We start from the raw sequence: 72089 nt of genomic DNA, 5'->3' as shown, positions 1-72089 counted from the left end.
TGCCTTGTTTGGTGAGGGTTTCATAAAAAGCACATATAGAGATTTTTTGGGTTAAATCCAATTGAATAATCCTTAGTTTAGGATCATATTAAAATACTTTAGCAAGTTATATGGTTAGGGGATGAGTATTCCATATAGTTCCTTTGTAAATGGAGAGGTTTTTATGTCTAAAAAGTGGCCCATAGCGTAACAACAAAGACATGGTCCAAAAAACCATACCTAATCATTTGATATATTATAGAGAACTAAAATGGCTATCCTAATATGTAATTTATTTTCTTTATGTTATGGTAAAATTTGGAGAAAAGTCCAGGAGGACATCATTTGAGGGCTAATTAGGGCTTGTAGGCCCAGTAGGCTAGGATGTTTGGTCAGCCCTAAAATTAGGCTCTTGATATTTGGTAAAATGGTTATTTGGGGTGTGTTAGGGTATTCAAAAATTTTAGATTATTAAGAAGTCTTTGGAGAATTTATTTACTTGATTTGGGCAACTTAAGCCTTAAGGTTGTGTTGGGAAACCTTTGGGAAACATGTTGTTCGGAGTATTTTATCATACAACTTGGAATGGCCCATCTTACTCTACATCAAGTGGTATCAAATGTAGTAGAATCCTTTGGAAAATAAGTAGAGGGTACATGTCAAAAGGGGAAGTGTTTGGAGAGGCTCATAACATGTCTCCTAGAATGACAAATTGAACTTGCCAAACTAATGACACAATAGGCTGAAGAAATTAGAAAGATCAAGGCGGATATGGATAAGACAAGAAGAGAGATGAAAAGGGCACCAAGAGAAGAGATGGACCCACATGATGTAAGTCTGATATCTCAATGTATGATGGTAAAATGAATGAGGTGGAGTTCATTGACTTGTTTGGAGCAGTGGATAACTTTTTTTATTGTGAGGATGTGGTAGGAGAACACAAGGTCAAGATTGCTAAATTAAGGCTAAAGGGGCATGAATTGTTATGGTGGGATTGTTTGTAGGCAAAGAGATGGAAGAAGAGGAAGCCTAAGATGATTTCATGGAAAAACATGATGGAGAAGATGAGGGAAAAGCTTCTCCCTAAATACTATAAGTTATAGTTATACAAAATAATGTAAAGCCTAAGACAAAAGGACATGGATGTCCAAGCATACACAAAGGGTTTTTACAAGTTAGATATCTGAGTTGTTCATGATGAGAAAGAAGAGGAGAAGGTTTCAAGGTATATGGGGGGATTGAGGTTCAACATCCAAGATTAAATCAATCTTACATCACTAGACACTATTCACGAATGTTATAAACTTGCAATAAGCAATGAGGAAAAGATTAAAAGGAGAAAAGAGAGGAAAAATAATGATAGCAACAGAGGTAGAGGGAGAGGTACCTGGCCTCCAAATGACAATCAAGTTTCACATGGACAAGAAAAAAGAAAGGAACCTATAGCAGATCAAAATAAGAGCACAAGAGGTGGAAGATATGGTGGAGGAAGAGGAGTGTTTACAAGAAGGTTCACATCTGATGAAGTGGGGCACACTTCATACAAATGCTCATTGAATGAACTAAAAAAGATAGGTGGAAGAGTCCATTTGGTTCAAGAGGAAAAGAAAGAAGAAACTATTTCAAATAATGTTGATCTTGAGTAAGGAGAGTTCCTAATCATGAGAAGGGGACAACCAATAAGAAGACCAACCATATTTAGAACTAGATGTAAGAGCAAAGGAAAATTTTGTCAAATGATGATTGATTTAGGTTCACATGACAACCTAGTATCTTGTGAAATGGTTGAGAAGTTGGGATTGCAAAAACAACCACACAAAAGTCCTTATCAAGCCACATGGGTGAGTAAGGAGCAAGGAATCATGGTGAGGGAGCAATCCTATGCTAAGTTTTCCATAAGGGACTACTATGACAATGTCCTTTATGGTGTAATTCCAATGACTTGTTGTCACATCGTCTTGGGGAGACCATGACAAGCTTTGAGGTGGAATTTACATGATGGATTGGAAAACACTTATTTGGTGCACAAGGGAAATGATAAAAAAAAAAATTGAGACCTCTTGGAGATGACAAAGAGTAGGAGCACATGACAATTTTCTTTGAAAGTAAAGAGCCTTTGAAGTTCTAGGTTAATAAGAGGGCACAAGAACCTAATGAAGGAAAGGTTTTGAATGACAAGGAAAAGGAGAACACACATTCCTATGACAAGGCTAAAAGTGGAGTGATAGTGGGGAGCATAGAATATCTTTTGGTTATAAAAGTTGGTAAAGGTAAAGCCATTATCATTGGAGGGATGGTGAAGCAGTAAGAAGATCAAATAAAGATAAGAGAAAATTTACAACAACATACTAATGCTTACTATCATGGAGGGCAGAAAGAAATAAAAAATTTATTTCTAACACTTCGTATAAGTTTGATGCAGGTGAAATAATTACTCCTAAGGAGATGTTGCAGTAGGTGCCTAGTCAAAGAGGCAAAGTTCCATCAAGGGGGATGGGAGGAAGAAGAACAATACCACTTGTCTCTTTGGACAAGAACACTTTCAAAGGGGGGAGTATGGTACAGAGGCACCCAAGAAAGGAAATAATCAAGTGAAGACATCAAGAATACATGAATGTTCAAAGACATCATTAAGGGTTAATTAAAATGTTTTAAGGCCAATCATGGCCATATGTAATGATTAAATTAATAGCATATGTATAAATCCTATAGGTCTTGATAAGAACCTTAGGATAAAAATGATGTAAGGGGGGCCAATAGTTCCTTAATAAGAATAGAATAAATAAAAGGGTCTTAGATAGGCTATATTTACCTTTAAAAACCTTGAGAAAAAATTAGAATAATGTTTGAATATAATAAGGCATTAAAATGTAAGTTATAAATTTAAATATTTGAATTCTAATAATTAGGATCATTTAGGAGGGAAAATTAGTCTAGCGACTTAAAACACTTTGTAACCACTTGGTTTTGGTTGTGTAAGTTTCCAACCATCCTATAAACATTCTCGAATGCTTGGGATAGGGGAAAGTATGAATTGAGGAAGCATTTGTACAGAGTTCATTCTAAAAATGCAATAAAATTCATAGTTTCTTGCATATTTGGACTTGTTCATTGTATTTTTTGCATGCTTTGATAATTAAAATGTATTATAGGATGTATTGGAAATTTTTTTTGATCCATTTTGTCATGGTTACATTTTAAAAAATTTATTTATTTATACAAAGTATTATAGATAATCATTTTCACATTGTTTCCTTTAAGAAAAATTATGTAACCATCCCCTTTCTATTCTAACTGTGACTTGGAGATGGATTATTAACATGTATCATATTTAATTATGCATATTAATATAGGGAAAATTCAAATAATGTAGATGATCATCCAACTGGACAAGTTTGGAGTGCTTGGGTACATGAAAATGCATTGCATTTGATGCCATAGGTATAGCAGCGGGAGATCAGCCCAAAGGAGGCCATGCTTTTATATAAAAAAGTAAAATTAATCATCATATACATGGTGTAGGATCAATGAACAGGTCCTAGAAGTTATTTCTTGGTCAGATTTGAAGAGGCCCTAGTTTTTTACCTTATTTGATGAGGGTTTCGTAAAAAGCACATAGAGAGAGTTGTTGGGTTCAATCCAATTGAAGAATCCTTAGTTTAGTACCATATTAATATACTTTAACAAGTTGTATAGCTGGGGACTAAGCATTCCATAGATCTCCTTTGAAAATGGAGGAATTTTTATGCCTAAAAAGTGGCTCATAGTGTAACAACAGAGACTTGATCCAAAACAACCATACCTCATATTTTCATATGTTATAGAGAAGCCAAATGGGTATCCTAATATGAAATTTATTTTCTTTATTTTATTGGAAAATTTGGAGAAAAATGCAAGAGGACAATATTTGATGGTTAATTGGGGCTTGTAGGCCTAGTAGGCTGGGATGTTTGGTTTGTCTTAGACATAGGCTCTTGATATTTGGTAAACTAGTTATTTGGGGTGTATTAGGGTATTTAAAAATATTAGATTACTTCGAAGTCTTTGGAGAATTTTTTGGATACAATTGATTAATTGTGTATTGTCTTTAATGTTACACAAATGTCATATCATTATCAGTTAGTATATGCCAAGCTCACTCAAGCAATGAAGACAATTTTTTGTGTCTACTAAGCATTCATGTGGTTTCCTAGTTCAAAAGGTAGTGTCTAGCAAATTCACTTGAGCAACAAAGGAAAATCTGCAAAAGATGAGTGTTAACCAAGCTTACTTAGTTAATGAAAGAAAGTTGGATGGAACTAGTGTTAACCAAGCTCACTCAGTTACCAAAGGATCTTTGAAAGTTTGTAGTGTTAACACAAGAAATCATTTTTGAGTTAATTTCTATTGAGTTGGGTTAGCTAATGAAGGATTTTCTTATTTTGGCATATTAAGCTTAATTGATTTATCTATTGGTTCTAGCCGACTAAGGTGATGAATATTAATTATTCTAAGTTGTATATGAGCCAACTTGACAATATGAAAGATATAACTGTAAGGTCAAGTTGATAATTTGAAAGTGATAGAAAAAGAAAGCAAGAAGATGTGATGAATATATTTGAATATGTAATAATGAATAAAGGAAGTGAATTTGAAGGATAAGAAGAATATCCTTGTGGAGTAGAAAAGTTATATTCAGTCAAGAAGGATCAAGCACAAGCTAGAACAAAGATCTATAATTAGCAATTTAGGTGCATTCAAATTAGTTCATCTCATTGTTACTCTCTATTCATCATGTTAGTAAACAATTTTCCTCATAAATGGTCATATGTAAAAATAGAGAAAAGAATGTAAACTAACAAATGAATTCCTATAGAAGAGACTCAGGAATTCTCTACTTAATGTTTCTTCACTAAAAATAGGCACAGCTACCTTTATTATAATGAGATTTTTTTGATCTAATAAACTCAATAGAATGACCTTTTCAAGAAAACAATCTGCTGAAAGTGTTGAATCAACTTATTTTATCTCATCAATACAAAACAAACTTTAATGAAAAAGAACCACTCAATTTTAATTATCAAGATGATCCACATAGTTGAATATTAAACCATCGAGTAGGCAAATTCGATAAAACTAACTTCTCATAGCATCCCAAGTTCTGAATTGACAATTTAAAAATAAATAACAAACATAGCTAAAAGCTTAAATAGTATCTTTAGAAATACTAATTTAAATAGGTAGACAACAGTATCCACTTACAAAGCTTTTAACCATAAATCAAACTGTAGAGTTTCATTGTATCTGCAAAAATTTTGAAATGCTACTTCTAACTTGGAATAAAATAAAAAACAAAAATAGTTTTGTCTATTGATCTGATGGAGAATTCTAACCCCTCTACCATACTAATTATTACATATATATAGGCATGGGGCTAGACTACTGCCAAAATTACCCCGCTAGGAGTTAATTGTCTTTGGGTAAAGTAACTGCCAACTGAAAATGCAAGAAAAACAAATAGCAAAGTAAAATATAACTAAGCAATTAAGTGTAACCACTTGTCTTGATTAGGTAGCACTATCTCCACTAGCCATGCCTTTTGCCATTTTCCACGTTTCATAGGTAGTCGAAAAGGCTGAGATAACAGATTGATGTGGAAAACCAATATAGGAAAACCTTTGCTTCCAGATTTCTTTCATCTTCTTCAATTCAACATTCTTTTCTTCATGCATTTCCAAGTGCTTTAGATTGGTGATTAACATAGCCTCAATATGCGCCACATTAGAAAAGTCTTGCTTAGCTGGTGCCTTCTTGTCTTGCCATTCCTAAAATTTCTTTTGAACTCCTTTGATTATCTCATCCAATTGGGCAATGGAGTTGTCTTCTTTTCCCATGAACTATTTGGAAAACCATTTAAGGTCATTTTGAATAATCTGATGTATAACCTTAAGCTCTTGCTATGCTTCTTTAATTTTAGTTCCTCCTTGTGACAGTGCTTCATTCCACCATTCAATGCAATCTTTGATGACATATAAGGCCTTTTCATCTAGACCAGCTATGGGGCATTCAACCTGGAATTTTTGTAGGCCAAGTTCGGGCACATCTTCCAACCACATCACCACCTTTGCCTAGTTATTCTTCTCTTTTTCATATACTTCATTTCTTAACTCCACCTTTTTAGTAATGTTCAATATTTCCTTTGAGGCATGATCCAAGTGACCTATGTGTTTTATGGTATCCTGTACAACATCCTGAACCCATTCAGTGGCTACTTTTTCTACAGCTTTGCACTTATGTAGATTCTCCAATGATTGTTGATTGGTCGCAGAGGACACATCAATATTGGTTGACATCTCACAGATTGGCTTTGCTTCAGGGTGAAGGATAGCATTGATATATTGCACCATGTTTTTAATTGTTTCCTTCATTTCTTTCTTATCGTGTCCATTTTTCCATACTTTGTGCATGATCTTTTATTAGATACTTCAAAGAATTCCATGTCTACTTCACGATTCCCTTTTCCCAAGTCAACCTTTGTTATCTGGCAGTCTTGAGGAGCCACAGAATCACATGAGCTTCCATCTAGTGGTGTAGCTATCTCTGCTGCCCATCATCCTAAATTCTTATCAAAATTGATCCTTGCCTCGATTCTTGCTTTCTTTACTTTAGGTGTCTTACCAAGACACTTACTAACCAAATCATCAATAGGCATGGATATTGGGACTATGCTCCTTTTCTTCTCCATTGATGTTTCTAGCTATTTAGGCATAGCTTGATCTTTTGTAGTAGCAGGGGAGCATTTGACCAAGGAGAGATTACTCTCCTGGCCTTCGTTAGTCACTGACAAATTCTAGGATTCAGGTACATTATCTTCCATAGGTGGGTCTTCTGCTACCTCCAAGTCCATGGTTATGGTGTTCTTACTTCTGACGATTGATTTCTTCTTTATACTTTAACGGGTTATCCTCTTGCCCTTTGGAGTTGCCTCTTGAACTTGAAGTTGAAGTGATTTAGGAATTGCTTCAACTTCAACTTCAACTGGACCTGCAATAGAATTAGGAACACCTTGATTAGTTTTCTTTTTGGCAGTCTTTTTATCTTTGCTTTTTGGAAACCTCCTAGAAAGGTCTAGGGTAGCCACTACCTTTAATTTTATCCACTTGGAAATTCTAGCTATTACATCTTTAGTACGGGCATAGACATCATTTTCTTCCCTCTTTTCCTAGTCAATTTCAAAAATGTGCATGCCTTCAATCTGGTCAATATAAAACTGATCAAGCACTTCTTTAGAATCATCTTCTTTTGATCCATAAGTATCCAACTCCACATTAAACATAGTGATTTGTTTAATGGTTAAGCGTGACCACAATCTTTTTCTTACCTCAAATTCATTAAGGCAGTTTTTCCAAAAATCTTCTAATTGTGGGGAGTGGACCAGGGATACTACATTCTTAACATTATTTCTGATAAAGCTACCATAGTCAAAATCTAACCGAGAAATGAAAGGCTTAAAGCATAAGTGGGTTAATGATTTTTCTGACAATATGGCTTCTTTCAGACTGGGGCATCTATAGTGTCCAATCTCAATTGGGAAGAATACTGAAGAAGATCTTTTTGAAATCTAAAAAGATTCAACCACAGAAACAAATTACCTACACATCTCAGATAACACTACGAAATCTGAACAATAATGTGGTAGCTTTAAAGGTTCATCAGAAAAACCACCCACTCTGATATATTTAAATCTGGGGAATTGAATGTAATAGCAACCATAGATTTGTACAACCTACATAGCTTCTTTTGACATCCTATCATTCTCCTGACCTTGGAGTTCAAATACCAATTTCCCTAGAAAGACATAATTTACCCTTTTAAACTCCTTGCATTATATAGTTTCTTGAAGATCACCATAATATTGGTAAATGGGCATGTCATCAACCCAAGGGGAAGATAGTCCCATTCTTTAGATGCTGCTAGGATGTAAATTAGATAAGAAGACAAGAAAAATGGACCTCAATTGTTAATAGCTATTAAACCCCTATGCAAGTTTTCTGCTATCAGGTCAAACCAATCAATGAATTTAACCCCTTCAACAATCTTCTGTATGAAAAAGTGCATCCATGACTCCTAGTGGAATGCATGCTCATTTCCCTTGATCCTATTCAGTAGAAGAATAATGTCTGCAATTTATTTTATCAAATGCTCAATAGTCAATGGCTTAGGAAATCTAGAACCTCCCTTTTTTGGTTTCAAAAGCTAGGACTGAGCTATCTTGTTATCATAGTTGTTTTTTTTTTTTGACGTATAGGCACTCAGCTTCTTTGAATGTCCATGGCTCGTAGGGTTCCTTGTGAGGAATCCTAAAGGCTGAATGGACACTGGTTCTATTGATTCTAACAATCACTTCCCCTAAGGCTTTCTTAATACACCCAAAAATAGGGTCATAATGGCTTGCACATTCAAGGGCAAGTTCTGGGTATGTGATAGCAGCAGGAAAAGCAGTGGCTTCTAGTAATCCACTATCAACTAGCCTCTAGTAAATAGGGCTTGATTGGGTGTTCTTGGCTAATTCAATTAACTTAGATAAATTTTTATTTACCAGAATGTGTCACGAATTTCAGGCAATGAACTGAGCAAAGAAGGTTTCTTTGGCCTGGGCAATTTTGGTCGAAAAAGCATCATGATTTCTAATAAAGACAGGTTTACAAGATATGGCTTAAAATATCTCAAAACAAAGCAAACACAATTTGAAATGCAAAGGATTATGCTTATAGTTTGACAGAAACAAAGCCTGCAACTCGCCTTTCTTACCCAATAATGTTGGAATTTCTTCAAAGAAAATAGAATGAGTGGGAAAGGGCTAAAATGAATGCATTTAAGGAATGATTTGTGTAGGAGATTGCAGGATAGATTTGGCAAGTAAGTGCAATAATTACTCATTCATGTGGCATGTATTGGAAAAGATGTCACGTGTGCTTTGTTTTAAATACTCCATCAAATCTGCACGTATGTTGTTATGCTAAGTGATCATGACATGACAATTTTAAACCTCAATAAAATCTTGCCATAGCCAAACATGTACTACCTTAAATCCTTCCATTCATGACTTTGCATGTCTTGGGAAATGCTATACTTGGACCCACCTTGATTTGGTTCGAAGATTTGAAAATTGCATACAACTTTCGTTAGTGTGCAACATCAACACCAAAGTTGAAGTTGAAGGTTTGGGTGAGCGGGTTGCAACTTCAACTTTGACTTTAACAAGGCTAACTCGAGGAAAAAGATCAGACTTGACACATGAAGACTGATGCAGACCTAAACTTGAAGTTGAAGTAAACTAAAACTTCAAGTTCAACTTTAGGAAAATAAAACTTGGGACTGAAACAAACTAGGGTGCGAAAAAAATATAAGCACTAACAATCAGTAATCTAAATCTCCTAACAGAGTTGGCTTAACAACTATTTGTAAATCCTCTAACAAGGTGGTATTTCTATTGAATTGTCTAAAGACCTCTAACAAGGCTGCTCCTAACAAGGTGGTTAAATCCTTTAATAGGGTCACACCTAATAGTGTGTTTTGTAGCCTTTAATAGGGTTGGCTCCCAACAAGGCTCACTTCAGAAGAGTAAAAACAGTAACTAGTTGCAATTGGTGGTTTTTCCCAAATTGAGTATCCATGTTAAATCCTAGTGTCAAATGTGTTCATGTTATTTTCTTTATGTTTTTTTTAAACTAATTTAAAGTAATGATAATCAAAGATAATATCTAAACCTTGCATGTTTATGAATTTACTAAGTACAATCAATACTTACCAAGTTACAACATTTTATGTGTGTTTACAAAGCATTAACAATATTCAATTTTTAGATTGTATTTTTGTATAGAAATCTAAGGGATCTAGGATTTATTTTAATGGTAACTGATTCACCCCTCCCCTCTCAGTTACTCCTCTTATATTCTCAACAAAAGTCATTTACCTAATTTGGGCAACTTAAAGCCTTAAGATTGCATTGGGAAACCTTTGGAAAATACATTGTTCAAAGTATTTTCTCATAGAACTTGGAAGGACCCATATTCCTCTACATCATGATCCTTCTTCACTATCTTGTAGCCTAAATCAATAGCCATACAAGTGTTGGATATAATTGTTCAATTGTGTGTTGTCTTTGATGTTACACAAATGGCATATCAGTTATCAAACAGAGTCGACCAAGCTTAGTTGGTTAGCAAGGAAATTCTTAGAGTCTACCGCGCTCAGTTGGTCAGCAAAGAAAATTACAAATTATACTGAGTGTTCCTAAAATTTACTCTGTGGAAACAATTTCTATCAAGCTCACTTGAGCATCAAAGGTTTCTATGGTAGAAGTTAGCTTCTACCAAGCTCACAAGGTCAACGAAGGAAAGTTAGTATTTATTGAGTTCACTTGGTCTCCAAAGGATTTTGTAGAATTCACAATGTTTACTGAGCTTCAATTGGTTAACACTAGAAATCATTTCTGGGAGAGTGTCTATCAAGCAGGGTCAACCAATGAAGGATTTCATTGTTTTGGGGAATAAAGTTTAATTTTTTCATCTAATGAATGTAGCCGACTAATGTAATGATTATTGGTAATTGTAATTTTTAAATGAGCTGACTGAATAATTTGTAAGGTATAAATGAAAGGTTGAGTTGTGAATTCTAAAGTATGAATGAATGAATGGATGAATGAGCAAGCATGCAAGTGTGAAAAGGAAAGTGTGAGCAAAGTTTGAAGTAAGGATCAGATATCCTTAAGGAGCAACAAAGTTTTATTCAATTAGTGAGGATCTAGTAAAGTAGAACAGAGATTTGTATCAACAAATTTTAGTTACATCTCATTCAGGTCACTCATTGTTACTTTCTCACAATTGTAGCAGTGATTTCCTAAATCTCTTAATAGAGTTGGTTTAACAGCCATTTTGTAAATCCTCTAACAAGGTGGACAGTTCTATTGAATTTTTCTAAAGTCCTCTACCAATGCCACTCCTAGCAGGGTGATTAAATCCTTTAACAAGATCACACCTAATAGTGTGTTTTGTAACCTTTAACAGGGTTGCCTCCTATAGGGCTCATTTCAGAAGAGTGAAAATTGGTAGCTAGTTACTTGGTGGTTTTTCTCATATTGGGTTTCCATGTTAAATCTAGTGTCTCTTGTGTTCATGTTATTTCTTTTATGCATGCATGTTAATCGCTGTGAATATTTGAGATCTGTTAAAGATAACATACACTTCATCTACCGAGTTATGACATTTTTTTGTGTGGCTACCGAGTGACGGCAGTAACTAGTTTTTAAGACATCTAAGGGATCTATGGATTTTGTTTTTGTGGTAACTGATTCACCCACCCCCCCCCCCCCCTCCCCCCCCCCCCCCCTAGTTAGTCCATCTATATTTCCAAAAACAAGACACACTATTCAATCTTCTAATTTGAAAGAACTTGTGAGCAATTATTCTCATTGAAAATAAAATTAGGGTATTTGAAATTGTGTCAATTGTCATCCCTCTTTTGTTCCATACAACCTTTGTATTCTTTTGAATTACTTCCTTCTCACCACTTTGCATGGTCTTGGGTCTATCAAGGGTAGGATACCATGTTACTCATTAAATGATCATTTTGGTGATCTTGGTAGGGCCATTTTTCAACCATGTAGAGTGATCATGTATTCAGCTCAACATTATCTTGATCTATTCTATTTTGAATACATTTGGAAATCTAACGCATAGGTTAACTCTTTTCTCTCAACAATTTTATTTCCCTCTTTCAACACTCCATTAGCACATAGTTTTTTATAAAAATATCTGATTTCTATGTCTCCAATACTTCCAACCTTACAAGTTCAACAACATCTTACATCTTGTATCATCAAAACTTGTGGTAGTATCATCGATAATGCGCCAGATGGATCTTTGTTGTATGAAATCTTGGGAATAGCTCAAAAGGATGGTTGTTTAACCTCATTATTTATTAATTGAGCATTTAAAACCTCTTTTCCTTCCTTTCTAATAGTAGTAGAAGAACTACACACCATATCAAATAACTAGGGTTTGTGATAATTCAAATAGTGTAACTCAACACATGATAAATACCTTATGAATCCTATAATTGGTGACAAGTAGCAACTAAATCTAGTTTGCAAACTCTTAAATCCTTTTCCTCAATTTTCCTTGTGATCTTCATGCTCTCTTTGATATCAAATGAATGCAAATGAGTCAAAAATTGACCATATAACCCTTGAAACTTGACAATAAATGATTAGTTCTTACATAGTTGTAAGCTCAATTATCATAGAAATTTCAACTCACTCGAATTACACATGATTTATTCTACACTTGAAAACCACAATGAGCTTGACCAATACTATTATTACCTCTAATAGCTCAATAACAATAAATTTTTTTCATGCTCGATAGCAACATGAGAACTAAGAAAACTCTTAGATTTCTTCCAAGTTCTAACCAATACATTACATCTTAATACATGCATGTATAATCTTTTTAGAACTTAGATTCTTAAAACTGATGTAAATTATAACATTGAAATATTAGTCCCACATACCTTTTGATTGCCTAGTTGAGGGTGATGTGATCACCTGATCCATTGGATGAAGTGACCTCATTTGAACTTGATGTGTTGTAATATTCCTTTTTCTTCCATGACTTGTTCATGTGCACTTTAACTTTATCAACATTAATTTTCTCTTTTTCTTTGTTGAATTTACTGCAAGGTACTCTTGACCTTGTTGGATAGTTCTTACTTATGTGACCAATCTTCAAATAGCTAAAACATGTGGTTTGACTCAACCATCTACTATAGTCACTTCTAAAATGTGTTCTAATTCAATTCTCAACAACATGTCCATGCTCTTGACAATAGTGACAACTATACCTTGTATTTTAATCCCAATTGTAGGGTTTTCTATTGTGTTGTCCCTTTGTCTACTTGTTAGATGTGCACTTGGCATTAGATCTACACTCATATGCTTTATGTCCATAATTAGTATAATTGTACAAATTATATAGAAATAAATGTCATGTTATTATGTTATTTTTTTAATGACTCTGGAGTTAATTTAATATAATTTTAATGATATTGATGTCACAACTTGATACCTATTGATAGGGAAAAGCAAAAAATGATAGTAGATCAAATGCAATCTAAAACATAGGCATCATTTGTAGATGACATCACAGGTAGTGCTAACCCCATATTCATAGCTCATAAACTCATAAAAAAATATAGTGATGAAATTTGTAACCTTGTCCTTAAGAGAAACATAACTAAGGAGGCAAAGGCACTGAAAGAAGAATTGATATTTAGAGTTAATTATTTTAAGGAAAAAAATAATTAATTTTAAGCAATAATAAAAGTTCAATAGATGTTTATATTTTATAGTATCTTATGGATCATGATGGTTGGGGGATAAGTATTCCATATATCTCCTTTGTAAATGGAGGGGTTTTTATGCCTAAAAAGTGGCCCATAGTGTAACAATAGAGACTTGGTCCAAAACAACCATACCTCATATTTTGATATGTTATAAAGAAGCCAAATGAGTATCCTAATCCAAAATTTATTTTCTTTATGTTATGGTAAAATTTGGAGAAAAATGCAAGAGGACAGCATTTGACAGTTAATTGAGGCTTGTAGGCCTAGTAGGCTGGGATGTTTGGTTTTCCTTAGAGATAGGCTCTTGATATTTGGTAAACTAGTTATTTTGGGTGTATTAGGGTATTGAAAACTATTACATTACTAAGAAGTCTTTGGAGAATCTATTTACTTGATTTGGGCAACTTAAGCCTTATTGTTGCATTGGGAAAACACATTGTTCGGAGTATTTTCTCATAGAACTTGGAAGGGCCCATGTTCCTCTGCATCATGATCCTTCTTCACTATCTTTTAGCCTAAATCTACAACCATACAAGACACACTATTCAATCTTCTAGATTGAAAGAACTTGTGAGCAATTATTCTCACTGCAAATGAAATTAAGGTATTTGAAATTGTGTCTATTGTCATCCCTCTTTTGTTTCATACACCCTTTTTATTCTTCTCAATTACTTCCTCTGCATCACTTTGCATGGTCTTTCTTTTGTCAAGGGTAGGATACCCTATTACTTATTGATCCTTTTGATGATCTTTGTAGGGCCATTTTCCAACCATATAGAGTGATCATGTATTCTACTCATCACTATCTTGATCTATTGTATTTTGAATACATGTGGAAAATATAGGGCATGGGTTAACCCTTCTCTCTCAAAAATTTTATTTTCCTCTTCCAATGCTCCGTAAACACACATTTTTATACAAATATATGATGTCCATATCTCCAATAATTCCAACCTTACAAGTGTAACAATATCTTACATCTTGTATCATCAAAACCTATGGTGGTATCATTGATAATGCACTAGTTGGATCTCCCTTGTATGAAATCTTGGGAATAGCTCAAAAGGATGGTTGTTTAACCTCATTACCTATTAGTTGAACATTTAAAATATCTTTTTATTCCTTTCTAATAGCAGTAGAGGAACTGCATGCCATATCCAATAACTAGGGCTTGCAATAATTCAGACAGCATAACTCGGCACATGATAAATACCTTATGAATCTGATGATTGGTGATGAGTAGTAGTTGAATCTAGTTTAAAAACTCTTGAATCCTTTTCCTCTATTTTCATTATTATCTTCATGCTCTCTTCAATCTTGAATGAATGCAAATGAGTTGAGAATTGACCATATAACCCTTAAAACTTAGCAATAAATGCTTAGTGCTTATATAACTGTAAGCTTGACTATCATATAGAAATTTCAACTTACTCATATTATGCATGATTTATTCTATGCTTGATGACCACCATGAGCTTGACCAATACTATTACCTTTAAGTGCTCAACACCAACTGATTTTGGTTTTCATGCTCGCTAACAACATGAGAACTAACAAAACTCTTAGATTTCTTCCAAGTTCTAACCAATATATTTTATCTTAATACATGCATATATAATCCTTCCAAAATCTAGATTCTTGGAACTAATGTAAAATATATCATTGAAATATTAGTCCTACATACCTTTTTATTGCCTAGTTGGGGATGATGTGATCACCTGATCCATTGGATAAAGTGACCTCATCTAAACTTGATATGCTACAATATTCCTTTTACTTCCATGTCTTGTTCATGTGTGTAATACCCAAAATTGGCACATTGCCACGTTAACCTATTCTGGTCTATTTAATTATTCTTAAGTCCTATTTTACTAGGCAATTCTAATTTTGATTATCACTACTTGAGCTAAGTTTCAAATGTAGAAAACCTTAATATTCATTAATGAACTCTTTAGTTAATTCCTAAGTATCGACTCCAATTAGCTAAATTAAACCTATTGACCAAATTTAATTTAATTGTAAGTGTTCATAATTTAATTTAATTTAATTAGTTCCTTAGGTAATGTGTAAATGAATTGAATGTATTTAATTTAATGAGATAATGTCCTTATTTTGATTATTGAATTTAATTATTCAATTAATTAAATTTTATACATTTATGAGGTCATTTCTTATTTTATTAAATTAAATAATCTCTTCAAATATTATTTTCATTTTAGGAAAGGGTATTCTAAGTGATCTATCTCTTGAATTAGAATTGACCTAATCAACTTGTTCTCACACTCAGGTGAAACTTAGTTAACTCTCCATCACACTTAGGATCTGAGTTAGTTAACCTCACCTGCATAGGGAATCTTCCATTCTAACTAAATCTGATCTTCAATCTCAACCATTCATTCCAATTGATCTCAATCATTGATTGATTTTGGGAATACTATTTAAGAGGCCTTCAATTCCTCATTAAGGAGGGTTGAATTGAATTGCATCGAATTAATGTCGGAACAGTTACTTGCTTAAGATTTGCATAGCCTTCATAATTGCCTAGTATTAATATCATTTAGATTAAATGTATACATATAGTGTAGCTTTTTTTATTTGTTCTTAGATTAATTACACTTCATGTAGATTAATCACATGCTCATATAGTTTATAAAATCCTTCGTACTACAGGTCTAGTTGCCCACTTCTCATTCTAAGAGAAAAGGAAAATGTGAAGAACCTCCTTATAGCAATATCGTGAGAATGCTTGAAATAACAGAATACAAAGTGATAGCAGAACTCAGAATGAATCTACTGATCGCAGGCCACTTCGAGGGGGTAACCTCCTTTGAGCAAGCTCAATACAATAAATTTGTCCGTGCCCATCAAGGGCCTCAACCTATTCTTATATACTGGGTACGATCTAGAAAAGTAATACTACCTATGCATGTGGGATAATAAAATATACTCACGGGACGACTTACAAAGCATATGCGTCCAACAACACTACTCTAATAAATAGAAGGAACACACAGGTTCCTAACATCCCCTCTCCCTTAGAAAAAAGCTTTGTCCTCAAAGCTTAAGGTGTGGAAATTGTTGTTGAATCTGAAGAAGGGGTTCCCAGGTAGCATCCTCTGGTTGCATGCCATGCCACTGAATCAAGACCTCAGAGATGGAGCGAGAGCGAAGCTGGCGAGTGCACTGGTCAATGATTGCCACCGGCTCCAGGATAATGGATCCTTTTGTATCCATTTTAGGGAGAGTAGTTTGTGCTCTGACAGTGGTACCCAGAACTTTCTTTAGACAAGAAACATGAAAGACTGGATGAATGCGAGAAGAAGGAGGAAGTTCCAGTTTATAAGCAACTGAACCAATCTTCTGCAAAACCTTATAAGGCCCATAAAATTTTGGGGCCAGCTTATGATGCCCTTTCAGCTTTAGGGAGGATTGTTTGTATGGCTGTAGACGAAGAAAAACCATATCCCCAACTTGAAATGAGCGCTCAGAACGGTGTTGATCTGTTTGCTGTTTCATCCGATTACGGGCCATGTGAAGATTATCCTGTAAGGTACGAAGAATCTGATCCCTGCTGCGGAGAACTATGTCAACTGCCTGGACTGGTGAGCTGTTGGGAGTGTAGGGAAGGAGCACTGGAGGTGCCTGACCATAGACTGCTTCATATGGAGTCATTTTAGAGGCAGTGTGGTAAGAGGTATTGTACCACCATTCAGCTAAAGGGAGCCACTTGGCCCACTGATGTTGCTGTTCGGAAGTGAAGCAACGAAGATAAGTTTCCAAGCATTTATTGACAATTTCAGTTTGACCATCAGTTTGTGGGTGATAGCCCGAACTCATCTTCAGTTTGGTGCCACTTTTCTGAAACAGTTCAGTCCAAAAATGACTGGTAAAAGTTGCATCACGATCAGAGACAATGGAAGAAGGGAGTCCATCAAGACGAAATATCTGGTCCATGAAGATTTGTGCAACAGAGGAGGCAGTATAGGGGTGGCTGAGGGCACAAAAATGACTATATTTCGAGAGACGATCAACCACAACCAAGATCACTGTCTTGCCACCGGATTTAGGAAGCCCTTCAATGAAATCCATAGAAATATCAGTCCAAATCCGTGTAGGGATGGGCAATGGTTCGAGCAAGCCAGGAAGGAGGGTCATTTCACCCTTGTGGTGTTGGCAAGTATCACATTCAGCCACCATCTGTTGAATCGTCTATTTCATCCCTTTCCAAAAGAAGTTTCTCCTTGCTCGCTCATAAGTTTTGAGGAAGCCTGAGTGCCTTGCTGAAGGAGAAGCATGGAGTTCATAAAAAATAGCCTGATGTAGAGTTGGGTTCTGAGGAAGCACTAGCCGACCCTTGTATCGAAGAGAAGCACCATCCCAAGAGTAATGTGGTATAGCAGAAGGATTATTGGCTAGCTGGTGAATGATTTGAGATAAACAAGAGTCACTGTCATAGCCCTGCTGAACAGACGCTAACCAATTGGGAATGGGCATAGAAATAGCAGAAAGGGAAGCTTGATTATCAAATGTGCGAGAAAGAGCATCTGCCACAATATTCTCCTTACCCTTCTTGTAGGTGATCTCATAATCATACCCCATGAGTTTGCTGACCCATTTCTGTTGTGTAGGAGAGGATACCCGTTGTTCCAGGAAGTATTTTAGACTTTGGTGATCGTTTCTGATGCAAAAATGACTCCCTAAGAGGTATGGCCGCCACTTCTGTACAGCATGCAAAATAGCCATCATTTCTTTTTCATAAGTCGAGAGGGCTAGATTCTTACCAGAGAGGGCTTTGCTAGTGAACGCAATAAGATGGTCATCTTGCAGGAGAACAGCACCCAATCCATTGCCGCAAGCATCACTCTCAATAGTGAAGGGTTTGGAAAAATCTGGCATCGCGAGAACAGGTGTACTACACATAGCCTGTTTCAGTTGTTCAAATGCAGTCTCAGCAACAGGGGTCTAGGAGAAGGCATCCTTTTTTAACAGAGCTGTCGATGGTGCTGCAATTTTCCCGTAATCTTTGACAAACTTGCGGTAGTAGCCAGTCAACCCCAAAAAACCCCGAAGGCTCTTGAGAGTTTTAGGATGCGGCCAAGTTTTCATGGCATCTATTTTTGTAGGATCCACCCGCACTCCATGGTGTGCAACAATATGCCCGAGATACTCCACTTCCTCCTGGCCAAACACACATTTAGATAGTTTTGCACAGAGTTGATGATCAGAGAGAAGTTGCAAGACAAGCTCCAGATGATGGAGATGCTCAGCCCAAGTTTTGCTATATATGAGGATATCATCAAAGAAGACCAGAATGAATTTCTGGAGGTATGGTCGAAATATGTTATTCATCACTGCCTGAAATGTTGAAGGAGCATTCGTAAGGCCAAAGGGCATGACTAAAAATTCATAGTGACCATCATGTGTGCGGAAGGCAGTTTTAGGTATATCCTCCTCATTAACCCGAATTTGATGATACCCAGAACGAAGATCTAACTTGGAGAAAAAATGAGCCCCATGAAGTTCATCAAGAAGTTCATCAACAACTGGAATGGGAAACTTGTCCTTTATAGTGAGATGATTAAGTGCTCGGAAATCAATGCAGAGTCGCCATGACCCATCTTTTTTGCGAACAAGCAGAACTGGAGAAGAAAAGGAACTGGTACTAGGGCGAATAATACCTTGCTTCAGTAAGTCACGGACAAGTATCTCGATTTTGGACTTCTGATGAAATGGGTAGCGGTAGGGCCTGATGTTGGGCGGAACACTGCCAGGAAGGAGCTGAATACGGTGGTCCTCTGGACGAGAAGGAGGTAATCCCACAGGTTCAGCAAATACACCAGAATACTTGTCCAAAATGTGTTGGAGATCGGCAGGAGTGCTAGAGACTGCTGATGGCTGCATCTGAATGGAATGGAGCTAAGCGATGACACCATGTGAATTCTTCTTAAGAAGTTTTTCCATACGGTGTGAACTGATGATGCTGAGAGACCCTGGTTGTAAGCCTTTCAAAGTGTGTTGGTGCCCCTCGGCTGAAAACTGCATCCAAAGTTCAGCAAAATCCCAGAGAATGGGGCCAAGAGTGCGTAACCATTGGGCACCCAAAACCACATCACAGCCACCTAAGGGTAAGGCAAACATGTCAGAGCACATGTTATAATCTCCAATAGAGAGACGCACATTGCGACATTTCCCTTTACAAGGTAAAGTGCCCCCATTGGCAATCATGACTTCAAAGCTAGAGCAGGGATGGATAAAGCAATCAGCCTGTTTGGCTATTCGTGGATCAATGAAGTTATGAGTGCTACCAGAATCAATGAGTATAGTAAGAGGGATCTTCTTGAAGAAACCCTGGACCCGCATGGTTTGTGGAGTAGTGACTCCTACCAAAGCATGGACAGATATCTCTGGTGGAGCTTCTGGTGAAGGAGGTTCAGGCTGGTGAGGCTCAACCTCATCATCCACTGTTTCCTGAGCATCTACATATTCTTCCAGTTCCGGTGGAGAATCCACATCCAAGAGATAGAGCTTTTGCTGAACACATCTATGGCCCTGAGACCATTTCTCATCACAATTATAACAAAGCCCTTTGTCTCGCCTGACTCGCATCTCTGTTTCAGACAAGTGCTTGATCGGAGTAGTTCTGGGAGCTGGTATGACTGGAGGGTTGTGAGAACCTGTATTTCTGAATGGAACAAAATTAGATCTGGAGCGTTGTAGAGCACTAATCTTGTCTTCCGCTAACTTAGCCAACCCAAGGGCTTCCATCATTGTAGTAGGTCGAAACATTTTGACTTCTGAGCGAAGTGCATCCTTCAGACCACTGACAAAACAACTACGGAAGAATTCATCAGACAAGCCCTCTGTGTGATTAGCTAATTTTTCAAACTCTGTCTGGTATTCTCTTACAGTGCCTGTTTGACGTAGTTTAGTGAGTGCTCCTGTGAAATCATCAAAGGAACTAGGGCCAAAGCGCTCCAAAATGAGGGTGCACAATTCTCTCCACGTTGGGCCTACATTAGCCTTGATGTACCAACGGAACCATTGAAGAGCTTCATGTTCCAAATGAAAAGATGCAAGGGGGACTTTGTGGTTATCCAAAGTATTATGCAAGCTGAAATACTGCTCTGCCCTATAGATCCATCCAGTCGGATCAGAACCATCGAAGCGTGGAAAATCAAGCTTTGGTCCACGGAAATTGCCAGAAGAGGACCCAGTATCTCCTGAATGGTTTCGGCTCATGGCTGACTGCTGAAAGTTAAGACCCAAAATTTTGTCATCCAGATCTTGAAGTTTGGTTTTGAGGGATGCAAGTTCCTCTTCCATGATTTTTGCTCCTGTACGCGTAACAACCATAAAACAAGGTTTTTTTTTTTTTTTTTTTTTTTTTTTTTTTTGGAATGGGTAGAAGATGAGAAACAAAAACTTTTTTAGTTACGGCAAACTTGGATTTGGGTAAAACTCATATAGGAAATGGGTGTTCGACAGGTGGTGGGAGACTATCTGGAGACAAGGGAAAAAGAAAAATGAGGGTTTCAAGGGTAGGGAGGCGAAATGAGGCGAACAGTCCAAGAGGGATAAGGGAGCAAAATGAGGAATTGAATCTTGTGGCTCAGTTTGGTGGCGATTGGATGAGAGGTGAAAAAGATAGGGCAAACCCTAAAATTAGATAAGTGAGGGATTTAGGGCTTTGATATGTAAAATTTGGGGTTGGGTCGCCAAGGAAGGAAGTATGCGAAATGATATTGCAGACGTTCTGCGGAAGTATGAGCAGAAACAAAAAGCAAACAAGGAAGCTACGACTAAAAAACAGAAAAATTTTTACTCTTTTTTTTTTGAACAGTCGACTTAGAAAAATTCACTCACAGACAGAACAACTGAAAAGAGTTATTGCAATAACAAGAGATATTAGAAGTGAGAGGAACCTGAAGGCCACGACAGAAAAAAAAATTTGATGTAATTTCCACCCAGCGAGCCCAAGAGAGTGCTCTGATACCAGATGTGAAGAACCTCCTTATAGCAATATCGTGAGAATGCTCAAAATAACAGAATACAAAGTGATAGCAGAACTCAGAATGAATCTACTGATCGCAGGCCACTTCGAGGGGGTAACCTCCTTTGAGCAAGCTCAATACAATAAATTCGTCCGTGCCCATCAAGGGCCTCAACCTATTCTTATATACTGGGTATGATCTAGAAAAGTAATACTACCTATGCATGTGGGATAATAAAATATACTCACGGGACGACTTACAAAGCATATGCGTCCAACAACACTACTCTAATAAACAGAAGGAACACACAGGTTCCTAACAGAAAAATACATCTAGTTAGAAGACAACAAGTCAATTTGCCAAGCTATTTTATATGACAACTCAATGTTCATTTTGGGATGAATTTTCATACAATGACCATGTTGAAGTATGTGTGAGGATCTGAGGCCCACAATTCACACATACATTTCTAGTGCCCACTATAGGGCCAAGAAATCAACTATTTTGGCCTCATTTATTCTATTTTTTTGCAATTTTTAATTACTTTGTCACTGTCATCCATACAATTTTCCAAATTTTTGTTTGAGAAATCTCATTTTAGCACAAATAACACAAGAGTTTGGCCCTTTCATTGCACTTCCTCATGCAAAAAAGTCCATAAACATGTGGTTTCTTGCATGGTGTACATCAATTTCTTGTGTGTGCATGTGTATGATTTCACACAAAATTTTGCATTAGCACATGCAAAAGGAAGTGTTTAGAATTTAATTTTTATCATTATGCTTTGGACTATTAGTGTTCTCTAAAGCACTTTCATTCTAATTTCTAGTTTTCTAAAAGCTTAACAGTAGTTTACAGGATGCTCATCATAGACACCTTTATCAAAATACATGAAACACGTACTAATTATGTAATTTTAGGATGCTTGTCAAAGATACCCATGTTGAAGACTCATTTCAAATCCACTCAAATGTCATGTATTCTTTTATTTTCTTTCCACATAGTATAATTAGGGCTTGTGAACTTTTTAGGGTGCAAGATAGGGGAATAGGAGAGTATGCTCTTTACTACTTGGAAGTGATGCCCAAGAGTAAATCAAAAACCTAGAACCCTCTAAAATATGGCACTCGAGGGAGACAAGAAAGTTAGTGGTTCTCTAGTATGCATCTTTTCTATGAAGGGATGATGATTTCCTTTTAGGTAATCAAAATCTTGAGAAATGACAAGTTCAAATCGATTAAGCTAACTCAGTGATTAACATGTCTTGTGTGTTTGGGCAAGGTGGTGAGGTAGAGGAGTATGCTCTTTACCCGTAAGGGAAATAAAAAACTTGGACCCTTAGATCTGAACCACTAGTCTGAGTCAACCCTTAGAGGGTGTGCTGGAGAGATCCAAACTCTAGGAACAACCCAAGTGAGCACACTCCTTTTTCCAAAGATTCCAACTCACTATAATAAAGAATCTTTGTAGAGTGAAAGACTCCAAAGCCATATAAATTTCCTCTTCTTCATTCTGATATTGCATATCAAGAAGAGGCTTTTTATCCTACACTAGCCAGTGCTAGCCCCAGTCTTGCTAGCCAAGTATGTGTACTTATAGATGCTAGTGTGGGTTTCTGCCCTCAACTTCACTTGCAAAACCACTGGGGGTTAATGTGAATGGAAGCCAAGTAAAAACCTTTTATTTAGTTACTACCTAGTTCACCTTCAAAAGAGGGCATAATCTTTGTGTAAGGAGGGGGAAGAATCTCTCCTATAGATAATCACCATAGCTAGATGTTGGAAGGTGGTATACATGCTTGACCCCTACCACAAAGGTTTTCATTCAGCATATATGTTATTGATCCCTTGGAATACACCAAAAACATAGGCGCCTTCTAGTGGGGTGACACAATTTTCTGAGGTGAGTACATGCACATTAGTTGTGAGACAATTGTTTTGCCTTCTTTACCATTTTTGGTTTTAGGGATAGAGCATGTCTTTTTCGAGTCCTAAAGTTGTCTAAACCTATCTAACAAAACTTAAGGTCAAGACTCCCTCATCCCTTTATGTTGCTTTGTCCTTGGTTGGATTATTTATGACTACTACTTGCTTCCCGTGTCTATCTGAAAATAAACTATCTTTTTAAAAAACACATTGTTATCAAAAACTTGAAAACCATCTTGTTACCTATCTGAAGTCTATAAAAACAACCAACCATCTATCCAAAACTATTTGAAACTTGCAAATTTTCTTCAAAATCTAGTCAAAGTTATTGGTTTGGTTCCCTTTCTTGATCCTAGTTTTGCAAAATTTTACACAAGAACCTTTTTTGTTAGCACTTCCTCGCACAACTTTGTCCAAGTCCTTGAATGGTCCTCTATGAATCTTTGCATGAGATTGTGCAAATATTACCTTTTTATGCCAATTTTTTTTTACTCTTTCTAATTTTTCAACTTCTCCCATGGCTCGATGCAAGTCCTCATGTGAGAACACTATCCTAAAATTGCTATTTTGAATCTCCATGCCCTTCTTTTTGTTCCCTTGCACAGTTTCCTAAGAATCTTCGCAAGGGATCTTGTCCTAAAAATTATCAAACTATTCTGTTAGAGATATCTGCACTCTAAGTTTGATCTATATTTGCAACATTTTACCACTTTTTTGTCTATAAATAGTATCAAACAATGGCTTCTTACTGAGCTGACAACTTGTGACCTATACACAAACTAGTCTCACTACTTGTCTATCTTGTCTTTTTCCTTTAGTGTTTGTCATACTTTGTGTCATGATAGTCATATTCTTTGGTTGTCCTAGCCATTACTCAAATGACTCATACCTAAGTATACAACATGCTTAACTTTTCTTTTTGAGACTACATTCTAGTGCAGTCCTTGTCTAGGTTTTTGATTTTTTTCCTTGTCTATGATTGTGGCAACAAGAAGTAGAAATGTGTTTTATCCCCTTATACTTATATGAGGTAGAGCTAGGGATTGTAATCATGAAAGAGGTCACCTTCTAGTCTATACACAGTCTATCTCTATTTCATCTAGTGAGGAGTCTTCACGATCTCCTTCACCTATTAGATCACCTCATGTTCAAAGAACATTCTCCATAAACTTACAACAATCTAGAAACCCCTTGTACCAAGAGGATCTTGAAACTAGAAAAGGTCATACATCTCCAAACAACATAGCTAAATTCTGTTTCAGGTTACTTTTCAACCAACATAGATTGAAATTGTGTATATTTCTAAAATGGTTGATTGAGAACCCAAACATGGAGAACATAGTAGAGACCAAGATCAACATAGGAACAAGAAACATAAGGACCCCTTTACTAATGAGAATGAAGAAGAGGTAGAAATACTTCCTCAACATATCAAAAAATGTTGTAAGAACAAAAACTTCTAGAAGGTCATGGAAATCTCACTTTATGAAGAGAAAGAGAAATACTTTCTCAAACTTGCCCAAGAGGGAGCCAAGCTACCTCATCACTTTAATGTTGAAACTATGATTACACCTAAAGAAGAAACTAAAAGATCCAAATTATAAAAACAATTAAAGATCATGCAAGAACAGTTAGCCCAAATGATGTGTGATAAAGACAAACCTAAATATACCCTAGATGCTCTTTGTCTATTTCCATTTGACAAGAGCATATACATGCCTCCTTTCCCAAGTGGAGTTGAATTACATAAGTATGATATATACTTTCAAGCTTGTAATCCCCAAGATCATTTGTGGGAATTTAGTGCCTTGTTTATAGAATTTATGCATAATCAGACATATCTTATGCATATATTCCCAATAAGTCTAGGTGCTTAGGCTATGGAGTGGTTCCCACACTTGCCAACTAGAATTAAAACATTCAATGATATCAATAATCTATTTGTCCAATAGTACTCCCATGACATATGACACCTAGTTAACATATGAGACTTGTGTAACCTTAAACAAAAATTTGGGGAACCTTTCCTCACTTTCCTTTAAAGATGGAGACAACTTTACACCAAATATTCATGAAAGATTCCTGAAATGAAAAAGCTTGACATCTTTACTGATAATAGTTTACTTGACTTTGGGTATAGAGTCCAACTTCAAGGTCCATGCACCTTTTAGGACATGGTCACACAAGCTATCTAGATTGAGGAATTTGTGGTCAAAAAGGGAAAACTAACCCTTCAAAAGGACACTAAACAAAGATCCACCTTTAATAAGGACAAATCCAAGTATGTGAACAAAAAGTGATAGATTGTGCATGATGGAGTTATTGACAACTTTACTCCTAAGCCTACTAAGGTAGCCCTCAATCTTACAAACAATCTCAAAGCATCCAAGACTGTTGAGAAACCTTCTTCTAAAAATAAGACATTTGGAAATAAATCAAAGAGCTCATATTGGTTCACATACCCAAAATGAGAATATACACCTCTCAGTGAACCTTTAGATGTGGTTTACAAGACCTTGCTACAAAACAAGCCCATTTCTCCAGTGGATAGCTTTTGTCCTTATGATCCAAAACCATGACCACCATGGTGGAAGGAAACCATATTTTGTGAATATCACTAGAACAAAGGTCACAAAACTAGCAATTGCATCAACTTGCATCACAAATTCCAAGACCTAATTGATGATGGTGACATTGTTGTGGATGGACATAACAAGAACACAAATCACAAGGCTTTCAAGGAGCCATTCCCATCTTATGAAAAAGGAGAAAACTCAAAACAAAAATCTCATAACAAGACCAACTATACATACTCTAATAATGATGATGAGATAGTCCACGTGGTTAAACCCATGGATGTGGAGTGTTGTGATGTTATCACCGTCAAGGGAAAAGAAGACAAAACTAAACCTAAGACACTATTTGTCTTTGTTAGAAGTAATAGATAACCAATATAACTGGTGGGGGGGGGGGGGGGGGGAGGGGTAAATCAGTTATATATCAAAGTTAAACAATTCTTACTATATCAACCAAAGTAAATAGAAATCATAAAGAAATGCATATACACACATACACCAGATATGTTGACTGAGGAAAACCCTTGATCAGAGGGAAAACCCCAATGGGAATGATGCCCATAGAATAATGTACTAATCTGAATGTTCCTTGTTAGAGGATAGACCCTATTAGGAGTCTATTACAATGCTTAGTACAAAGAATCCCTATTAAGAGACCTTGAATCCTTGTTAGGAGATTCCAACCCTATTAGGAGTTGAAGGCAGTTGAACCCACTATCCAAACAACTTTAGGATCAAATCAATGAACCCATTGTCCAATTGATTTTTGTACTAGTCCTTTTAGAATAATAGATGTGAACAATCTCTTTTCTCTTCCTCTATCCAATACTTCAGACTCCTTCATCTTCAGACCATGCAAATAGATCTAGAACTCATTAATAACCCTTAAGGTTATTTGAACATATTGGCATATTACTCTACTTTTCTACTTCACAATTCACAAGTCTTCTCTGCTTCTTAATCCAGTCCCTAATGTCTAGAACTTGGAAAACATTTTTCCTTTATACATACTCAATTATTAACCCTTTGAGTCAAATCCACACACTTATCATTAATTTGAGTCAACTCCATGAATAAAATACATATTTAATTAAAGCTATCAGCTTCAATTATACATAAACTTTCACACATGTGACTTCTATATATGTGCACTTGCCGATATCATCAATTGTCAGTGTACTCCCTCTAGTTAACTGTGTAACCCTTTATTTCAAACACAATGTGTTGTATTGATCATACAACAAAAACTATTTTCTCAATGCTCTGTTTCCCTATGGATCATAGTAAATCATTAATATCTTATGTAGACTATCGATTTAGGTTCTACACACTTGACCACATGTCAAATACATGTTGTAATATATGTTCTTAACTGTGCATGGGCAAATATGTAATGCGGTGTCCTCAATACATAGATCTCAATCTATTGATCTATTAGTCTTACTATGTTTTCATCAATGACAAACATAGACATAACATTATTCTACACTGCTCCCCCGTAGCATCAGCATTCATGCTAATAATCTCCCCTTTTGGCATTGATGGAAACATAGATGAAAAAATCTAGTTCCAAGAATACTAGTCAATCAAATCAAATCAATCAAGTCCTTCAACACTATTCCCCCATAGTGCAAGTTCTCTTTCCCTTTCTAATATAATGTTTTCTCATATCACTCTCTCATTCATTCTAATGTTTTTCATATCACTCTCTCTCCCCCATTGACATCAATGCCAAAGGTAGCACAAAAATTGAATATATAATAGCCTATTAGCATGAGTGCAATCTGGTATGTTGCTTTATAATATTTTCATATAATTTTATAAACAATACAAGTATCTAAAGATATTTTTGTGTACCAATTACCTATGACCAAGAGTCCTTAACTAACTCTGCTTATCACAAATACTCCCCCATTGAGGAAGCATCAGCATTCAGTCCAGTCTAACAATGGTGTTGTGTCCCTTGGACTGGTACACTTTTGTATCTTCTATTCTAAGCTAGGTAGGGGTAGAACCCCAAGCATATCTCTCAGGTACTCAAATGTATCATTTGGTTAAGCCTTTGTGAAAATGTCTACAATCTATTCCCTAGTGCTGATGTATTCCAATTTGATTTCTTTCTCTATAACTTTTTCTTTTAGCACATGATATTTTATAGCAATGTGCTTAGTTTTAGAATGCAAAATAGGATTCTTAGACATGTTGGTTGTACTTGTATTATCAAAGTAAATGATAATAGATTTTGTGAGTGTGATTCCAATATCCTTCATCATCTACTTCATCCATATGACTTGATTATAGTTGTTTGCTACTACAACATACTCTACCTTTGCAGTACTTTGTGAGGTACAATCTTGCTTCTTATTGAGCCAAAAAATCAATCTTCTTCCAAGGAAAAATTCTTCTCCACTAGTGTTTTTACTATCATCCTTGTCTCCTACCTAATCAACATCTGTATAAGTGCAAAGAGTAAAGTCACTATTTCTGTCATACCAAATACCATAATTTGATGTTCCTTTCAAATATTTGAATATTCTTTTCACTACTTCATAGTGATATTCCTTAGGATTAGATTGAAATCTTGCCACAATTCCAAATACATTGGCTATATCTAGTCTGCTATGAATTAGATATTGCAATCCTCCAATCATAGATCTGTACCTCTTTTGTTCAATAGTAGGTTTCTCATCTTTTTTTGATAACTTATGACCAGTTACAATAGGAGTTCCAGTAGGTTTGCAATTTTCTAAACCAAATCTTTTTAGTAGATCCTTTAAATACTTTGTTTGAGAAATAAAGATACCTTCTCAATTCTGAACAATCTACAATCCCAAGAAAAACTTCATTTCACCTATCATGCTCATTTCAAACTCATTTTTCATATCTTCTGAGAATTTTTTACTGGATTCATCATTTCTACCAGAAATGATGTCATTAATAAATACAATAATTATCAAAAAACCATCTTCTATTTTCTTTAAGTACAAGTTACCATCTTTTGTTCCTTTAGCCAGTCCAAGCTTTGCTAAGTATTTGTCTAATCTTGCATACTAGGTTCTTGGTGCTTGTTTTAATCCATACAATGCTTTCTTTAGTCTGCAAACCATGTCCTTTTCTTTTGTTAATAAAAAATCCTCTAATTTCTCAATGTAAACTTCTTCTTCAAGTTCTCCATTCAAGAATGCTGATTTGACATCCATCTGATATACCTTAAAATTCTTGTTTGCTTCATATGCTAAAAATATTATGACTGCTTCAATTCTTGCTATAGGTGCATATGTTTCTTCATAATCAATTGCTTCTTGCTGAGAGTAGCCTTTGCATACAAGTCTTGCCTTGTTTCTTATCACTTCTCCTTGTTCATTCATTTTGTTTCTAAATACCCATTTGGTGCCAATCACACCTTTTTCCTTGGGTCTAGGAACTGTACACTTGATTGTGTCACACTCTAAACCCTTCTATCCAAATGATTTCATGAGTTGGAATGCTCAGATGTCAGCTTAGAGCTCCCTATCCATGGAGTGCAAGAGAGTGTATTTCAAGTTCAAAGGCTCTCAAATGAGCCTTAGAGATACTCTTCTTGCTAGTAAACCATGCAATGGGAGGTTCCAAAGACAAGATGCAAGAATGCAAATGTCCCAAAGAGTTCCTCAAGAATGCAATGCAACTAAAGATTAAACTAGAATGAATATGAAAAGTGTAGCTATTCTAAGCATGGATGAGAGTGTTACAATCCAAATATTAAGCTATGTGAGATAGATTATTGCAAAATAGAAGCTAAACTAACATGCAACATGAATCTAAGCTAAAATGCTATGGTATGAGAGAATGTAGACAAGAAATAGAAGTTCTCCACAAAGCTCCAAAAAAACTTGTTAGAAAACCTGCAGCATAACAATATTCAAAATGAGGATGGATCCTTTGAGGGGGAAAGCTCTCTCCCTTTTAAATTTGTACGGACGGTAGAGATCAAGATGAAGATGGTGGATGATCAACAGTGGAATTTGAAAAGAGGAGTGATCCATGTGCACACACAAGTCAACCAATAGAATATAAGTTGACTTGTCATATAAGACAAAAGTCACAAAGCCTTTTCTTTTAATTGCAAAATAGAAAAAGGACTTTATGTGTGCACTTTAAGTGGGTTAGAAGAATGGGGTCTTTTATTTAATTAAAAAGGGACATGTTCTTTTAATCAAATAATGAACTTAGGATAGCATAGTCAAACTATAGGTTATAATCAAATAAATTGATTATTACCAATTTGGTCTAGGTAAGTGATTAAATTAATTTAGCTAAAATGTTGAAAAGGGGGCTAATAGTCTAGATGACCATTTTTAGGTGATTACATTTGCCCCTCTTTGACTAATGCGTGATTGATCTGGGAACACATTATGTCAAAGAAAATAGAAAGCCAAGTAGGCAGTGATAGATATAGATATCTGATTTTGAAGAATGAAATGTAGAAAAAGATAGCAAGTCCTAAATGTACAGCCTAATAGTGGTAGTACTGAACACTAGGAAAAGATGATGTTAGAATTCAAAAAGAATTCTAACACTTAGCAAAGTAGATAGATCGAGAACAAGTGAGAAGATCAAACAAATGCTCCTAAGAAATAGATAGTTGTAGCAATCAGTGATAGAGTATTTCTGCCCCCTCGGGATCGAAATTGAAATGAGGGAAGGCGATGCAAAAACTGGCTAGACATGAGAAAATTAGAATATAGCAATGTCCAAGATGACAGATAATTGATTAGAACCCAAGAATGACTATAAGAAATTGATAAAATGCCCTAGTTTGACTAGAGTTGACCTTGAAGGATATAGCATAAAAATTAGGTCAAAATGAGTAGAAAGATGATTTTAGACATGAAAAGGTTGAATTTGAGTAGATATAAAGCATAGAAATGATGAATACATAAAGAAATGAAGATGCCCCAGTGATGATTCAGAGATTAGACCTCAAAAGATCAGCTAACTACTCAAAAGAAAGTAGAATTTTAAAAGACAATTTTGACCATCAAGATGAACCCGAATTTGGATTTTGATCCCAAAAATGAATCTATGATGTTGAAATTATTTAAGAGGTCAAAACTTTATATAATGTGATGATAAGATAGAAAAGAGATGAAGTGAAAGATTAAGAAGGTGAAAAGACATGAACAAGAAGAAAATAAAGAAATATATGAAAGGAGTTAGCTGATATGTCCACAAAAAGATGAAGAGAGAGCTCTCCCCATATGCAAGAATGCAAGACTAAGCTAGAAAATGAACCTAAAATGCAAGCTAATATGAAAAGTGGTTTACCAACAAGAAGTGTATAGCATTTAGACTCTTAATTTCATCATTGAGCATTTATTAGGGACATCATTAGATCATACAACCATCACTAGTATAACTATGAGGATATGAATATGATCGATATCAGATAGGTATGTGGAAATCCAATCTAAGCATCAGAGACATGTAAGTCAAGATAACTACATGATTAAATTCCCTAAGTTTAATTTATCAAGATTACACCTGTATCAAGGCATAAGCGCCAAGATAAACCCTGAGTGTGGTCTTGCGAAATAGTCAAGGATGATACATTTATAAGTCAAAGTGTTGAATAGGACAAGCATGAATGCTTACAACACTATAAACAAACAAAGTATACCCACAAGTAGAAATCAAGAAAACATGCCCCATGCCCCCAGTCTTCTAGTCAATGACATCCTTGAAAGACTATTAGGGATGGAACATATAGTAAATAAATCATCATAGACAGCACACAAAGTAGATAAAGATCAGCATAGCTTAGTTGTTTAAGTGTTAAAGTGTGTGTGTGTAAGTCACTTGACCATTTCTTCAAGACTTGATTCTAATAGTGAGAAATATTGTGACATCGGAGATCGTAGGTAAAATATCTAAAAAATGTTGAAAAAGACTACATGTCAAGGTGGGGGAAGTGTTGAGAAACACTATTTTGTGAGTTGTCAAAGAAACCCTAATGCACAAAAATACCTCAATAGGCTAAGTAGCTATGCCCTCAAGATGAGGACAAGAAACAATTCCAAGCTAGGAAATGTGTAACGAAGTGGATGATTGAGATTAATAGACATAGGTGCGAGGGTTTCAAGTAGCACCTGTTTCTAGGTTTTCACCACTTGACTGATTTTTTTAGGACTTTTTTCAATTTTTGGTATTTTTGTATTTTTTATTTTTTTGGTGATACATCAAAGTGCCATTTGCTAGGTTTTCACTAAGATGATCTTTTTTTCAGGGCATTTTCTAATTTTTAGGATTTTTTTAGCATCATATATGATTTTTTTTGGAATTTTTTAGAAGGTTTTAGATATCACTAGTTCTCAAGCAAGATCACATCATTTTCTCCCAATGTATAGCAAGGTATAGGATATGATGGAGCAACGAGCTAGTGGATAAGCAAAGATGCATAAGAAAGGAATGTGAAGCAAGTGAAAGTGATCCTCAAGAACTGACTCCTCAAGAATACCCAAGCTAGGGAAAGATAACCATATAAAGTAGGTTTTGGATAAGAAATGGAAGAAATGAGCGCGATAGCATGTAGGATAAGTGGTGAAGCCAACAAGTGAGATAGCATGAAGTGTGTAGTCCAAAAGAGTAACCATGTCGAGAGACCTATGAGAACAATTTTCATTTATTATGATCAAGACCAAGGGGTCAACTAGATAGGATAGTAATGGGATAGAGCAATAAAAATAAAGCTCAAGATGGAGGCTATGAGGGAATGATAAAGCACAAATAGATAATCTCATGGATAAGATAGCCAATATGTAAAGATAGCTCAACAATGTCAAGATCAAAGAGATCTAGAGGGGATAGATGGATGATGGAAGAATTACGCATGACGCCTGTTTGCCAGGCTTTCATCATGGTACTTATCCAAGGTGTCACAAGAAGTAGTTTTCACCATAGGATAGATTTATTTCTCTTTACTTTTGCTACCAAGGTGCCACAAGAAGTGGTTTTCACCAAGGCACATTTTCATTTTTTCATTTTTTCAATTTTTTCTTTTTCTTTTTTTGAATTTTTAGAAACAGCTTAAGCTTTTTGAATGTAGATAGTGCTCCTATAGAAAAGATAAGTCATGACAAGCCAAGACCATAGAAAGGTATGCTCAAAGATGTTGATAGGGTGATGAAAGAGAAATGGTAGTAGGAAAAATATATTGAGGATAAGAGTTCATCTATAGAAAGTAAGTGTAAGCTTTAGAAGATTTCATGAGGGTAGCTGAAATACTGGACAAGATCAACATTGACACACACCTTGAAGGGTATTAGAATGATGGAGGAATCATGGATGAAGTAGCTTGAGGTTTAGATTTATGAGGTGGTAGAAGAGATTTGGAAAAAAGTGGAGTGGAAGGCTTTGGAATATTTTTAGAAAGATTTTTGGAAGAAGATGGAATGGAAGCCTTTGGAATCTTCAATGTCAACTTTGAAGTATTTTCAATATTCAAGTCTTTTAAAAGAGACTTGGGAATCCATATAGCTTTAGATTTTCCTTTGGATACTTCAAAACACATTTCTTCAATAATGGGTTTAGGAACTCATATTTTCTTTGATTTAGCTTTTTTAATAGTGGACATTTGCGGTCTCTTTTGTGCATTCTCCTTCTTAGCATTCACATGTTGATTAGATGGGACATAGTGATCTTTCTTTTTCAATGGATTCTTATGTTTATTCTCACTTCCAAAGGACTTGGGATTTGTGGATGAATAAGGATGATATGACTGGTTTAGATGTATAGATGGGTGAAAAGCCATCAAGGATGAGTGTCTTTGTTGATCTTGAGGTTTTATAGGACAGCTAGGGAATGAGCTAGGAGTGAATGTAGGAGATGGAGAAACATAAGGCCCCAATATGGATGGAAGGTTTTAATGCTTTAGCTTAGATGGATATGGACCAAGGATAGATTTAGAAGATGCAGAGGGATAGTGGAAAGGGATATCAACTTCTTTAGAGTGAGCAACATGGTCAAAGCCATCAATAGACTCATGAGTACTTTTGATAGGAACAACTTTTTTAATAGTAGCACTTGAAGCTTGAGCACAATTTTGAAGTGGATATGGAGAAGTAGAACACAAGGGGATACGTTGATCTTGACAAGTAGCTTTGGATAGCATATGAAGAGAACTTTTCTCATAATTTTAAGTAAGCTCAAGGGAGATAATGGAAGTGGTATCTTCATCATACTTAGGAGGTGGAAAAGATATAGGATATGGAGGGAAAAAATCTTGAAAGAGATGAAAGGGTGCTCCATCTTGATCTTTCTTGACATTTATAGCTTTTTCTTTTTGAGAGTCCTCTTGACATTGAGCCACTTCTAAGGACAAGGGAGAATAAAGAGTGAATGGAGTAGTGCTTGGATTAGGCATAGTAGTGCATGAAGGTTCAGGATGTTTAGGATTAGTAGCATGGAAAACATTTGCAGCCAAGTGAAGGTTAGCTTGAGTTTCTTTTAGAGATAGCCCTTGAGGATAGGCATAGTGTACGTGAAAAGAATTAGGTTCTTTATTTGATAAAGGCATGTTGGAAAGCTTTGAAGTTTTGGGAGATGCATGAGTGTTGGAAGAAGTGGAGGATGTAATAGAGCCACTACTAGACATAGGTTCATTAATGTAATCTTTCTCAAGAAAAGTATCCTCATTGCATGAATCATTAGAGGTATCAATAAGATCTTGGATTTTATGTTTTAGCTCAATGCAATCTGAAGTACTATGCTCATTATATTGATGATAAGCACAATAGATATCCAAGAATGGGTTTCCATATGAGCTAGACTTTGGTAACATGATGATCTTATTGGTAAGAAGTTTTTGCAAAGTGTCATCATAAGAATCTTCCAAGGGAGAAAAAGTTCTATTAGAAGTATGTCTAGATTCCTCTTTTTTTTTCTCAAGTGAATAGAATGTATTCATGTCTTCATCATTTTCTTGTTCAAAGATAGGTTTAGCATGAAATTTCAGCATAGGCTCAAAGGAGGTATCACTTGCTTGTTCTCTAAAGAGGTCTTTAGATCTATAAAATGAAGACATTTGATGTCTTGAAGTAGAGCATGTAGACCTAGAAGAAGAGGATGACCTCAAAGAAGGTGACTCACATGCATGTAAAGACCTTAAGGAAGATTCATGTAATGATGCAATCCTCTCCTCTAACCTTTTCTCAAGTTTAGACTTCATTTCTGTCATGCGCTTAGAGAGATGAAGGTAAGAAAGATCATTTGTCTCTTTTAGTTCTTTGTATTGCACATATAGATCTTGAAACTCTTTAGTGACATGGAGGATATAATGATCATATAAATTCAATTGAATTTTGGTAGCACAAGGTTTAGATCCCATAGTTTTAGATGCAAAGCCAAGCATAAAAGAGCCTAGAAGATAACTTGATGTTGAAACTATAGGAGGTAGAGTGTTCACTTGCCAAGATAGTAGAGAGAGATTAAAGCAACTTGTCAAACAATATGTCCAAGAAACTTAAGACATGAATGACTCAAGTAAATAGCTAGGAAAGATGCCCAAATAGCCAAATAAATAGAGCAAGCAGGGTGACAAGTGAACAACTTTCCCAATCCAAGAGTGTAGTCAAGAAATCAAGGTAACCATTTTAGCAAAAGGATAACTAACAAGCATGCTTAGACCATGAAGATAGAAAGACCAAGAGCACCAAGACCAAAGAGTCACTTTAAGCATGTTCAAGAACTAGAGACATAAAAAATAAAAATCAAATGATGAGACTCTCCTTAGCAAGCAACACAAGAAAATGTTTACATTTGATATTTTGACTTGGTTGACAAAGTTTGACAATAGTTGATAGCATAGCAAGTTTGATGTTCAAAAGCAATTTCTTTCCAAGCAAGATAGTGACACATGGAGTAGTCTTCAAACAATCAAGCAAGGGACAAAGCAACCTTGCATGATACAAGCATATCTGAGGTCTCAAAATAATTCCCTAGAATTATCGTCATGTGTATGTTCAAAACATTTTCACTGGTATACCACATTTGAGAACACATCAAGCAATATCTACCTAAAGGACATGGTTCATTACTCAACAACTTGGCCCATGCTTGATGCTCCTTCACCTCACACCAAGTGGTTTCCCACAAGAGATATTGGCTTTTTCATGGAAATTCCATAAGCATAACCAAGGGAACATAGATGGTGAGTGTAAAATCTTGGGGTGATCTAGGTAGTCCACTAGGATCGATCTTTGCACCAAGAAGTTGAGCGGCTAAAAAAGGTAGTTACTAACTTAGGGTGTTTAGATAGAGCTTCCATTCATAGTGTTCCTCTTGCTCCCAATTATGGGACACCTCACCTTGCGATGAGTAACCGATCTCGTGATCACAAGAGTACCTTAAGCATTCTTGCCTAGTGATCTCCCTGTGGTCAAAATCCCATAAGCGATCACACTAGGTGAAGACAAACACTACATATACCAAGGTTTTGTGTCCTTGATAGCCTTGATTTTATAGTGTGTTGGAAGAGCTAGGTAATTTTCTCGTCCCCACTTGGTTTGTTCTTCTCAGGTTGTCCGAGAGCAGGCCCTCTAAAGGATTCTAAACTACACAAAGAGTGGATCAACTTTTGGAAGTCAAGATTTTTGATTCACCACAAGGGTGAAGAGCATACTCTCCTATTCCAATTGTTTTCTCCAAAACATGCCAAGAAGATTTAGTTGCCTCTTACTCTTGAAACCAAATGGTAAGTCAAAATTTCTGATTCACCACAAGGGTGAAAAGCATACTCTCCTATCACCAAAAGATCTCAATAGTAAGTTTTAATGTGCTTAAAAATAAATAACTAGTATATGCCGCACATGTAAAAGTAAAGAACAAGTAAAATTGGGTTTTTATGCATTGGGAAACCCTACAAACAATCATTAGTAGCCCTTGTGCATTTGAAGCTTTGACATGCATTCTTTTTATGCAATGTTTCAATTCTTTTTCACAAGGATGGCAACCTGCAATCACAACTTGTTAGCACCATAAGTTAGTATGAAATAACATAAAATACTGCAATAAAAAGTGGTTAGTTTTCTCAAATATCCAAGTTATCTTCCAATCAAGTGTATGCAAAGAAAGTGCAAACTAATCACAAATGCTCTTATTTTTACTCTTTGCTTTTGACCTAGTCAACAAGATTAGATTTTTTTGCTATTATTTCGGATCCAAAAATAGAAATGAAAAGAAGAGACCCTTTCTAAAAATTAGATAAATTTTCAAAAATGCAAGAAATTTAAAAAAATCTCTTCATTTGCCCCCTAGAGATGAATTTTGTCAAAACAGGCCAGATTTATCAAATCGGGTTTTTGATCCCTAATCTGACCTCAAAAGTCAAAACACAAACATAATACCCCTCTTATAATTCAAAAACCTTTTTGAAAATGTAATTTTTTTTGAAAAATGTGCTGATTTGTGATCAAAAATGGCTTTTTATGAAAAATTTAAAAAAAATCATAACTCTCAAAAATCATGTCAAAATTCTTTGAAAATTATACTGAGACATTTTGAATACATACCCAACCTACAAAAAAAAATTCAGAATAGAACTCTAAGCGATTTAAAAGATATGATCAAATCTTTAAACCAACTAGATTTTTGGCCTTCAAACCAATCTACTTATGGGTTGGCCTTAAAACCAAAGTGATAATTCTACAAAAGCACTTGATTAGATCCAATATGCTGCTATAAAAAAATAAAAGATAAGAAATAAAAGCAAATGGAGCTAGAAACTTGATTCATGCCCCACGGTGGGCACCAAAAATGTACACTTAATTGTGTCACACTCTAAACCCACCAAATCATCAACCACCTTAGGATTGATCTCATATCGATGTCAATGTTTATCTAACACAGAGTGAACATTTCCACATAGCTTAGCAATAACGTAATTACAAGTTCAAAAGATTGTTTTTCTTGAACCCAGCCGCATTGTACTTCCAATATGAATCTTTGAACCCTCTAGCATGAGAATGACACATGGATGTGGAGCTTATTCATTGAAACTGTCTGTGTTGTTGACATCCCCTAAGCCAAGAATAGATTGTGCAACTTCACTTACAAAAATCTACAATCCCAAGCAAATACCAAGATAGGGTATTTCATTTTCATGAGCATACTTTGCTGCCAATAATTTTTTCTTCTATATCACGGTCACCAAATCTGCCTGGAACTAGAACAACAGCTACACTCTATCAAATTACATTGCATGTAGATGTATGCATATCTGGAGTCTCTTTCATCCTTCAATGGAATTGCTTGATTCTATTTTGAATTGATAAAATGATAAACTACTTGAAAGTTATCATTCATATCCTCGGTCTAGCTTAGCAAATTGTAGTTTGAAACTCCAATACTACCAATGTCTCCATATTAATCTTTGTGTCACTTGCCATAGAAATCACAGCCATATGGCTTTCTAAAAAATAATTTAGCATGTCTTTTAGCATTAAATGACCAAGGCTTATCATTAAAATACTCTTACAGCATATAGTCTTCCATTTTACTAGTTACAGTGCTGTCATAGAAACCCCAATAACCAAAATCTACTTTTTTTGATGTTGTTCATGAGGCTATTATATAACTTGTCCTATAGTACATAGTGATTACTATATTTTATTTCTCTCCTTCTAATACTACAAATGGAACTGTGGCTTTATTGTTGCTCTGACTAAACTTGCTCAATTGCATCTAGATTAAAAATGTTGATTAAGTTGACTTATAGAGTTTGAGCACGGGCTCGTGACACCTATAAACAACTTCATCAGCAGTTGAACTTGTTATTGTTCATTTTAATGTCTTTGCTTTCTACACATGGCACAAACATATTAATAATAAAATTACTTGTATGCATTGTTTTGATTTTCAGACTCTGATATTGTTGTTCCATGATTAATTGAATTCACTATTCTTTTTCAAATCAGGATCAAGGGTAAATGGTACAAATGTATATGTATGTTTTACAGAACCAGACATTGCTTAGATCCATATGGATCTAACCTGTACCTTTCTTTGACTTTTTTGCAGGAATTGGATGCTTAGGGAACCAGGGAGAACTAAATTTCAGCAAGGAAACTTTGGGAAAGCAGGCTCAGACCAGCCATATACCCCCAGGCAATGGTTGGTTCCTTCTTTGCTACTCTTGCATGTTCATTTGTATCACTTATTTCATTTTCTACTTGTTCCTAATTTGCACAAGAACAATGAATAGGTTACTCTCACGGCCTTGTGTGAGATATTTTGATCACTTTTTCATTCAGTGCATGTTCTTTAATTCTTTAATGTATAAACTCCAAAATGAAAATTGTCATCTTTTAACACAAATAAAGAATTTTCTCATTTTATAAATGCAATGTACTTTTGTCATTTCTGAAAACATTGGCAATTGAATGCAATTGATAAATAGTAATGAATGTTAAAACAAAAAATTTGTAGGTAATGAAATTTTGATAACATTTTTGGCGACTTCCATGGGATGTATGCCTGCTATACATGAGACCAATTGTCTTACAAGTCCATTGGGTTATGGAGTCTGATAATGCAAGAATCAATGATTATTGTTTTTAGCTCAGTGTGATTTGGGTGTCTTGTAATGATGAAGACTTGTCTTCATCATTATGAGTTATGCAAATCATACTGAGTTGAAAGTAATGATGGTTGACTCTTGCATAGGTATCTTGATTGGGCAATCATGCTTGTATATATGTTGTGAAGACATTTGACCAGTTTGTTGTACTTATTAGACATAGAGTCTGAATTATGCATTCCTAGCACCTAAACCTGACACAAAGCGACTTCTAAAGTTGTTGGTTCAGTTTTGAAAGTATGCTCATGAATTTAATAAGGATGGAAAAACTTATTAAATTGACGGGTATGCAGGGTCAAAACTCAAGTATCAACTTTAGCAGTTGAACCGTCATAGTCGACCATTTGATTGACATATGTGTGGATGTATGGACTTAAGTGCATGTATGTATGCAATGTATGCATGGATATGAAGATATGTATGGCTGACAGCCAGACATATTTAGTGTTGGCAATATATATGTGTGTATGTGTGCATATATTGGATATATATATGCATTTGAGCACACACATTTATGCATGTGTGAATGAAAAGGTGGATATGACTGCAGAACAACGTAAACCAGCAACTTAACTAACCTAGACTACTAAACCAAAAATAAGATAGAAAACTAAACTAAACTAAAAGTAGATGCATTTATTGAAAATGAGGGAATCCAAACCTAATATGTACAAAGTAGGACTGAAACTCATACCTCAAAACATGGTTTGAGGTGGATCCTGTTCATAGGGATCGGTAGCCTTTCTCCATTCATCTTTGATAACTAAAAAGTATTGTGCTCCTTGCACTCCGTAATGATGAAAGGACCACTCCACATTTTGTCAAACTTAGTATGTTGTCTCGGTCTGCTCTTTAGAACATCCCACCTCAAGACAACATCACCTTATTTGAAAATTTTGACAATTGACTTCTTATCAAAACTTCTTTTCATTTGGAGTTGATGATACTCCATATCCTTCATTGCTTTGTCCCGCATTTCTTCTAACTCCATGAGCTCAGCATATCTGACTGCCATTGGGCCCTGACCCTCTAAAATTTCTAACTGATGCATAATCTCCAAAGCTGGAATCTCCACAGATAAGGGTAGTCTAGCTTCCTTCCCATAAAATAGCATAAAAGGGGAATTTCTAATTGATCTTTTTGGTGTGATACGATTTGCCCACAATGCAGATTTCAGCTTAGTATGCCAATTCCGTTGGTTATCTTCCAATGTTCTCTTAATAACCCTTATCAGATTCTTATTTTTGGATTCAGCCAAACCATTACCTTGAGGGTAATAGTTCAAGGATGTATTCAAATGAATACCATGCTTGATAGCCCAATTAGTGATTCTTAATCCTAAGAATGCTAATGCATTATCAGATATAATTGATTCTAGTATTCCAAACCTGGCTACTAAATCTTCATAAAAATTTAGAACCGACGTTTCATTAGCCTCCTTTAATTCCACTGCCTCTGTCCACCTTGTAAAATAATCAGTAGTAGTAAGGATCCATCTATATCCTGAACTGGATAGAGGGCTAATAGGTCCTATAAAATCCAACCCCCACCTGACAAAGGGCTGATCCACTTGAATTGGTTGAAGAGGTAAAGCTAGCAACTTGTCTTTCCCAAAAAAAATAGCACATTTGATACATTTTCTAACCCAAGCATGTGCATCTTTAAACAAACTTGGCCAGTAGCAGCCAGCCCTTAGGATTTTCCAAGCTGTAGTCCTAGGTGCAAAATGTCCTCCTACTACTTCGTCATGAAACTCATGCAAAATCTTCTCAACTTGATGAGAAGCTACACATCGCAGTAACACGCCACTATGGTCCTTTCTGAATAGCACACCTTCAAGTAAAACAAATAGAATTGACTGCAACCTAAAATACCTTCTTTTAGCTTTATTCATATTAGTTGGATATGTACCATGCTGCAAAAAACTTATCATTTTAGTCATCCAATCACCTTCTAAAACCTCAAATTCCTCCTGATGTCCAGCTTGCAGCATTAAAACATTGTCCATCTCAGTTAAAATAGGGCCTTTAGCTAGTTGCTCACATAAACCTTTACCTCTAACCAGCTTGGTAATCTTGATATGCACGTCATATTCCATGACTTTAGTGATCCATCCTGCCCTCTTTTCATTTAAATCCTTATTTAAGAGGAAATCCTTGATGCTAGGATGAGAAACCATAAGATGAATCCTGCTATTAGACACTAGAAGTTTAAAAAAATTTAAACTTCTGATAATAGCCAGCACATGCTTCTCCACAAAGGAATAACGTTGCTCATAGTCATGAAGCCCTTGACTAAAAAAGGCTATTGGTTGTTCAAAGCCATCTTCATTTTCTTGGACCAAAACTATAGAAATACAATCATAGCTCCCATAAGCATAAAGGATAAAATCCTTATCAAAATTTAGATTTGCTAAAGCTAGAGCTTCACTTAGAGCTTTCTTGATCTCTTCAAGACTCTGCTTTCCCTCCTTTGTCCAACTAAAAATTGCATGTTTTTTGAGCATGGTTGTCAAAGATTTGAGTAAATCTGCAATGTTATGAATGAACCTTTGAACAAAATTGATCCTTCCTAAGAAACTTTGTAGTCCCTTTTTATGATGAGGAAAAGGCAGCTCCAAAATAGCATAAACCTGCTTAGGATCAATGGTGGTTCCTTCTTTTGACACAATATAACCTAACAATTTGCCTTGGTGAACAGAAAACACAAATTTTTTTGGATTCAAGGATATTTCAAATTCTCTACAATGTTCAAAAATTTGTTTCAAATGGCCAAGATGATCCTTTTCTTCTTTTGAAAATACTGTTATATCATCAAGATATACCAGCACTATCTTGTACATTAGTTTGTCAAAAGCCATATCCATAGCTTTCTAGAATGTTGCTCTAGCATTACACAACACAAAAGGCATCTTTTTATAGGCCATAGTCCCCCACTTAGTTGTAAACATTGTTTTATATTGATCCTCATCTTTAACCAAAACTTGATTATATCCACTATAACCATCCAACAATGAAAAGTATTCAGCTCCTGAAACAAACTGCAAAATTTGTTCCATTGAGGGGAGAGGGTGGCGATCTTTCAATGAGGACCTACTAAGGTCTCTGAAATCTACACATAGCCTAACTTCAAGATTCTTTTTCCTTACTGGGACTAGATTTGATACTCGGGAAGTGTGTTTGATTGGAAAAATTATGTTGCTCTCAATCAGTTTGTTAAGCTCTTTCTACATTAAAGGCTCCAATTTGGGATTCATAGGCCTCTGTTTCTACCTAACTGGTTTAGCACTATCTTCCAATTTGATGGTATGTTGTGCTAATTTTGGATCAAAGCCTTTCAAGTCTCCATACTCCCAGGCAAAAACATCACTGAACTCATTAAAAAGCTGCATAAAAGATACTTTCTCCTCTACTGTACACACTTTTCCTAGCTTAATTTTCTTCCCTGCTGAAACCTCCACCTCTTCATAATGATCTTGTTGTACTTGAATGCTAGATTTTGGCTTTTTAGCTTCATCATCAGTATTAATTACTTATTCAAGGGTAACCAATCCCTTTGGAACTTTTCTATTTTTTAGTTGGATAATCTGATCATCAAAGAGATGTTGAAGTTATCTTGATTCATTAGAGAGAATTCTGCCTCTTCTCTGATAAAACTTACGATTTTCTGGTCACTGTCAAAAACTTGCCAATGTATGCTATTATTAGGTATAGCTAGCCTAACAACCACCTTAATATGTTTGTTCCAGCCTTTGCTGCTGACTTCCTTGGGAACGTTAAATTTTGCCCCTATGGCAGCCAACCTATCAACATGTCTGTTTTGATTTCTTGGAATTGAAATCAGATTTATGGCATCAAAATCTTCTAACAAATCACATACTCTATTTCTATAATATTTCAACAGATTTTTCTTGGTTGTATTCAAACTCCTCACTTGATTAACCACTAATTTGCTATCTCCATAGATCCTTAAACAACAGATACCCATCCTTCTAGCCCATTCTAGTCCATGTATCAATGCCTCATACTCAGCCGATTATTGGAACAGCTAAAACAAAAATGACAAGAAGAATAATACCTCTTTCCACTAGGAGATATCAGCATACAACCACCACCAGCTCTAACTTTGCTTCTAGCACCATCAAAATACATGTCCCAAACTTGCTCAACTAATTCCTTATCTTGTTGTTCAGTTTCTTTCACTAGATTTGGGATTACGGCATTTGGTTCCATCATCATGTAAACTCCAAGGTCTGACTGTTCAAAAAGGGCTGAAGTATTTTGCATTTGGTCTTGAATAGCCCATTCATTAAGAAGTATATCTGGAATACCTTCAATCAGAGTTTGACTTTCTGACCCATTATCCTCTAATTCATTTATTATCAAGTTGGCATTGACAGGGCTAGGATTATAGGGCTCAATGTGATCTTTTGCAATAGGTTTAGACTAGATAGTGACTTTGGTGCCATACCTGGTCCTAAACAACATGTGTGACCAATCTAAAGATAAATAACCTCCTATCTTAGTAGTGAAATCACATGAAAGACACAAGGCAAAATAAGGGGGTAACTCAATGATGTAGATATCTTGAGGAATAAAAAATTTTGGACAGGCATGGGGAAACAAATCCAAACCCCTCACAACACCAATCATGCCTACAGATGTTCCATCTAGCTGAACAACTCCTTTTTCTAGAGGCTCATACTTAATTCCTAGCTTGTCCACAATTTGTTTAGGCATAACAAAGTTGGTAGCTCCCGAATCGATCATACAGTTATGGACTAGGCTATTTCCAATAATTAAGGACACATAAAAAGGAGGTGGTTTAGGCTATACCAAAGTTTGAACTACTGGACTTTCTTCAGCATTAGTCAATATGACTTTAGCACTATCAAGATTAGGCTCACTAGACAAATTCAAATCATGCAAAGCTGATTGCAACAAATCCTTTTGCCTCAAAATACTTAAATAATCCCACAATGAAATGGAAACATTAACCTTCTTCATTAAATCTAAAATATTGAAGGTAGGGACACTTACTTTGACACCTTTAGAAGGAATCACCAGATTATTAGTTGCTAGAGCAGTAGGTGGCATGGTTTGTTTGGGTACATTTGCTGATTGGTTAGAAGTTGGTAAAGATTGACCCCTTGGTGAAATCTTTTGGGTGGAAGGAATCTGCTGGGCTTGATTTGTAACCATGGCTACTACTGGTTTATTTAGTACCACAGCTACTTTTTCTGGTATGTTGGCATCCAAAGCTCTTTTTTTGCTTCTCGTGTTATCTATTATTGTGGAACCGTCCTAGTTAACTCCACAAAAGTCTTCTTTTTTCTAGTTTAACAATGTTGTTTCAGGTTGTTGCTCTACTTGATTGGATGTTGAAACTTCATTGGCTACAGCTTGATCGTTGACTGGCATACTCTGAATCATCAGTGCCTGATTGATCATTCCATTCACACAAGTATTTTGATTGTGTGCTTGGTTACAAGGATAGCACCATTAGAAATCGTGTACCAGGTTATTCTGAATAGGAACAATTTCCTTTCAAGCACTGGCAGAGTTTGGATTATAGGACTGAAAAGATCTATTATTGTATGCTCTTTGACCTTGATTTTGTTGGAACACAAGCCTATTCCCTTGGTTTTGCTGAAACCCAGGTTGTATAGGCTATTGATAAGGCCTATAATTATGACTTTGTTGCTTTTTAATATTAACTATCTCATTACCAAAGTTTTGTAGCAAGCCTTTGATTTCTTGAAGTTCATTTGACTGAGTTAAAACATCTATTTGTAATGCATTCTGAGATGTTCCTAGTGCTGGTATAGTTGGAATGGCCGCTAAAGGAGCTACTTGTAATGGCTTTGCTGGTGGTAGCCTTGGTGCAACTAGAAAAATAGGCCTTGGGGCTATTTGACCAGCTTGTATCAAATTATTTTCTACTCTTATAGCTATTTGATATGCATTTGGGAGAGCATTTCCTCCTAATGATTGAATCATTACAGCAATGTTGCTGTTAAAATGCCCTTAGGAAGTATAAGAATGCATGCTCAGCAGATGGCCTTACTATTGCAGGAATTCTTTCCCAAGTCTTTTGGAATATGAAGTTGAAATTAGATACCTATTCATGAGGAGCCCGCTTGATAGTTGACAACTGCTCCATCAGAGACAAATGATCTGAGGTATCCTTTAAAAAGTCACAAGGTTGTTCCCAGCTGGTCCCAATCTGTAATGGATGCTGCAGCTAACCTTCTATATCATTCTAGAGCTTTTCTTTTAAATGAGGCTTCCAAGAGCCTAACTGCAATATTGTCTTCAGTCACATGATGTAATGCACATAAATTAGCTACATCTTGAATATGTTCTGTAGGAGTGGTTTGTTCTTCTCCTGAAAAGTATGGTAAAATTTTCAAAGTAGCCACTGGTATGGGATCATGTTGTGCTAGATTTAAAGGACTTCCCTGGTGAAACGTAGCAAAAGCTCTTGCTATTTTTTCTCTTCTTCTTCTTCTTCAAACAAACAATAATGGAAATGTCTATACTAATGTTGGACTTGTAGGAGGAGGAATAGATTTTTCTCTTCTTATCTTGACTAAGCTTTCTTGCACTCTGTCAGCTATTGTCTTGCCTCTCCTAGGTGGTGATAGCTCACTGTATTCAAGAGATGTAGCACTACTTCTTTTTTGGACTTTACTCAAAAATTACTGCACTGAAAATACTCATACTAGAGTAACGGAGTCACCAAGTGTGCTTATTTCTACCTTTTGCAGAAGAATATATTGTTGAACACACTAACAACAATATCAAAAAAACACAAAAAAAATACAAAAACTCCTTGAGTCCCACCGGGCATGCCAAAAATTGTTGTCACCTAAATTTTCACCCTATCAAATTACAATAGAAATTTGATAATTTAGGCCAACATTGGAATAGCCAAAGGCTATGGGTAACCTATCAATGGCTAAACCTTCGGATTCTAGGCTAGCTCCTTTATGGAGAATCACCTGTTTGATTCTTCTAACACTACTTTCTTGCTGAGGAAAGGGTTAAGGAAGATTGCAAAAACTAAAAAAAAGTAAACTACTTCCTAAAAGGTGATGCACCAAAAAAGTTTAAAGAAAGGTTTCAACTAATAACAACCATTTCACCATCAAAATGTAGGAAAAACACTAATAAGCACTCAAACTTTATATTGGCCACCAATAGTGTTTCACATTAAGGTTTTGATTCTCACACATTAAGAAAAATAGAAATTTTTAACTTAATAAGATGAAAATTAAACAAACACAAAAGGTGACCTGCAAACAAAATACATTTCAGTGACAAGGTATAAACTGAGACAGATTAACAAGGAACCCTTGGATTCACAGACTAACCTTATTAAATTAGAAAAAAACTACACAATACCACTGAAAAAGATTGAGTCTTGAAAATCATTTCCAAAATGAACCTGTAAAATGCTTGTTATATATTCAACTTTTCTTCAAAATAGTTACAAAAAAACACATAACGGTACTCAGGATAAAATATCACTCAATACTATTTTGCATAACTCAGAACTAGCTTCTAATGAGCTCTAGAACTCATTAAGTAAAAAACCCAACCTCTTGGGTCATATGTAGAATGATAGCCTCCAAAATAGGACCTAGAAACTTTCAAAATGAAGTCCAATAAAGTCTAAGACTTCATTAGCTCACAACTGCACCCCATGACTCATCAAAACCACCCAAAAAACACTCTAACAAGTCATAAAGAGCCATAAACCAATAGGGAAAAGTCAAATTTGACCTCCACGCCTCCTCCTAAAAAGGTTCCTCATGTTTCCAACTTTAACCTTTTTCAATCAAGACCATAAAATATGGAACTAATTCAATTCCCCTCCTTTTTGCATTTAAAATAGAAGAATATAAATTTAATGACTTATAAAATTGTCATTCAAATATATCTTCTTTACAATGTGACATATATGCAAGATAGAAAAGAAACAAATTAAATACCCATAAGGTATTGAATAAAATCTTTCTCTTCTCTTAAATCAAACACAAAGTTTTAAAAAACATAAAAACCCTATCAAAAACCTCATGGACTTCAAAAGATCCTTCAAAATGACAAAGGGTATAATATGTTAAAGAAAACATAAGTTATTGTTTTCTCATTCTGGGATTTTTGAAATGGAAGGAGTGATGGTTTCATCATCATTTTTTGATGGAAATTTGATGGTTCTTGCACTAGCGTCGTGTTTAGAGTGGCCCTCCTTCACACCATGGTCAGCATTTTTGTCTAAGCTTGATCTATTGTTGGCATTTGTTGTATCTTCCATTGCAGACGTAAATGAAGGTAAGAACTTAATTTTCAGTTTTTTGCTTTACTGTTAGTGTCTTCATGCTGTCTAGTTTGTCGGAGATTCATTTTTGTTAAAAAAAAGGACACTGCTATAGAACACCATTTTTAGAAGAAAAGACCCGAATGGAAGGTGATTATTTGCTTTGCTAAAAGCATGAGCTGAAATTGCCAAGTGAAAACCTTGCTCTTTTTTTTGGAAAGTTTGTTATCTTTTTCTTCTTAATTTGAGCATGTCTGGAGATATGGTTTTCTTTTGCTACCTCTTCAAAATCAGAAAAACATGACCCGTCCTACAGATAGTAGCTCAAATTAAGAATGCAAGCATGTGACAGAGCCCTCCATTATCTCCATCCGCTTGCTACTTTCATCCCTACCCACAAAATAAGTCCAGCTTTCTCCAAATCATCAACCACCTTAGGATTGATCTCATATCGATGTCAATGTTTATCTAACATAGAGTGAACATTTCCTCATAGCTTAGCAATAATGTAATTAGAAGTTCAAAGGATTGTATTTCTTGAACCCAGCAGCATTGTACTTCCAATATGAATCTTTGAACCCTCTAGCATGAGAATGACACATGGATGTGGAGCTTGTTCATTGAAACTGTCTATGCTGTTGACATCCCCTAAGCCAAGAATAGATTGTGCAACTTCATTTACAAAAATCTGCAATCCCAAGCAAATACCAAGATAGGGTATTTCATTTTCATGAGCATACTTTGCTGCCAATAATTTTTTCTTCTATATCACGGTCACCAAATCTGCCTGGAACTAGAACAACAGCTACACTCTATCAAATTACATTGCATGTAGATGTATGCATATCTGGAGTCTCTTTCATCCTTCAATGGAATTTCTTGATTCTATTTTGAATTGATAAAATGATAGACTACTTGAAAGTTATCATTCATATCCTCGGTCTGGCTTAGCAGATTGTAGTTTGAAACTCCAATACTACCAATGTCTCCATATGAATCTTTGCATCACTTGCCATAGAAATCACAGCCATACGGCTTTCTAAAAAATAATTTAGCATGTCTTTTAGCATTAAATGACCAAGGCTTATCATTAAAATACTCTTACAGCATACAGTCTTCCATTTTGCTAGTTATAGTGTTGTCACAGAAACCCCAATAACCAAAATCTTCTTTTTCTGATGTCGTTCGTGAGGCTATTATATAACTTGTCCTATAGTACATTGTGATTACTATATTTTATTTCACTCCTTCTAATACTACAAATGGAACTGTGGCTTTATTGTTGCTCTGATTGAACTTGCTCAATTGCATCTGGATTTAAAATGTTGATTAAGTTGACTTATAGAGTTCGAGCACGGGCTCGTGACACCTATAAAAAACTTCATCAACAGTTGAACTTGTTATTGTTCATTTTAATGTCTCTTCTCTCTACACATGGCACAAACATGTTAATAATAAGATCACTTGTATGCATTGTTTTGGTTTTCAGACTCTGATATTGATGTTCCATGATTAATTGAATTCACTGTTCTTGTTCAAATCAGGATCAAGGGTAAATGGTACAAATGTATATGTATGTTTTATGGAACCAGACATTGCTTAGATCTATATGGATCTAACTTGTACCTTTCTTTGAATTTTTTGCAGGAATTGGATGCTTAGGGAACCAAGGAGAACTGAATTTCAGCAAAGCAATTTCGAGAAAGCGAGCTCAGACCAGCCATATACCCCCAGGAAATGACTGGTTCCTTCTTTTCTACTCTTGCATGTTCATTTGTATCATTTATTCCATTTTCTACTTGTTCCTACTTTGCACAAGAATAATGAATAGGTTACTCTCATGGCCTTGTGTGAGAGATTTTGATCACTTTTTCATTTAGTACATGTTCTTTAATTCTTTAATGTATAAACTCCAAAATGAAAATTGTCATCGTTTAACACAAATAAATAATTTTCTCATTTTATCAATGCAATGTACTTTTGTCATTTCTGAAAACATTGGCAATTGAATGCAATTGATAAATAGTAATGAATGTTAAAACAAAAATTTCGTAGGTAATGAAATTTTGATAGCAATAGCGCAAAACATGTCATGTATAAGTAATTAAAAAGACAAAAGAGGACACATGCAATGGTACTCAGATCAAAAAAAAATTGTGTGTGTGTGTGTGTGTGTGTGTGTGTGTGTGTGTGTGTGTGTGTGTGTGTGTGTGTGTGTGTGTGTGTGTGTGTGTGTGTGTGTGTGTGTGTGTGTCAAGTAAAAAGTGTATATTGGTGAAAAATTAGATGCTACTTGAGCATTGTCAATCTCAAACTGGTACAAAATGGTGCTGGCATACCAATTAATACATAGCCAAATCAAAATTATAGTAAAATGAGTCCAACAATCTCCTTCCCCCTCACCTCCCACTGGTGGCAGAGGAGGAGGAGGAGGAGGAGGCATATCAGGACTCACTACAAGTCATGCTCCCCCTATCTCTCATGCATACTCAAAAAAATTGGCCAACTGCTCTACCTCATCTGGTACAACTATCACATACACTACAAAATAATAGGTTGCCTTGTTTGATTGTAGCTGGATCTCATCCTATTTCTACTTTGATCTTTGAGCCTCTCACTCTAACTACTCTCATAGCCCATAGATCTTGCACTCTCAATCCATCATCCAAGAGTCTCCCACTTCCACCTAAATGTGCAACTCTCCTAGTTGTTGCTACGTGGTCTGCACCCTATCTCTAGACCTACTCAAGGCCTCTTGGGTTTGTGCCAAGATATCTCCACCCTAGGTCTCTACAGTAGGCTAATCTTGCATCTCCTCATCACCCAACCCCTACTCTGGCTACTTAGCTAGCCACTACTCCTCTATGTGAGGCATTTTTGTATCTCCTCCAATGGCTACTAAAAAACCCCTCAAGGTCACCTTTGACCTTTCTCACCACCACCAACACCTGGATCTACTCTCATTTGATGAGGTGGGATCTATACCTAGCATGTCTTGTGTCTAACTCCCTCCTACTGGGGCTACTGTAGTGGTTCCTGCAGTGCATATACTAGCTAGATAGGTCTAGCCATCCCTACAGGGTCTGTGAATTGATGGAAAGGATGACTCATGAAATATGCCTAGAAAGCTAGACTCATCCCCTCATCTACTACTACTAGCATTTAATCCCACTATTTCATGACCAAGTTGTACAGATTAATCATCAATCTGTTAGGATCTAATCTTAGGGACCATCCATAGTCCATATCTGTTGCCAATAGTGCATATAAATAATACTCCTAAGATATGTCCTATGGTTGACCATACTATTGCCACACCCATTTCAGAGGAAATCTCTCAACAATCTATATAGATCAACCTATCAATCATCAAGAACTAAACATGTGCCCTAGCTCTCAGGGTGCATCATCCCACACCTTAGTCTCTCTCCACGGATGCCATACTACTGCTACCGAGTCATCTAGCCAACCTCTCCACAACCTAGTCTTCCCTAGAGTTTTTTGGGTCAATTTGCCTCTATACCAACATATATAGGGCTCCATAGGCTATTAGTCATCTACAAATATGGGTTTAGTGACTGGCAAGTACTCCCATGCCCATATCTGAAGAACATAGACCCCAGTAGCCATGCTCTTCCTCTCATGGTAAACTATCTCATGCATCTCATGGAACATGTGGAAAATCATGCACTAACCCCACTTGTATCTCTCTAGAGCCTCTAGCTTCATCTACAACATCTGGCCCCATCCACACTCCAATCTATGTTGCCCTCTCTCCAACATCAAGAAGAAACTAATGAATATACCCAACACCACTAGTAGTCTATGTGTGGGTCCATAGATGTGTACCAGCTCCTTCCATGTGATAGCTTGGCCCATGATTAGATCCTCCTCAAAGACATCCCTAAGTACCTCTATACCCATCTACAACACTATGTCATAAACTACTCATGGACCATGCAAGGTTATCCATAGTATTTGGTAGATGTCCTTTGGCATGATCATCATCTCCCCCTGTGGTAGATGAAAGGTGTTCATCTTTGAATGGAAACGCTCCACCAATGATGTCAAAAGGCCATGATTCACTAATACTAGTAGAATCTAGCAAAGATATAACAACCTGAGTCTATCAATATGTGCCATATTAGCATCATCAAGCTATCACAACAAAGCTCCATAAGGTAGGTAATGGGACCTAAATCTGACATCGAGAAATATAACCTGCATACAAACAAAAGACAATAGGCAAATGATCAATCTTAGATAAATGAACATGATGAAAGAAAGCACAAAATTGTAATGACATGTAAAATTTCAAACACTTAAACATGCATTTTACACTACAATTTTGTGCGAAGATTCATGTCCTCATGCGAGATTGCACATCTTTCTATGAGGATACACTTTCTTACATGAAGAGTGATCAACCTATGAGCAAAAAATGCACTAAAATTAGGGCTTTTCATGTGAAAGATAGTTATCCACCAGGCGATGAAACCCACTAAACTAGGTGAAGAAGTATTGGCCTAGTACTTCTTTGCATAGATAGAGATTGGCTTCCTACTAAGAGAGACATCCTTGCATGAGAACTAACATAGATACAATTGAAAACACCCTAAAACATGCTAAAATACCTCAAAATGTGTGAAAATCAAAATGCATAGAAAGGTTATTGACTACTCACTGGATGTCCATACTCCACTGATTGGCTATGCCATCTAGAAAGCTCGAATCGAGGTCTCTGGATGGGGACCACCATTTTCTCCTTAGAGCTCTCTTCTTCACAAAAGACAAAAGTGTAAATGAATTGAAAATGACCCTTTGGGCCCTTATATAGGTTTTGACCTAATTTTTCAAAGTGCTTTGATTGGCATGAAAATAACCCCCTTGGCTGATTTGACTGCTCTAAATCCATTTTTGGGATCGAATTTGAAATCTGACACATTTAAACAACTTAAAATCACATTTTAAAATTTTCGGATCAATGTGATCAAATTCTTGTACAATAAATTTTCCTAATACTTTATGAATCTTGAAATCTTTTCAAATCACATTTTTTTCAAAATTTTCCAAATTTCTAGAAAAAGTCAACTCAAGTCAATTCTAGTCAACTTTTGGTTAAACTTGGTCTTCTGGACCTCAAAATCACTTCAAATTGACTCCAAATTTTCTTTTGATCATTCTGATCTCTTTTATATTCTTCTAAGCCTCTAAGTTCTTCAATGTCTCTCAATATATTACTTTATATCAAATTTTTGGTGTGTCATCTTTTGATTTCACTCCCAAGGGGGTAGGATGATTACATCATTGAATCTTGCAAAACTGGCTACAACTCAGTCTGAATCTTATGTCCTCATCACTCTGGGCATCTCATCACTTGGGGCATCTTATTCCCCTCTATCTAGCATCTATCTCATCTTTTGATCAGCTAATCGCATCTTATAACATTTTTGGTTAGAGTTCGATGGATAGGTATTGAGACAGTCTAAACCCTAACTCCTGAGGGCCAAGCCTCATTCTGGGGATGATTCTACAACTCATAATAGGTCTTGTTATCTTTCATGGACCAGTATTTAAGTGTTCTATCTAGACTCTAGGGCATTAATCTCTATTTTAGAGATAATTCTGAATTATTTCTAAGGGTTAAGCTTTGTTCTGGAGATAATCCTAACTCTTACTAAGAATTAAACCTCGTTCTGGGGACAATTCTAAGCTTTTTCTTTCAAATCACTATTCAATGGATAGGTATTAGGATATTCTAACCCTAACTCTTGAGGATTAAGCCTCATTTTTGGGATAATTCTATAAATTATGATTAATTGTGCCATCTTATAATAAACAAGTATCAAGATAGTCTAAACTTTGATCCTGAGAATTGAGTCTCATTCTGGGAACAATTCTATGAAGTTTGACAATATTTTCTCTATGAATTTTGGTATATAGGTGTTCTATCTAGATTCCCTAAGGTTAAGCTTCATTCTTGAGATAACCTTAAAAATCTTATTAATTTTGGTATCTAGGTGTTCTATCTAGATTCCCTAAGGTTAAGCTTCATTCTAGAGATAACCTTAAAAAGCTTATCAATTTTGGTATCTAGGTGTTCTATTTGGTTTCCCTAAGGTTAATCTTCATTCTGGAGATAACCATAAAAAGCTTATAAATTTTAGTATCTAGGTGTTCTATCTAGATTTCCTAAGGTTAAGCCTCATTCTGGAGATAAGCTTTAAAAGCTTATCAATCTCAGTATCTAGGTGTTCTATCTGGATCCCCTAAGGTTAAGCTTCATTCTAGAGATAACCTTTAAAAGCTTATCATCTTGGTATCTAGGTGTTCTATCTAGATGCCCTAAGGTTAAGCTTCATTCTAGAGATAACCTTTAAAAGCTTATAAATTGGTCTTTGTATCATCAATTTTAGAACCAATCTCATTTCTTGATCTATGCATCATACTTCTAATTTCTTTGAATCAAATGAGCTACTCGTAATTCAAAGAGGGGCAAATGTAATACCCCAAAATTTGCACATTTCCATGTTTACCAATTTTGGTCTCTTTAATTATTCCTAAGTCCTATTTTACTAGGCAATTCTAATTTTGATTATCACTACTTTACCTAAGTGCCAGATGTTGGAATATTCAAATATGGAAAGAATACTTATGAGAGAGCGGGGGAGGGGGGGGTGAATCAAAAGTATCACACTTTAGCCAATAAAACTTTTAACTGAAACTAAATTGTATGCATGTAAATACATCAAGTAAACATGAAACTAAACACATGCATCAACAACTCATAACACTGAAATTTGGTAACCTAGAAACCCTCCAGAAATAAGAAGGTAAAATTGGGGTGGGGATGATACCCACAAAAATTACTATAGCAATATTGTTCAACCACTTCTAATACCCCTATTATGTCTCTTTTCTCCCCCTTTTTGACACTTATGTCAAAGAATATTTAAGGGTTAAGACCATATTTAGCCAAAAATGTGTTGTTTACCTCCATAATCATCCTAAGAGCTGCATCCCAATTGTTCAAAGCAATTTCCAGTGACTTATGTTGGATGGCAGTCTTGGCAGCAAGATGAATAAGTCCATCTAATGTACAAAGAGTTAGGTCTTTCTTGAGAATAGTTTCAGCATATACTTGCTCTTTATGGAGTATCTCTAAATGTGGGGTAATGGAGGATTGGAGCTATATTAATTTGGCCTTGATATTAGCCTCATCTGCTGTTAATACAGCTATTTCTTTGTGAGTGTGAAGCGATTGAGCAAAATGCTTCTCACTTTGAGCTAGATCTTTAGGTAGTTGTATGCTTGAAATTTTTTTTTTTCTTTCCAAGCTCAGTATCTTTTGGCTTGTTTCTTGTGTGAAGTATGAAAAATCACACAACTTTTTGTACAATGAGAATATATTCTCAAGTACCTTTTTCACTTTATCAATAAGCTTTGCCAATTCAACTTGTGAAAGTGCAATTTGACTTGATATTTTCTCATTCACTTTCCCCTAAAATTTTCTTTCTGACCATTCCATAAGTTTTGCATTTGTTTCTATGTCTTCATTTGTCACTTGGTCAACAATATCTGTTAATTGCTCTGTGATATGCTTTGACTCATCTAGTGATTGCACATTGAAGGCTTCCATAAAGATGTCCTTAATCTCATATAGTGTTTGCTTTTGTTTATACTCCTTCCTGAGTATCTCCTATCTTTTCCTCCTATTTAGTGCATCCTACACCTCATTTATTTGATCAATGGTTATTGATTTTGAGTCATAACTTGGTATGACTATCTCCTCATCTAATTCAGGGTCTCCATAGTGAAGTACCCTTGCAACTCTGGTAGTACTAGATGTTGGTATAGATATTTGCAATGGCTGGTGTGAAGGAGTTCCTGAGGTAGGCAAATCTATTAATGTTTGTATTGCCTCCTATTCTTTAGGGGTTTTCACTATTTCCTCCTTCTGTCTACCATGATCAATTATTTTAATCTTGGGAAGTGCACCTTGTGTTTGTTCTGTAGGATCAGATGTAATAGTTTGTCCTATTTGTTCTATTCCTTTTTCTACAGTTGCATTTGGCTTCTGTATTGCAGCATCAACTATGCTTTTTGGCATTTGAAATTGACTACTAGTAGTTGTAGAGATGATAGAAGGTGGTTCTTGTGGATTCACCTTATCTTTGACTGTACTTTCTACTAGTTTTTGCAATTCATCTATACTGACCAATACTGGATCTACACATAATATTTCTTGTTGTGTAGATTGGTCAAGAATTCTTTTAAGATCTTCTATAGTTAATGGATTGATATTCTGACCAGAAGTATCAGGAACATCAATAATAGTTACAGTGTCTACAGGTGAGATAGATGCTTGAGGAGGGCTAGGGGGTGGCAATTGTGTGTCTTGCACACTCTAATCTGGTTGCTGCTCTTGCTTAGCTATTCCCATTATATCCTATTTTTGTGTCTCTTCCTCCTCTTCATCTTTCTTTTCTTCTTCCCTCTTCTCTTATTCTTCCTTCTCTACTACTGTCTTCTCTTCTCTCCTTTTTCTCCTCTCTTCTGGTGGAGCAGTAGCTTCTTCCTTGTATTCTTCTTCAAGAAAATCTTCAATCTTTTTGTACAAGTTTTTCCATGATTTCATTGTTCTTTGAACAATTTCTTCCATCCTATTTTGGAGTATGAAGAATGCCCTGTATTTAGGTGTAAACCTATTATTATGCCTTTTGACTACATTCTTTACTTGTTCCCTAGTCAAATCTGGCAATACACTTTCTAGGGTTGATTCCCTCATCTCCTTCTCCATTTTCAAATAGAAATGACATCTGTCTTCTACAATTTTTGACAATTCTTTTGGCAATTGTCCATCTAGTTCAAGTGGAGTGTACTTGAACTGTGCCATCATTCCATAAATTGTTTCTTCTATCTTACTATGTTCTTCTTTAGTAAATTTACTGAAATCAACTTTATTTAAATTACTTAAATCACCATTTCCAATCTTTTTACATAAGATATCAACTGAAGAATGGCTTACCTTTTCAGATTGGTCTTCTTCATCAGTGTCAGGTTGAGCCACATATCTTCTTCTTTTCCTCGGCTCTTCCTATGTTTCCTTGATTTGTTTCTTCTTTGTAACTTCCTCTTTAGCCTTTTGAGTGGAGGCCCTTATTGCTGCTCGTGTTGTTGGCTTTTAAGGTGATGGCATGGTAGCTTTCTTTGATCTGGGCTTAGCTGAAGACTGTTATGTTGCCTTTCTCTTCTTTGGCTCAGCTTTAGTTGGTGCTTCCTTAGCTTCTTCTTCCTCTGCACCTTCCTCCTTGTCTTCTCCAAGACCTTGAGTTAATTCCATTGGCCCTTGTTCTTGCTCATCTTCATCATCACTGTCATCATCTTCTTCTTCTGCTTTAGCCTCAATTTCTTTACCAAATTTCTTCTTAATCTTCTTTAATAATTTGTCTTTCTTCTTCAATGTGGAAGCAGTTTTTAATTCCATGTTTATCTTTGATCTTACCACATTATAAGTGCCAAAATGTGGAGCACTTTTATCTGTTTCTTCTGCCAATAATGCAGTTATTGCTGCAAATGCCTCATCAATATTAATTTCATATCCAAATGGCCTTAGCCATCTCACTCTTGGTATTATTGCTTGAATATACGTAAAATCAATGTCAACTAAGAAACATATATCATTAGTATGTTTTTCCACTAAGGAAACTGGTATCCTTGATCTTTGCTTCATGGATTTCTTGAAATCCTCAAAATGGCCTATCATCAAGGTATCAAAATTTTCTCCCATTTGCTCTATTTATTCATTAATTTGGGCAATGATGGTTCTGTCATTCCTCCATGCCACTTTTCCAAAAGAAGGAAACTCATTTTGAACATAAAAGAATATGCAAACTAGGATTGCTCCAAATTTGCATTGAGTGCCCTTTGTTCTTCTTATGGCAGCTAGGTTTTCATTGATCTGTTGTAGTTGCAATTTGCCAAGATCATAAGTATAATCCTTTTTCACCAATTTGTAGCCTACATCTACTGCAATACATGGTACATTGTTGAGTCTACTGGATTGGTAGAATTTATGGGTGATGACTCTAACAGCAAACTCAAGTAGAGGATCCTGTATGGTGTGAATTGTAATTCCTCTTTTGTTCCACTGGGCACCAATGTTCTTTTCAATAACCTCCTTTGATTCACTTCTCAAGGTTTTGTACCGATCCAGGGTTGGGTACCTTGTTACTCTATGTATGATTTCTTTGGTCAATTTGATGGGAATATCTTCTAACCACAAATTTCCACCATGAATTTTGCTCAGCACAAGTCTAATCCACTCTATTTTGAATAGGGTGGGAAAGCTTAAAACTTGGGTCAAACCCTTTCTTTCAATGATTTTGAATTCATCTTTCAAGACTCCATCTACATAGTTTCTCATAGGCTTGTCTTATTTCCATGTCTCCTAGGGCTCCTATCTTACAGTTGTAACATTTTCTCACGTCTTGGACCATTACAACTTTTGGGGGAATTTGGGAGAGAGCACCGGCAGGGTCATTTTTGTAGTCAACTTTAGGTATAGGATGTAAATTAGGTTGCTTGACCTCATTTGAAACTAACTATACTTCAAAAGACTCTTTTACCTCGGTTTTCTTTGAACTTGATGCCATTTATGCAATCTAGGGTTTTCACAACAAAAGGATACGAAACTACGTAGCTTAGCACAAATGAAAATACCTCAAGATTGATGAAAAATGTGTTGAATGTGGTTGCAATCTACTTGATATGCTGGATTCTTGCTATGAAGTCACTCAGCTCTCTTTCTTCTTCTTTGCTTCTTGATCGTGATGAGTAAAACTGATTGAAATCGCAATAATATACCCTATTTTCATCGCATTAAATGCTAAACTACCAACTCAGCTTCTGAAGAAATTTTAACCTAACTCATCTTGCACTACATTTTCACTTTGCTCAGCTTCCATTGGAGTTATCCAACTCGGCATCAGTTATCAGCCCAGTCACTGTTGGGAGCTTGGCATCTGTTGGAGTTTATTTTGGAAGATACGAATAATCATCAATAACTAAAAATATTGAATAATCATCATACATACATGAAATATAGAGTACCAATTAATCTCATCATATAATAAACTGAATGTGAAACAATAACTGATAAACTCAAAATAATGCTACTAATCATAAGCGTAAAGTTGGCCTAAAAGAGTTCGACAATGATAACAAAAATGCGAACTAGGGGCAGGCACTACAATGGTGCAAGAGCACCTAGTCATAATGGTATTGGAGATGATCTCAAGAAGTATTTTAATTATTTAATCTAACTCCATATTTTTTTATGTGATATTCCATGTAATGGAATCAATGGTAATGCCCAAAGGCAATAAATGTAAAGTTGTCATGAAAATGCATCATGAATAAAATATTGTAAGGATTTGGTTCAAAATTTGGTTGGGAAGTTGTAAACCACCAATGAACCTATAAAAACTTATGTATGGATAACCAAATCAGAATGGAAGGAAACATTCACATTTGAAACAAATTTTTAGTGATTCTAAGTTTTTTTTTTGGCAAAGTGGACAAGCCACTGATATATATATATATATATATATAATTTAAAACTGGTTCAAGAGCTCAACTAGGAAAGAACTACTAAAGAAAACCTAGCATCATCACAGTATATACAAGTTACAAGCATTGATATTGACAATCATAACTTATCGATGCAAAAAACATAATTTCACCAAAATGCAATCTTTATCAAATTTTGCATTTTTGAGCATATCAAAACAGCAAGCATAACAACCAAAATTTTCAAACATTTTACAAAACATGCTTGAAGTTTAGAAGAAAAGTCCAAAAAATTAGAAGAATGTCAATAAACTATTTTTCTTCCATATCCTCGACACCCTCTGTAGAAATTTGTACCGAGTGACCCCAACCAAAATTAGAGCATGGTAGTGGAGCCACCTCCCATCCTGAACTCGAGCCTTCAACAAAAACATGAGAAATACCCCCTAGGCTATTGGTTTGAGATGATCTGAATGGAGATTTTGGATAAGGTGTCCTGAGCCAATAGTACTTACAACAAGAACTAACCAGTCACTAGTTTCACAAACCAACTAAATTGAGGGAGCCAGAGGTGTCTTCTTATGAGCAGATACTACGTGTACATCAAAAATTGGAAGACCCAAAATGTCAAGAAGTGCAAAACCAATTTTCTTCACATCTTCAGACATCTAAAAACCCAAAACTTTTGTCATGATTTGCAAGGTCTTAGCCAAGAACTATGAGTTGTAATTTTTGAATGCCTTGTATGGTGCCTCAAAAGTTGCCAAAACCTCATGTTTTTGCATGAGCATGGTCCTTGAAAATAGTCCTCCCACCAAGGCATCTCCAGACCAAAAATCATAATTCTGCATAACCCACTTAAGTTTATTTTGAGCCCAAAACTCTAGTCTAACCAAATTGTAAGCAATGATTTTTGGTCTCAATGTTGACTAAAGAAGATCCATAGCATTAGATAGATAAATGGAGACCAAATTTGAGGGATATAACACTTGTCTAGAAGTGGCATAAAAGAAGTCCTCCCCAATGACATTCTGAATTGCACAATGGGTCAAAGAAGAAAGCCAAATGAACATAATATCCAACATCTCATCATCCAAGGGATAAGAGAGTGCATCTGCATCTACCACTGATTGAAGGAAAATTCTATAATTTTTGGGTAGGATGCTTCTATGATACTCGTGACAAGACTCAAATTTTACATAAGCATCCAATGAGAATGACATTCTAGAAATTGAAAAGGCACGCAAAGGGAGCAGGGAAGAAGGAATTAAAAAAGGAAATTCATTGATCACCTATAAAATCCTCACCAAACACTTAATAGGTATGACGCACCTGCTCCCATATGAGTAATAAATAAGGTGCCATTACATCAAAGCCTAATTGCAACTATTTAGAGTGAAGAACAAGACTAAAAATCCCAAATTTGAATAAAGAAAAAATATTCTGCATCTGTATGTATTGGAATGGAAAAAAACTTTTTACCATCTATTAATGTTATCTTTGATCAACTTGAGACACGCTTTTGACTTAAATGCAGATTTAATCTTGCCAAATGTAAAACCACACAAGGTACTCAAGTGATGACAACAAAATATGATACTGAATAGTGCCGAAAGATTTAATGATTTCACCATAATCTCGTACATGCAAACCTCCTCGAACATCAAAGCAGCTCCATGCCACTATAATTCCTCTTTAAGATGTTCACAAACTTGGACATCATACCACCACATGGAGCAAATCACTTAGCAAGATCAAATAGCCTGATCATCATACTCGTGACCACTTAGTAAAAACTATGAACAAATAGCTCGGCATGAGCCTCTTCCTTGTTAACTTGGAAAACATCTGGCTAGAAGTTGGTCAATACCCCACTTGGGGGAACTTGGTAATTAGTAAATTGAATAGCTTGGTAATCCTCAAGCAACTCAGTCAATACTAAACCTGAGCTTGGTCGGTAAGCATTGAGCCAAAGGTAACTCGGTCAATAATGAACCCAAACTTAGTGAACTCGATCAATACTAAACTTTGTAAACACTAACCCAAGAGTAACTTAGCCAATATTGAACTCAGTAACATTAATCCAAGAGTAACTCGATCAATACCAACTAGGAATAACTCAGTCAATACTAAACTTGGTAAATATTAAGCCAAGAGTAACTTGGTCAATAATGAACCCGAGTAACATTAATCCAAGAGTAACTCGGGCAACACTAGCTAAGAATAACTCGGTCACTACTGAACTCGGTAAACATTAAGCCAAGAGTAGCTTGGTCAATACTGAACCCAAACTTATACTTTTTATGCAACCATCATAAAATGATAAAGGGATCCAGGTAGTATTAAAATATTTTCTCTTGCTAAATTAAGGTAAATAAAGTGGGAAAGTTGGCAGGAATAAACTTTGTAATACTTGCCTCATCAGTCTTCAAGTCACAACCAATATTAGATAAATAATTTGCAACCTGGTTTCCCTCCCTGAGGGTATGAGAGAAGGAAACCCCTTTAAATTTTTCAACCATTGTCGAAGCTTTTTCTAGAATATAACCAAACTTTCAATTGTCTAATTTTTTCTTTACACATAAATTAATAACCACTTAAGAGTCCCCCTCAATGTGAGTATTCACTATGTTTAGCTGAAATGCCAGTTCTAAACCAAGAAGGAGTGCCATGGCTTTAGCTTTTTTATTTGTACCAACTGGAAATTTTTGAGCCAACATACCTAATACCCACCCCTTATGATCTCTTATACACACTCCAACTCTCGATCACCAAGATTGCCTCTTGAGCAGCTATCAAAATTTAACTTGCAATCTCCCCTAGTAGGGGGAATCCATTTCACTAACTTCCTATTAACTTTCTCATGAGGTCCACTAGATATAATGAATTGATAAGATGGAGAAGGTAAAGAAGTCCATCTATTAGCCAAAGCAATATCTCATCCTGTAACAATAAGATGTTGTGATTCTGAGTTATTGTTTTGATTGGTTTTTCAATTTTTGTTTTGGTTCTAGGTATTGTACAACCATTTGCAACATCATGTGGTATCAAAGTTAGAAGATCTTGAGAGTGTGAGGACTCACACTAGGACCTAACCCTATGTTGGGTTTAGTTCATAATCTTGTTTTGAAATTTTGGTTCCAAATTGATGCCAGTTTGCTTAGCTATAATGAGTGGACATGAATGTCTACCATGAGGGTCATGAGAAATGAACCAAGTCTAGTTATTAGTCTATTATGTGTTACCAATAGTCTTGGGGATAGATGCATGATAGAACTCCTAGGTGAAGGATAGATGTAGCATGGATGAGTGGACTGTGCAATAGTTAAAGCAACATTGAAGGTGACCAACATAACTCCATGGATAGGAGTCATGATTGAATGAGATAGATAAAATGGAGGAAGAATCAATCTAGTGATTTTGAAGAGGTGAAATACCATATTCTTGAGAACCAGAGTATTTCCATGGGCAAGGAAAGTTTTCAAGCTCAGGAGTATGGTGCAGGAGCACTTAGTCATAATGGTATTGCAAATGATCTCAAGAAATATTTTAATTATTTAATCTAACTCCATATTTTTTTATGTGATAGTCCATGTAATGCCCAAAAGAAATAAATGTAAAGTTGTCAACAAAGTGTAAAACTATAAAGTTATAATGCAAAATGCACAAAATGTTGTCATGAAAATGCATCATGATTAAAATATTGCAAGGATTTGGTTAAAAATTTTGTTGGGAAGTTGTAAACCACCAATGGACCTATAAAAAATTATTTATGGTTGAACCAAATCAGGATGAAAGGAGACATTCACATTTGAAATAAATTTGGAGTGATTCTAAGTTATTATTTTGATTAATTTTTTAGTTTTTGTGTTGGTTAAGGTCTTGTACAGAAATGTATGGCCTCAAAACCATGTAAAATCTATATATTATAATATTAGGATGAATCATCTTCCTTTTGGTCTTGGTTAAGAGTGATTATGTGAAGAAATGAATAAGTTATGAGCATTTTGGTAAAACTGCTTGTTTGCAGATTCTGGATTCCCTAACATTAGTCATGTTGCAACACTTGGTACTAACACATATTGAAGAGATACAAACAATAAATAGATTCATTGGATATATATGTGAACCTAGTTTTATTTTCATTTGGTTTGATGTATTTTCATTTAGAATTGTGGAAGTTATACATTTCTTAGTGAAAATTAGTGTTTTAAAATAATCAATGGAGTTGCAGGCATAGATTTGCATGCATATAATGATTTATTGATTGTAAGATTGAATGGATTACATATTTGAGAAATATATTCAGTATTTCTTTTTATGAAATTTATTTTGAATTTAAAAAAATTATATTGTGAAAGATATGGGTTTCTTAGGTAGGGTTACAAGTTTTGTTACTAGTTTATGACAGTAACAATGGGTCTCGATTCAAAGACCATAACTTGTAACATATTTGTTGGATTGGAATGAGATTTGAATATGTTTTAATATTCCTATTTTTTCAAAATTCATACAAAAAAAAATTCACAAAAATATCAAATAAAAATTATGAATGATATACTCTCAAATAGAAATCAGACTATGTAAATGGTGAAGTATTGGAAAACTTGTATGGAAAGTGTTTTGTTTTTCCTCATGAGATGTCTAAGAATGGAATTTATTTCATATATTTTGATGGGATCAGTATGTATCCCATTTATTGGTTTCTTTGTAGGATCCTTTGCATCACTTTATGATCTTGCAGTGATGTGGTGTCAAGTGACTGTTGAATTCATTTGCAAAAGCTCAGAACAATTTCTCTGGTTTCTCTTTAGCTCTTCATGATATCCTTAAAATTTCAATAATGTCAAATGAGTACAAATCAATCATAGATACCTCAAAACCTTGCAATTAATTCTTAGTTCTTACACAACTATAAGCTCAACTTCAATGAAGATTTCAACTCACTCAACTTTCATGAAGTTTCTTTTCCACTCAGTAACCACTACGAGCTCAGTCAACACTAACAACTTTGATAGCTTGGCATCTACTAATATTTCACTCAAAAACAATAGTGAAAATTTTCATGCTCGGCAACAACATGAAAACTAACAAAACTAAAAGATTTCTTCTTGATTCTTAACAATATTTTTCATCTTTCTTCAAGCATATGTAATGTTTTCAGCACCAAATCTTTAGAATTGATGTAAAGTATATCCTTTTAAATATCAATCCCAATTACCTCTTGATTTCTTAATTGAAGGAGGTGTGATCACCTGACCCATTGGGTGAAGTGACCCCTTCTACACTTGATGTGCTACAATCTTCCTTTCTCTTCCATGTCTTGTTCATCTCATCTTTGACATTCTCAACATATGCCTTTCCTTTGCCTTTTTTGAACTCACTACTTGGTTCCTTTCACCTTGTTGGACAATTTTTGCTTATGTGACCAGTCTTCAAATAGCTAAAACATGTGTTTTGACTCAACCATCTACTATAGTCACTTTTGTAATGTGTTCTTATGCAATTTTCAACAACATGTCCATACTATTGATAGTAGTGGCAACTATAACTTTTATTATAATCTCAATTATAAGAGTTTCCATTATGCCTTACCATTGTCTTCTTATTTGATGACAATTTAGGCTTGGATCTGCACTCATATGTTCTATGTCCATACTTTTGATAGTTATAGAAGTATCCTTCAAATCTTTGTGAGCTTGTGGTCTTGGTTCTATATTCATGTGCTTGATGTCCTTATTTGTTACATTTATGGCAGTGACCCATGAATTTCAACTTAGGATTCCAATTTGTAGTCTTGCTCCTACAAACATTAGTAGCATGACCTATCTTACCATAATTATGACAAGTAGGTTTGGAGTTCTTACCCTTGTTACTTCTTTCTTCACCACTTTTGGATGTTTCTCATTCTTTAGTACTAGTGTATCCCAATCTAGAAGTATCACTATTGGATCTAGTGGATCTCATCAATTGTTCAAAGTATTTGATGGCTTCACTAGGTTTGTTGAAATTATTAGCAAAATCCTTTTCTCTTTTTAGGTCATTTCATAGTTGTTCATTCTGTAATTGTAGTTTTTTAATCTCAATAACATTTGCATTTAGTTCATGATTTGTAGTCATCATTTGACTTAAGGTTTCCAATTGCATGTTAGCAATTCTAGTCACCTCTAATATTTTCTCATCTAGTTTGTTGGTCAAAATCCTTTTGTTATCTTTGATCATGATTTTGTCCTCTTTAGCTTTATTTTTCTAATCAATCACTTCTCATAGAAATACCAATTGGATCTCTTGTTCTCTCTTTAGATTTTTGACCTCTTTGGATAGGGTTCCATTCTTTTCCATCAGATCTATGATTGTTGCATCTAATTCATTGGAGTTTCCATTTGAAAATAATTTAGTAGGGTCAATATCTTGGTAATGTGTGCCATTCTCTTGAATATAAATTTCCTTCCTTCTCTTTAGTGATATCTTCAAATCATTTCTTGCTTCATTCAACTGATGTAGGGAAATTTTTATTTCAATTTTTTGGTTCTCAATATTCTTTTCAAATTTTTAAACTTCCATCTCCAAGATCTTTCCTAAAAGCTACAAAGTTTTACTTTTAGAGAACTTAGCTATGATACCAATTACTAGAAATACAATAGGGAAGTAAACTTTGAGAGTAGGGGTGAATCAACACTTAAAACTTTCAAACTCTAAAACTATTCACCACACATCCATCTCATAGTCTATACATATAAACTAAAATACCAAATTAATCATATAAATCCATAGCATGAAACTAAATATTCAGCACATGTATGACATGAGATATTTGGTTACCTAGAAACTCTCCAAGGAGAAGGTAAAATTGGGGTGGGGATGACACCCAAAAATCTTCAGTATTGCAGTAATAAAGTGTATCCAATAAAGGTTACAATGTTTAGTCATGAAACATGATCCACCCTATGAAAGGTTTTCCCTATTAAAGGCTTCCAAGATTGTTAGATCTTACTTTGTTAAAGGATTTAAAACACCCTGCTAAAAATGTGTCTGGTAAGAGGACTTTAACTTATAATAAAGTAAGCACCTTGTTAAAGGATTTACAAGAGGCTATTAGAATTGTTTTGTTAAGAGATTTGACTAATTCACTTGTTAAAATGTCTCAATAATGATCCCACAATTAGCAATTTGTTGCTTGATGTCAAATCACCTCTAAACTGATGTCTACTTGATCCTTTCTAATCAGATGCACCTTTTTTATCCTTTTTTTCCTTTCCTCTATTCTCCTTTGACCAATTCTATAATGTAACTAAATTCATAACACATTAATCACCATGAATGCTCTATTTCTGCATGCAAACTCTCTTCAATTCAACTTAGCATTCCTTTCATCCATCTATAAAGTTTAAGATTCATCTTCCTTAAGAAGACCTTGATGATTTAGGGTTAGGTATGAATCAATGGTAGTGATTCAACCATATTGCTACTTAAGCCTTCCCTTTTTTTGATTGGATACATATCATGCATAGGGATTCACAATTAAGATTCATCCTTATTAACAAAAATTGTAAAATAATATTGAAGTCAGCCCAAAAATAGTTTACATAGTAATTTGTGCAATACAAATAACAATGTTAAAACTATATTACTAGGCATCTAAAGTCCTTGGTGCTCGGCACTAACTGTAACTTCAATGTTGTCACTTGGCATCAAACTAACTTGGCATGCACTACTTGTTCGACACTTGAATCACTCAACACATACTATCTACTTGGCATCTGAGTGACTCAACACTTGAGTGGCTTGACATTCACTATTTACTCGACATGCACTATCTTATATGTTATGCTCAACATATGTTACTTATTTGGTATGATCTAAGTAGATGACTTAAGTGTATAGATACTCATTAGTCAAAACCAATCAAGATCAATAGTAAATTCATATTCTTAGAAGATTCTTGGTTGGATGGAAAATCATTGGTTCATTCAAAATTTGGAGTGCTTGGTGTTAGAAATAGATAATACTGAGGGGGGGCGGGGGGTAAGGGGGGTGAATCAATATTCTACAAACTTTTTCTCACAACTGAATATAGTTAATTACTTTATAACTTGCAAATGAAATTAAACCAACAATGTTGAATAGTAAATATAGCCATGCACATAGAGAACTCATAACACCATTATTTGTTAACTAGGGAAACTTTGGCCAAGGGAAACCCTAGTGGGGATTATACCCACTAGATGATTCACTAAACAATAAGATCCTGTTAAGGATATTGACCCTGTTAGGAGTGTATGAAGCACATATAGTGTCTTGAGTCCTTGTTAGAGGACTAGGAATTGTTAGAAGCCTCAACCCTATTAGGAGTTGCTACAACCTTGTTAGGAGTTAGTAGAACAATTATAATGTATGCAAGAAGAGCCCACTACCCTAACATATAATTATATAATTTAATTTCTTCACAAGATAGGTATACATACAATACTTTCTTTACTTCTATAACTTGCACTTTCTCTAATCTTACATCAGATTTCACATCACATAGGGCTCAGATAGTTCTCACAATAGTTCAGATGTCACATCTAATCATGCAACTTCCCCAATATTTACACAAGATAAGATCTTTACATATACCTTGCACAATCTCAAAAATTTGCACTGTTAGCCTTCATGTTATCACACACTTGACATAATATAAAATGAGTTATGGAACAATATCCACATAGCTAGCTCAAAAAAACTTAGTAATTATTTTATAACCAAAATAATTCCTAAAGCCATACAACTTTGTTTACTATTGTGCTCTATTCTACATTGTTAATCTTAGTATAATTTGCATTGTATTGTCTATGCACACATGCACACTGGTACATGTCATCATGATATTATGAAAAAACTTTCCTCAATTATACATAAGCTAACTCTCTATGCATTGTTCACACTCTTAAGATCTGTACTCTGTGCTGCTACAAACTGTCTAATACTTAGACAATTTTCTATCTCTAAATGCATAAAAGAAATATTGAATATATGTTGCCATAAATGGCATCCATCAAGACAACTAACTGGCCATATTTCCAACAATATCCCCCTTTGGCATTGATGGAAAGATTTGAGAAAATTGGCTAAGTCTCAAAATGATATCATACATAACAAAACAAATAAAAGTAACTACACAAAAATCAATTTCAAAACATAAAAATTGTATTCATGTTTTGATCGATCATTATATTCCTTATCACTCCTTTACATTAATATATACATAAGGTCCCCCTTACATATTCATTTACATCTATACAAATTTTCCTTTACATGATACTCCCCCTTTGACATCAATGGAAAAGGTGCCAAAGCTATATCACAAAACTTGTTGCTTGTTGTTGATCGGCTTGTCATTCTAGATATGCAATCTACAAAATCAAACTTTATTTTATAAAATTATTTCTTCTAGTTTTCTTTGACTGTATTTAATATATAGCTAATGCACAAAGTGCATAAGATTCCACTTCAAATATGCTCATGTTAGTGTAGGCCAATTTGTCATAGGAATTCTTTGGTGAAATGCATTCCTCCAATTGCCTCTATAAAATTATAACTTTAGGTACTAGATATTCTTTGAGAATGGAGAATCTTCTTATTAATTTCTCCTTGTCATATTCAATTCTTTTGACAACATTATGGATATTCTCAATTTCATTCTTAGAATCTTCAATTCTGATCTCAGGTTGTTGTAATCTTGTAGTGAGTGTCTAAAGCTCACTCATATGGCCTTTGATCTTTGCATAAAAATCTGATAGGTAAGTGTAAGACATTGTGCACTATCCATACAACTTCTTACCTTCAACAATACATTTTCTTAATCCCTTGATGTTTCCATCAAGTTCCTTCAAATCATTATGCATATTGGTGCACACTATGTTAAATAAGGTTGCTTCATGGTTTGTCTATGCTTGTTACTACTTTAGCCAAAGTTGCAAATTCCCCATCAAAGGTCTTTACCAACTCTTTCTCCTTGGCATGCAAGTTTGGATTTGCAAAAATTATGGAAACTATCTTCTGCATGTGCTCCAAGACTTCAACAAGAGTCTTCTTTGAAGACTTAATAGTTTTATTCTTCTTGAATAACTTTTTTAGGGTTCCCATTAGTTCTTTCTAATCTTCATCATCAGATAGAATAGATATTATTGTTGATGTTCCAGCTACTAACACTATTTAAAGTATAGTAACCTTTATCTTCTATTCCTCTACTCTCTTCTTTTCCTCAGCCTCTTTCTTCACATCTTCTTCTCTTCCTCCTCTTATTTTCTTTTCTTTTCTTTTGCTTCTTGTTCCCTCTTTTCTTGTTCTTCCTTCTTCTTTTTATCTTCTTCCTCATCATCAAAACTAGAGTAATCATTGATGTTGCTGATATTACCAACAATATATTCTCCATAACCTACAAATGGGTTCTCCTTGTAATCACCTTAAATTGGTCATCTAGACTATTAGCCCCATTCTCAGCATTTTGGTTAAATTAATTTAATCATTTATCTAGACCAAATTGCTAATAATCAATTTGTTTGATTATAACCTATAGTTTGACTATGCTATCCTAAGTTCATTATTTGATTAAAAGAACATGTCCCCTTTTAATTAAATAAAACACCCCATTCTTCTAACCCACTTAAAGTGCACACATAAAGTCATTTTTCTATTTTACAATTAAAAGAAAAGGCTTGTGAGACTTTTGTCTTATGTGACAAGTCAACTTATATTCTAGTGGTTGACTTGTTTGTGCACATGGATCACTCCTTTTTTTGAATTCCACTGTTGATCATCCATCATCTTCATCTTGATCTCTACCGTCCGTACGACTTTAAAAGGGAGAGAGCTTTCCCCCTCAAAGGATCCATCCTCATTTTGAATATTGTTATGCTATAGGTTTTCTAACAGGTTTCTTTGGAGCTTTGTGGAGAACTTCCCATTTCTTGTCCCATTCTTTCATCCACTTCATATTAGTCTTAAGATCATATTGCGTGTTATTGTAGTTTCTTTGCAAATAGTTAGATCACATATTTTAATAGTTGGATTTGTAACATTCCCATCTCATTTTAGCATAGCTTGCATTGTGCATCTCATCCTAATATAGTTTCATTTTTGCATTGCATGATCCAAGAGTTCTTTGACACTAGCACTCTTGCTCTTGTCTAAAGAATCTCCCATTTTGTGGTTTACTAGCAAGGGCTATGTTTCTAAAGCTTAGCTGAGAGCTCTTATATGCTCATTTGTATGCCTCTTGTACTCCATGACTAGGGAGCTCTAAGTCAGCATTCGATTTTTCCAATCTATGGAGAACCTCAGATAGAATGGTTTAGAGAAGTGCACCTTTTCTAGTGTAATTTTTGGCACCCACCGTGGGGCAAAACTATACGTTTCACCCTGCATTTAGCTATTTTCGCTTGAATTTCCCTTACTGTTCTACATTCTTCTTTTTTTTACAGTCGCAGTGTTGGGCGACATTTTTCCAGTTTTATGTGATAGTTCATAGTACTATTGTGTGACACTTTTTTTGGAAATAAGTGTCACACTTGAAGCCTGCATTTTGTTGCCCTCTATGCAAAACTCTGTCATACGGCTAAAGAAACTATATCGCCTAAACATAAACTATCCCCTTGCTATACTATAAAGTATCACATGAAATTTGTTCAGCAAAAAGTATCGCCTGACAAGTTTTTGCTCATTCCTTGAGGAATTTGATCAAATTTCTTCTTAGCTGGTTGACTGTTGTTTTTAAGTAGATTTCTAGGTTGTTTTACAGAGGTCTAATTCATAGTTTTTGTGATTATTTCATGCTAACTTGTGGGCAAACAAGTTGTGATTGCAGGTTGTCCTCTTTGTGAAGAAAAATTGAAACCTTGCATACAAAATAATGCATGTCAAAGGTTCAAATGCGTAAGGGCTACTAACATTGTTTGCAGGGCTTCCCAAAGCATAAAAACCCAAACTTGCTTGATTTTTTGTTTTCATGTGCGGCATTGACTAATTGTTCATTTTTCATTGGCACATAAAACTTGTGATTGGAGTCTTTTGGTAATAGGAGAGTATGCTCTTCACCCTCGTGGTGAATTAAAAATCTTGACTTGCCATTTGGTTTCAAAAGCAAGGGGTAACTGAATCTTCCTAGCGTGTTTGGGAGAAAATTATTGGAATAGGAGAGAGTATGCTCTTCACCCTTGTGGTGAACCAAAAATCTTGACTTTTGAAAGTTAATCCACTCTTTGTGTAGTTAAAATCCTTTAGAGGGCCTGCTCTCAGACAACCTGAGAGGAATGACCCAAGTTGGGATAAGCTAATTACCTAGCTCTTCCAACCCACTATAAACTCAAGGCTACCAAGGACACAAAACTTTGGTAGATGTAGTGTTTGTCTTCACCTAGTGTGATCGCCTATGGGATTTTGACCATAGGGAGATTACTAGGCAAGAATGCTTAAGGTACTCGTGTGGTCACAAGATCAGTTACTCATTGCAAGGTGAGGTGTCCCATGATTGGGAGCAAGAGGAACACTATAAACGAAAGCCCAATCTAAAAACCCTAAGTTAGTAACTACCCTTTTTAGCCGCTCAACTTCTTGGTGCAAGGATTAATCCTAGTGGACTACACAGATCACCCCAAGATTTTGCACTCACCATATGTGTTCCCTTGGTTGTGCTTATGGCACTTCCATGAAAAAGCCAATATCTCTTGTGGGAAACCACTTGGTGTGA

The sequence above is a fragment of the Cupressus sempervirens genome, chromosome 5 (genome assembly GCF_028749045.1).
Source record: "Cupressus sempervirens isolate cs-2001-9-10 chromosome 5, ASM2874904v1, whole genome shotgun sequence".
Classification (NCBI taxonomy): domain Eukaryota; kingdom Viridiplantae; phylum Streptophyta; class Pinopsida; order Cupressales; family Cupressaceae; genus Cupressus; species Cupressus sempervirens.
Note: the sequence above shows the minus strand (reverse complement) of the source record.